Below are 72,089 nucleotides of genomic sequence, written 5' to 3' on the forward strand. Positions count from 1 at the left end.
AGACCAATAACAAGCCGTGAGATGAATTAGTAATAAAAAAATTGCCGGCAACAACAAAGTCCAGGGCCAGATAGATTTACAGCTGAATTCTATCAGACATTTAGGCAAAAATTGGTACCAATCCTACTGAAACTATTCCAAAAGATAGAGAAAGAGGGAGTCCTCCCTAACTCATTCTATGAAGCCAGTATCACCCTTACACCAAAACCAAGAAAGGACATAACAACAACAACAACAACAAACTACAGACCAACATCCCTAATGAACATAGATGCAAAAATCTTCAACAAAATACTAGCTAACCAAATCCAACAGCATATCAAAAAGAAAATACTCCATGACACCATGATCAAATGGGTTTCATACTAGGAATGCAAGGATGGTTTAACATATGCAAGCCAATAAATTTGATATATCACATAAACAGAATTAAAAATGAAAGCCATATAATCATATCAATATATGCAGAAAAAGCATTTGACAAAATCCAGCATCCCTTTTATGATAAAAACTCTCAACAAAATAGGTCTAGAAGGGAAGTACCTCAAAGTAATAAAGGCATCTATGACAAACCCACAGCCAACATCACACTGAATGGAGAAATGTTGACAGCATTCCCACTGAGAACTGGAACAAGACAAGGATGCTCACTTTTACCACTTCTATTCAACATAGAACTGGAAGTCCTAACCAGAGCAATCGGACAAGAGAAAGAAATAAAGGGCATCCAAATTGTAAAAGAGAAAGTCAAACTATTGCTGTATGCAGATGATATGATTGTTTACCAAGAAAATCGTAAAGACGACTCCAAAAGACTCTTAGATTTAATAATCGAATTCAGTAAATTCTCAGGTTACAAAATCAATGTACACAAATCAGTAGCACTGGTATACACAGACAATGACTGAGAATGAAATGAAGAATGCAATCTCTTTTGCAACTGAAAAGTAAATAAATAAATAAATAAAATACTTATGAATGTATTTAACCAAGGAGGGAAAAAAAATCTCTGCAAGGAAAACTATGAAACATTGCTGCAAGATATCATAGATGACGCAAACAAATGGAAACACATCCCAGGCTCATGGATGGGTAGAATCAATGTTGTGAAAATGAACCTACTGCTGGCCAGGTGTGGTGGTTCATGCCTGTAATCTCAGCACTTTGGGAGGCTGAGGCAGGCGGATCACCTGAGGTTGGGCGTTTGAGACCGGTCTGACCAACATGGAGAAACCCCATCTCTACTAAAAATACAAAATTAGCAGGGTATGGTGGCACATGCCTGTAATCCCAACTATTTGGGAGACTGAGGCAGGAGAATTGCTTGAACCCAGGAGGCAGAGGTTGTGGTGAGCTGAGATCATGCCATTGCACTCCAGCCTGGGCAACAAGAGCAAAACTCTGTCTCAATGAATAAATAAATAAATAAACAAACAAACAAAATGAACATACTGCCAAAAGTAATACACAGATTCAACGCAAATTTCATCAAATGTTATCATCATTCTTTACAGAACTAGAAAAAACAGTCTTAAAATGCATATGGAACCAAAAAAGTGTCTGCATATCCAAACCCAGATGAGGCAAAAAGTACAAATCTGGAGGCATCACATTACCAGACTTCAAATCATACTATAAGGCCAAAATAGCATTTTGTTTGCTTTGTCAAAGATCAGTGGAATGTCAGTATTTAGCTTTACTTCTGGGTTCTCTATTCTGTTCCATTGATCTATTGCCTAATTTATACCAGTATAAAACAGAACAGAATAGAGAACCCAGAAATAAAGTCAAATACTTACATTCAACTGATCTTCAACAAAGCAAACGAAAACATAAAGTGGGGAAAGGACACCTTATTCAACAAATGGTGCTGGGATAATTGGCAAGCCACATGTAGAAGAATGACACTGGATCCTCATCTCTCACCTTACACAAAAATAAAATCAATGTGGATCAAAGACTTAAATCTAAGCCCCCAAACTATAAAAATTATAGAAGACAACATCAGAAAAACTGTAGTGTACATTGGCTTAGGAAAAGAATTCATGGCTAAGAACCCAAAAGCAAATGTTATGAAAACAAAAATGAATAAATGGGACCTAATTAAATTAAGTTTCTGCACAGCAAAAGAAATAATTAACAGTGCAAGCAGACAACTCACAGAGTGAAAAAAATATTCACAAACTATGCATCTAACCAAGGACAAATATCCAGAATCTACAAGGAACTCAAATCACCAAGAAAGAAAAAATTAATAATCCCATCAAAAAGTAGGCTAAGGACATGAATAGACAATTCCCAAAAGATGATATACAAATGGCCAACAAACGTATGAAAAAAAGCTCAACATCACTAATTATCAGGGAAATGTAAATTAAATCCACAATGAGATGCCACCTTGCTCCTGCAAGAATGACTGTAATTTAAACATTGAAAATCAGTAGATGTTGATGTGGATGCAGTATAAAGGGACTACTTTTACATTGCTGGTGAGAAGATAAACTAGTACAACACTATGGAAAACAGTATGGAGATTCCTTAAAGGTCTAAAAGTAGAACTATCATTTGATTCAGCAATCTCATTACTGGGTACCTACCCAAAGGAAAAAAGTTGTTATATGAAAAAGACACATGCACACTCATGTTTATAGCAGCATGATTCACAATTGCAAAAATATGGAACCAACCTAAGTGCCCACCAACCAATGAGTGGATAAAGAAAATTTGGTATATACACCATGGAATACTACTCAGCCATAAAACAAAATAAAATAATGGCCTTTGCAGCAACATGAATGGAGTGAGTTGGAGACCATTATTCTAAGTGAAGTGGGAGCTAAGCTATGAGGATGCAAAGGCATAAGAATGATGTAATATACTTTAAGGACTTGGGGGAAAAGGTCAGAGGGGGATGAGGGATAAAAGACTACATGTTAGGTACAGTGTACATTGCTTGGGTGACAGGTGCACCAAAATCTCAGAAATCACAACAAAATAACTTATCCATGTAACCAAAAACCACCCATTCCCAAAAAACTATTGAAATGAACAAAAACTGTGAGGCAAACTCTTGATATCAAAACAATAAACTCAAAGAAATGACTTTCCTCCTCTTCGAAGATGGATGGTCCGTATTATGTTATGTGAGATGCAGGTTAATTTAATATAAATTAATATACATAACTGTATAACCCCAGATATATATCACTTTTGATAGTTCTCCATTTCATATTGCTGAGTTCATATAATGAATATATGACTCATATTCTTAAAGATGACTAGAAATTAAAGTAAATGCCAAATGTCGGTAGTGTTGGTAAATCAACACACACTGGTTATCCAGCCTAATATATCATGAGGTATACAACTTCTGTATTAGAGCTATTTGTGACTTCATTGTAAGTGAAACATCTTCATCTTGTACAGGTAGAAATAAACGAGGCTTTAAATCAGTCAGCAAAAGGACATAAAAATTAGAATCACATTATTCTGCAGAAGGTTATCCCCTTGTGAATCTGTATCATAAAATACTAGTTTTTTTTTTTTTTGTAAAAAAATATATAAAGTTGGTATTTTACCATTCGGAATCTAACAACTTAGATCCAAAAGTATATATCTTGTGCTCTTAGATTCCATGCTACTACGTGTTTAATTGATACAGAGAGTACTGAATGACACTGAGGATCTCTAGTGTGCTCTTTCTGGTTTCAGCAGTGTAGATAGTGACACATTTAGCTGTGCATCACCTTAGCAGTTCCCTGTCTTGATTAGATGGGATAGTGGAGACATCACTTGGGAAGCTGGCCATTTCAAGATAGTGTCCCACTGATAAACACTTTTGTGACTGCTAACACAAAATTATATGTGTTGCTAACACTTTATAGTGCTGTTAGGGTTTTAATTTAATAGTGCTTGAAGAATCAAATGAATGTTGTGTTGATGCCTTAAGTACCTGAAAAGATATTATCATCAGTTACAATAACATATTAACTAGATCAAAAAATATCTCCATTTAGCAAAAAGCAGGTGAAAAATGGAAAGTTTACATTTTGCAGAGTATGGCAAATAGGAAGTATTAAAAATGTGTTTATTGATTAATTTTATAAAACTCATTAATAAGTCCATCAGAATAATCTGTAGTACAGCACTGCAATGTTACTGGTATTTGAAATGACTTGCTTTTCCTTTCTTCAAATTGTATGTTTTATTACCGAGGCTAGAAGAAAAATAAATGGATTTTAACTGGAGATGCAGCATTTTTGAATAGAATATAAATCCCTTAGCCTAATATTCAAAACTCACAAAGTAGCCTTATTATTGTATTAGTCCTTATCACACTACTATGAAGAAATACCCAAGGCTGGCTAATTTAGGAAGAAAAGAGGTTTAATTGACTCACAGTTCCACATGGTTGGGGATGCCTCATGAAACTTACAATCATGGCAGAAGGCACCTCTTCACAGGGTGGCAGGAGAGAGAATGAGTGCAAGCAAGAGAAATGCCCGACCTTTACAAAACCTTCAGATCTCAGGAGACTCACTCACTATCATGAAAACAGCATGGGGGAAACTGCCCCCGTGATCTGATTACCTCCACCTGGTCCCACCCTTGACAAGTAGGGATTATGAGGATTACAATTAAAAGTGAGATTTAGGTGGGACCACAGAGCCAAAACATATCATTCTGGCCCTGGCCCCTCCGAAATCTCATGTTTTCACATTTTAAAGCACAATCATATCTTCTGACAGTCCCCTAATGTCTTAACTCTTTCCAGCATTAACCCAAAAGTCCAAGGCTAAAGTTTCACTGGAAACAAAGCAAGCTGCTTATGCCTATGGGTTTGTAAAATGAAAAGCAAGTTAGTTACTTCCTAGATACAATGGGGGTACAGACATTGGGTAAATACACCCATTCTAAATGGGAGAAATTAGCCAAAACAGAGGGGCTACAGGCCCCATGCAAATCTGAAATCCAATAGGACAGTCATTGAACCTTAAAGTTCCAAAATAATCTCTTTTGACTTCGTGTCTCATATCCAGGTCATGCTGATGCAAGAGGTGGGCTCCCATGGCCTTGGGAAGCTCTGCCTCTGTGGCTTTGCAGGGTACCACCTCCATACCAGCTAATTTCCTGGGGTGGTATTGAGTGTCTACTGCTTTTCTAGGTGCATGATGCAAACTGTCAGTGGATCTACCATTCTGAGGTCTAAGGAATGGTGGCCCTCTTCTCACAACTCCACTAGGCAGTGCCTCAATGGGGCTGTGTGTGGGGGCTCCAAACCCACATTTCCCTTCTGCACTGTCCTAGCAGAGGTTCTCCATGAGGGTCTCTGCCCCTGCTACAAATTTCTGCCTGAACATCCAGGCATTTCCATACATCCTCTGAAATCTAGGTGGAGGTTCCCAAACCTCAGTTATTGACTTCTGTGCACCCACAGGCTCAACATCACATGGAAGCTGCCAAGGCTTGGGGCTTGCACCCTCTGATGCTGTACCTTGTCCCCTTTTAGCCACAGCTGGAGCTGAAGCAGCTGGGATACAGAGCACCAAATCCTGAGACTGCATGAAGTAGCAAGGCCCTGGGCCCAGCCTAGGAAACCAATTTTTCCTCCTAGGCCTCCAGACCTGTGATGGGAGGGGCTGTTGTGAAGACTTCTGACATGTTCTGGAGACATTTTCCCTATTGTCATGGTGATTAAGATTGGGCTACTGGTTTCTTATGCAAATTTCTGGGGGGGGCGGGCACGGGCAGAGCTTGAATGTCTCCCTAGAAAATGGGTTTTTCTTTTCTGCCACATTGTCAGGCTGTAAGTTTTCCAAACTTTTATATTCTGCTTCCTCTTGAATGCAGTGCCACTTAGAAATCTCTTCTTCTAGATACCATAAATCATTTCTCTCAAGTTCTCTAGGGCAAGGGTAAAATACCACCAGTCTCTTTTCTAAAGTATAGCAAGTATTACCTTTATTCCAGTTCCCAAAAGTTCCTTACCTCCCTCTGAGACCACCTCAGCCTGGACTTCATTGTCCATATCACTATCAGCATTTTGGTCAAAGCCATTCAACAAGTCTCTAGGAAGTTTCAAACTTTCCCACATTTTCCTGTCTTCTTCTGAGCCCTCCAAACTACTCCAACCACTGCCTGTTACCCAATTCTAAGGTTGCTTCCACGTTCTGGGGTATCTTTATTGTAAAGATGAAGTACTACTCCCAGTACCAACTTACTGTATTAGTCCGTTCTCACGTTGCTATGAAGAAATACCTGTGACTGGGTAATTTACAAAAAACAAAGGTTTAATTGACTCACAGTTCCACATGGCTGGGGATATCTCATGAAACTTACAATCATGGCGGAAGGCACCTCTTCACAGGTTAGCAGGAGAGAGAATGAGTGCAAGCAGGGGAAATGCCAGACGCTTATAAAACCATCAGGTCTCGTGAGATTCACTCACTATCATGAAAACTCTCACTACCACAAAAACAGCATGGGTGAAACTGCCCCCATGACTTGATTACCTCAACCCAGTCCTGCCTATGATAAGATGATATTATGGGGATTACAATTCAAGGTGAGATTTGGGTAGAGACACAGAGCCAAACCATATCATTAATGTTTCCAGATTTTTTTATCTGTACATACATATGTATGTACCTTCCATTTTGAAAAAATGACTCCACTCCAGGTATGCTTTTGGAACTTTGTATCTGCACCTTTGCTCATAGTCATAACAACTACCTTTTATTAAGCATTTATTATGTATCAAGTATGTGCAAAGTGCTTTCCATGCATTATCATATTTAATTCTACAACAACTCCTTGAGGTAGGTACCCTTAGTATCCTCATTTTTCACATGAAAATATGGAAGTTCGAATATGTTAGGAAACTTGCCCAATAGCACAAAACCAGCAAGTTTTAGAGCCAGGATGCCAACTCAGTTCTGTCTGATCTCAAAGATCCTGCTGTTATCCATGATACTGTATGGTTAATACCATCCATTCTGCATGGGAAACTTCTGAAAATCAGCCCCACTTATCTTATTTATTCAAACCTAAGCAAACTTTAAGATCGAATTTAAATGCAAACTCCTCCAAGAAGCCTTCCATTAATGACACACAATACTGCCACTTCTCCCCCTTCAGAACTATCAAAGCCCACACTGATCTTATCATACATAGATCACTTCTTACACATTACTTTGAATTATAATGGTAATTGTTTACCATGTCATATTTTTGTAAATTATAAGTATGGACACTGACATTTCCATCTCTGTATCCTCATCATCTAGCATTTCATCATGTATATTAGTAAATGCTGAATGAATCTATGAATATTAAGTAATTTACTGACTAACTGAACGAAAGAATATAAGATTGGACTGTTAGAATGCAACAGGTATCTCCTAGTCTAGAGAGTTTACAAAGAAACATTAGTATCTTTGATAAAAGGGTAGGAAACTGGCAGAAACAAAATATGTTGGAAAGTAGAGTTTTTATTATTGAATACACAGGTTACTATCCAGAAAGTAATATTCCCTTTTTCAGACTTCTTAGAAGAATAATATATATTGAAGACCAACTAGGCATTACATGTATGCACTTTTTAAGAATCTATCTATCTATCTATCTATCTATCTATCTATCTATCTATCTATCTATATGTGTGTGTGTGTGTGTGTCTGTGTATTTCAACTCAACGGGTAGTTATTATCATTATTTTACCCTGATTAGAACATTGAAACCCATAGAGTTAAAGTAACTTCTCAAGGTCAAAGAGAATTAGGAGTTGGAGTGAGATTTGAATCTAAGCCCGTGCATTCATCAGTGCCCACGTCTTAAAATCCCCAAGTTTTGATTAATAATTGTGGGAAACAACAGTAGGAATTTTATTGATGGGGGAAGGAGGGGCATTTGACAGTACTGAATTCTATTCCACTATAAACTACTTTAAAAACTCTTTGTTATAAAAAGATGCCTTGGCTGTATCACCTGGTGCAAGATACAGCTAAGCTTCATTTAAATATTACCTCCTCTGTAAAAGCAGGCATACTCATTCTGTGTATTTCCGTAACACTTTGCTCATGCATCAATCATAGTAATTTTCACACTCTATTGTAACCAGACTATTATGGCTAGACTATCATCCCTTCAAGAGGAAGGACCACTTCCTGTTTAACTCTGAATTGCTCCTACCTAATACCTAACAAAGTAACTAAGAGAAAGTGTTCAATAAACGCATATATAAAGACTAACATTATTGAAACAATGTGGTTGGTCACTAGGAGAATATGAATAACACTCTCTCAAAGAGTGTATGTTATGGCAGAGAATACGTGACAAATACAAAAATAACTGTACTGCGAGGCCTGAAGGACTGAGTACCTTCAAATAATACAAACTGTTTGCAAGGTCAGAAAAGGGAGAAATTACTTGTGATTAAATGGGGTTAGGAGATCAAAAGAGCTTAAAATATCATAGGCTTTGAAGTCATTTGGTCACCATTCAACAAACATTCCCTGAGAACCTGCTGTGTGTCAGATACTGTTCTAGACCCACTAGGATTCATAGAAAAGACATAACCCTGCTTTTCCAGAGCTCAAGGTCTAGTGAGGGAGCAACATGTATAAACAGGCAATGAAAAAAACAATCTGAAAACACAGAAAGATGCACCAAGGAGGATTTATTAAAGTAACCACAGTGGTGGCAGGCATGATGGTATTAAGGAAGAGTTTCTGAAGGAAGTAGTGAATGAGCTGGATCGAACAAAACTCAGAGGTGATCACAGTATTAACACTTAATGACTATAACTTCAAAATTAGCTGGAAAATGTGTGTGAATAACAATAATAATTTCAGAGTTATTGTAAAAATTAAAATAGGTAAAGCATATAAAATGGTAGACTTAGTAGATTCTACTCCAGAGATTATTTCCTGTCCCTTCTCCCTTTCCTCATTGCCACCTTTTGCTTTCATATGTGAACATTTAGGTGCAGCAAGAATGGTAGATCAGTCCTCCCAGATGAAACATACAGATGATAAATTTGCTGTTCAGGAAATCATGCAATTGGAAAAAGCCTGTCAGTGAAAGTTGTGACGATACTTAGATTGAAGATATTTAAAAAGGAATGTGTCAGCAGATGTAGAATCTATCATCAGCAGCTGAGTGACCCCGTTATTAATTTTTAAAGACTGGATTATCTCTTCTTTTATTGTTTCAAAGACTCTTGATGCACTTGAATCATCTTGCACACTTATGACTGAATGAAACTTTGTGTGAAGTTTGAAGACAAGTAATTGACACCGGAGGTCCACCATTTTCAGGGAAATTGGAATTTTCTTTTGGGCTTCATTTCTAATAGAGCATCACTGCAGTGGTAAGTGGCGTTGGTGTTTAAAGGAAGGAATCTGTTTTACTGAGAAGATGGTGAACAGGAAAATAAATAATTCCCTGGCCAAGCACTTCAACAAGTCAATTTATGTTGAGGTAGAGGTGTTAACCGCTTGTTCTCAACCTACTAAGTGGTAGACTGACAGTATTCATTAATGCTATTTTTTGGATAAGGCTGCAAGAAGCATTCTCACCCTGGACATAGGCAATAAAATATAAAGCCCCAAAAAGCACAGTGTTCTTTGTAAGCTCTGCGAAAGCTTAGTCACTGGGTCACAACAGCACAGTTTTCTGCCAACTTAATTTGCAAGTCATTACCACCTGCAAATCAGTCACAAAGGATCACTCAAATTAAAATAATAGGATGTAGTGGAAATCTTAGCTTTTTCATTTCAATTATTTATCATAAATGGCTTTGTTTTAAATTTTTGTTTGAAGCTAAGCAGTATATTGATTAGTTTTCAACAACTCATGAATCACAGTTCAACACAAATTACTTTAAATTGAGGCAATCAGGAAATACAGCAGACCTATTTCAGCTTAGCTGCATATATTACAGGGAATGATAATACTAAAATTCTTGGCTTCATCTAGATGCTTCTGATTTTTTCTACAAGACATAATATAAAAGATGAAAATAGAGATGAAAGTTAAATGCTAGACTTTGGTGGTCTGATAGGAAGCTGTAGCAAAAGCACATAGAAATGGTCTGCAATTAGTCTAGAATAAATAAAGTATGTCTTCTCTGGACTAGTATAGAAGTGCAAAGTTTTGTCATTATAACAAAGATAATATGTACCTCATTTTCCTCTGCTATGGTATCTGATTGAAAAGTCAGGTCATCTTATATGGTAACAAACAAATATCCAAGAGCATAGTTATAAAAGTTAATATCAGTTCCTTAAATGATATTCATAATGAAATGATCCAAATGGATATTCTATTATGTCCACATTTTACAAAGAGTAAGTGTAAATCCACAGAAAATGAATGTGTATGGGTGTGTTTATTTATTTTCTTGTAACAAATTCCTCTTTGTATGTCTAATTCCTTTTAATTCATACCCAAAAGTCTACAGAACGACTCCTTTGGGAAACACAGGAAAAAGATGTTGTGCATCTGTTTTCCCAAATCGCTCCAGCAAAAAGTCCCGTTTGCTTTCCTATTTGTATTCTTTACCCACTTGGGAAAAACTTCCTTAGTTGACTTTATGGCAGATTTTTTCCAACCTGCATGTGAATAGAGTGTGGTCTCATTAAGCCAACATCTAGGAATGGCTAGAAAGATTTTTTCTTAGCTTGAGAATATAGTATTAGGAGATCTGAGTCTATTTCACAAATATTTATTGATTGCGTTCAAAATCAGCCAAGCTCGCTCATTTTTTAAAAATCCCTCCTACAGCAATAGATTATCACAAATATAAATAAGCTATTAATCTTTGCTATATAGAATGCTCTTGGTATCATATTTTTCTTTTTGACTTTGGCACTAGTGGTTATGTTCTGATAGAGTTCATTGGTTTTGTGTATTGGGATATATTAGATTCCATAACTTTTGTTGCAATTTTAAAACTACTACAATCCTTCCTGGATTGCCATCCATCTACAACACTATATCTCAAATTGTTATGGGATGGTTTTATTAAGACTGGCTTCTTTCACCTTTTCAAGTTAGTTCTATAGACTAAGTATTAGACTCCTGATGCTCAAAGTATGATCTTAATCTTACCTGGTAGTTTGTCAGCAATGCAGAATTTTAGGCCCTATCCCAGACCTACTGAATTAGAATCTGCATTATATGGCGCATTCATATGTGCATTAATATTTGAAAAGTGCAGGTGGAGGATCAGTGTCTGGTATATGGTAGATGCTAAAATAAATATTGATAGAATAGTGAATATGATAAAATGTTATAACTAGACAGCAGAAATTATATATTATTTGTTTTAAATAAGGACAGTCGAAGAATGTGGATAAATTTTTAAAACTTTCAAACAAATTTTGAATGTTAAAATGTGGAAATAAGTATCAGAAGGGAGGTTAGATTATTTCAGGATATAAGAGCCTTCTTTTGCATAAAGAAAAGTGGAATGAATCATAAATGTAGTCATGAATTTTAGATATGAGATTATGTGCCCAGCATACTTTGTAAATTATATTATCAAATAACAGTGTTTTTTTTTTACATTAGTACAATTGTGGAATTAATAATTATAAGAAATTTTTCTCTTTAAAGGAAGTTATGATTATTGTGATATACAAAACCTTTCTCGTTCCCATATGTGACCAAAGCATGTCTTTCCTTGTGTCCTATATCTACTTTCTGATTCTGGCTCTGTCCTTACTCCATAGGGATCGAAATCTACAGCATGACACTGTGACACACAAGGGGAAGAGGACAAGCTTTTTATAAATAAAGATTGATTTTGAAAATTAAGTAGGTGATATAATGGCATAATAAGTGGCCAAAAATTGATTGAGCCATCAGTAAAGTGATTTATTGTTAGTTTAAAAAGTACACTGATAAATCTGATCAACCTGAAATCCTTAACGATTAAGCATGAACATCTCTTCTGTTATTAAATAAGCTGAGAAAAACAGTATGTCAACATTATATAAAGTAATATTTTTATTAGCTAGAATTTGTTTTAATGAACATGGCTTAAAAATGCAATCTGTCATGTTCCTTGTTCAAAACTCTTTTAAGGAACTCTTATTCAAAATGGGATCACTTGGATAAGCAAGTAACAGCCTACAATATATTATTAGGAAATGTTCATGTTTGTAAAAATCATTAGGCCAGCTTCTTCTTTAAAGTTAACTGGCACAAACTGGTTGAAACTGGTAAGGCCTTCTGGATTTGCTTTGAGCCATCAAAGACAACTAGAGTTCAGGTCAGTCTGTTCCATTTTATAAATAATATAATATCTTTGAGTTAAATCAGCATTATGCTTTATGAGCCTTTCTTAGGGACAACATAAGAAAATATACATTCACATGTTTTGAGATGGAGTTCTACTGAGTGATAATTGTTATTTTGGTTTTACAAGATTATAATCCTATGTGGCTTGTCTTTTCTTTTATCCTAGGGAAATTATTATTAAAGGAAAATTAGAGTATAACATACTAATGACACTGGAACAAGGAAAATTCATTCATTTTTATCTCTAGCTTTCTCATTGAAGTTCTGTTTTTCTGTCAATGATTCTTAAGCTTTATTGCACAGCAGAATCATCTGAGGAACTTGGTAAAATGCAGATTGGTGCACCCAAATTGTTCTGAAGTGACATACAGAAATTTCGATTTTTAACAAACTCTCTAGGCAATTGTGATGTTGCATATGCTCTTTTCAGAAACGTTTCTCTAATGTCTTAACATTTAACATTAATACACTCCTAATTACCTCAAGTAAATGACTTAATTAAGGATTGTTTTTAACTTTGTGGTATTGCCTTCGATTCTAAAACACACATTGGGATGTTTATGCTTTAGAAGTATAATGGAATATCTAAAATATAAACTTTATTTAAGGCTATCATATCTGTTTCATAAAAGAAATAAATATTACAAGTATTTCTACTTCTCTCAAATAGGAAACATCTTAATTCTTGCTAATTTTTAAGGAAATTATTGTTATGTAAATGTGGTCTGTACAACACTATTAACTGTTTCAAACCTTATATTTTGTATCCATAAATAAATGTTCAAAAGCAACTTAATTACTTAAACACTTTTGACAATATTTTCCTAATAATGGTGTCCTTAGTAAGTTCATGATGTTAATTGTGTAAGGAGTTCAAAAAAATCTAAGAATTCTCTGACAGTGGATTACTGTCAGATTCACATTAATTTTTCAGAAAAAAGTCAGAGGCCTAATTAAGCATTTTAAGTCTGCTTTATATGCTCTGATTTTTAAATGACTAAGCAATGAGGATTTTATGACTTCTTAGAGACTGTTCCACACAAAACACACATATAAGCTGTTTTAGAAATGTCCTTGTATAGTTTCACCTCATTACTCCTCTTGGACTCCTTTCTCCTTACTGTATAACCTTTGCAAATAAATATGACCTTCTTGTCTTTATTTGGTCAACACCTACATTGACAGTTATACATGTTTTCTAAACTTTGTAAAGCTTTTATTATGTGGATTGGTCAGGGCTGGACATTTTGTTTAGATTGAGTTCCTTGGAAAACTAAAGGTTGAGTGAAAAGAAAACATTTTGGTGCATGACTTGTTACTGGAAAGCTTTGCAAAATGTATTCATCTGCTTTCTGGTTCTAGGGAGCTCTATATGCTAAAAAAAAAAAAATGTGCTTCTTTCTTCGCTGTTTGAATGACTTGTACAGCCATCTGAACATCCATGAAACTTGTGCAATACTATACATTTAGAAGGGATTGGGTTATATTTGTACTGACCTTACAACTCCAGAGGTTTGAGTACATTGTGAATATGTCTGTGTTACTGGTTAACTTAAAATTTTTAGTATTTGAATTTCACCCCAGTAATATTTTATTTTACATGCAATAATAAGGAAGTGTGTGTGTGTGTGTGTGTGTGTGTGTGTGTGAATGAGTTCTAATTCTTCTTCTTTTATTTATGTCTAGAGTCAGACCAGCATCCTTTCACTTATTCAAGGACAACTCAGTAAAATATATCTAAAATTAATACTGTGTGAAATAAATGAAAGCCAACCTGCTTAGAATAATAAGGATCATTTATAGTTTATTGGCATTTAAATGTTAACTTTTTAAAAATGCAGTAACCAGTGCTGAAATTGGGTTCTCAAATATCAGTCTATAAGGAGTTTTATCAAAGCTAGATAGTAACCAGGGTACCACTTCTTGCTATGTGGTACACATTTTAATTTTTCCTTTGATATGCATTTTCATATTCATTGTTAAATTTTTATATTTAAAAAGGACTTTTTTCTTTACTGCATTAAAATGGTGCTAACTCTGTTCATTATTATCTGCATATATGACTATTCATTTTAATGCTCTAATATCCTTGCAGATTGAATATTATCCAGCAATAACTTGTCCAAACTCATAGCCATTCCAATATATTTAAATTATACTCTTTTTATTGTTTTTGTATTTCCCAATTTGGGGTTGGTCTAGTCATATTTTGATTTCATAGCTTTCTTAAATTGCTTGTTACTTTTCATTTAAGTTCATTAGTTAAATCTCCCTTTTTCTCCTGGCTTTGCTATTTAAAAAAATGTTTTAGATTATTTTATATTGCAATTTTTCAGTATGCACATAATGTCTGTGTATAAATACTATGGAAATTGTATTATTTTATAACATTGTGCTTACTATTAAGAACATCAATTTATAGCTTGATATAGGCAATTTATGAAAGGCAGATTTAATCAATTTTTTTTACTTTTTAAATATTCACTGGCTACTTTTTCTTTAGAATTTCTGATGTCTTTGCAAAGATCTCTTTATATTCCCTTTATAATTCCCTTGACTTGAATGAACTCATTTTCTTCTTTTCCACCTTCATATCTTACTAGATAGGCCTTGGCTAACTGTATATTTATGTTCTGGTTTAGCCCCAGATCTCCATTTGGGGATCAATATTGATCTTCATAGCATTTCTACAATATGGCCAAGCTCAGTCTCTAGGTTCTTCTTTATTTGTTTATTACATCCCATTCACAAAACTATAAACAGTATTACCTCAATGATTCTCTTATTTTCTTTCATTTTTTTCAGTTGAGATTAATTATCACCTTTTATACAATGGTTTGATTACTCTTTGTGTTTAACCAGTTTAATTACTCCCAACTATTCCTTTTTAGGTTTCTTCTTTTCTCAAAATACTCTAACTTCATATGCTCTTGTCTTTCTGCTTTTTATAAACTAGCTCTAGTTGTAAACCAGATAGTCAGGGATCACTGAGTATGAGTTTTCTTCTCTACAGAGTCTCAATTGCTTCTCTCTTACAATGACAAATAAATTCAGGTTTTACTTCCTTTAGTCCCTAATATTCCATTTATCTGTAATTGCCACCTTAGCATTTCCTCATAAATTCTGCACTGAGTCAGGCATTTCAAGCACCTTAGTGTTTTATCTGTTAAGAGATAGTATTTTCTGATCCCACTACCAGATTGTCAATGACATAGAGAATTCCCAAACTTTACACTAGCTAAATATAAGCTAACATAATAGTTCTTAATCTAGAAAAAATATAGAAAAATAATATTTAAGAGGAACGTAATCTACAGTGTCAACCATATCATTGTATGGTTGAGATAAGTATGACAGTGGACGAACTATGTCAGTGTCCTTTAAAATAACTATATCAGTGTCCTTTAAAATAACTATATCAATCATGCTTTTTAAAAACTATTACATGAAGTCCTTGCCCATGCCTATCTCCTGAATGGTATTACCTAGGTTTTCTTCCAGGGTTTTTATGGTATTAGGTCTAACATTTAAGTCTCTAATCCATCTTGAATTAATTTTCGTATAAGGAGTAAGGAAAGGATCCAGTTTCAGCTGCATCCAGCTAAATCCAGGAACCAGCCTTGCATCCCAGGGATGAAGCCCACTTGATCATGGTGGATAAGCTTTTTGATGTGCTGCTGGATCCGGTTTTCCAGTATTTTATTGAGGATTTTTGCATCGATGTTCGTCAGGGATATTGGTCTAAAATTCTCTTTTTTTGTTGTGTCTCTGCCAGCTTTCTTCTACTTATGGCTAGCCAATTTTCCCAGCACCATTTATTAAATAGGGAATCCTTTCCCCATTTCTTGTTTTTCTCAGGTTTATCAAAGATCAGATGGCTGTAGATGTGTGGTATTATTTCTGAGGACTCTGTTCTGTTCCATTGGTCTATATCTCTGTTTTGGTACCAGTCCCATGCTGTTTTGGTTACTGTAGCCTTGTAGTATAGTTTGAAGTCAGGTAGCGTGATGCCTCCAGCTTTGTTCTTTTGACTTAGGATTGTCGTGGCAATGCGGGGTCTTTTTTGGTTCCATATGAACTTTAAAGCAGTTTTTTCCAATTCTGTGAAGAAACTCATTGGTAGCTTGATGGGGATGGCACTGAATCTGTAAATAACCTTGGGCAGTATGGCCATTTTCACGATATTGATTCTTCCTATCCATGAGCATGGTATGTTCTTCCATTTGTTTGTGTCCTCTTTGATTTCACTGAGCAGTGGTTTGTAGTTCTCCTTGAAGAGGTCCTTTACATCCCTTGTAAATTGGATTCCTAGGTATTTTATTCTCTTTGAAGCAATTGTGAATGGAAGTTCATTCCTGATTTGGCTCTCTGTTTGTCTGTTACTGGTGTATAAGAATGCTTGTGATTTTTGCACATTAATTTTGTATCCTGAGACTTTGCTGAAGTTTCTTATCAGCTTAAGGAGATTTTGGGCTGAGACAATGGGGTTTTCTAAATATACAATCATGTCATCTGCAAACAGGGATAATTTGACTTCTTCTTTTCCTAACTGGATACCCTTGATTTCTTTCTCTTGCCTGATTGCCCTAGCCAGAACTTCCAACACTATGTTGAATAGGAGTGGTGAGAGAGGGCATCCCTGTCTTGTGCCAGTTTTCAAAGGGAATTTTTCCAGTTTTTGCCCATTCAGTATGATATTGGCTGTGGGTTTCTCATAAATAGCTCTTATTATTTTGAGATACGTTCCATCAATACCGATTTATTGAGCGTTTTTAGCATGAAGGGCTGTTGAATTTTGTCAAAGGCCTTTTCTGCATCTATTGAGATAATCATGTGGTTTTTGTCCTTGGTTCTGTTTATATGCTGGATTACATTTATTGATTTGTGTATGTTGAACCAGCCTTGCATCCCAGGGATGAAGCCCACTTGATCATGGTGGATAAGCTTTTTGATGTGCTGCTGGATCCGGTTTGCCAGTACTTTATTGAGGATTTTTGCATCGATGTTCATCAGGGGTATTGGTCTAAAATTCTCTTTTTTTGTTGTGTCTCTGCCAGGCTTTGGTATCAGGATGATGTTGGCCTCATAAAATGAGTTAGGGAGGATTCCTCTTTTTCTATTGATTGGAATAGTTTCAGAAGGAATGGTACCAGCTCCTCCTTGTACCTCTGGTAGAATTCAACTGTGAATCCATCTGGTCCTGGACGTTTTTTGGTTGGTAGGCTATTAATTATTGCCTCAATTTCAGAGCCTGCTATTGGTCTATTCAGGGATTCAACTTCTTCCTGGTTTAGTCTTGGGAGAGTGTAAGTGTCCAGGAAATTATCCATTTCTTCTAGATTTTCTAGTTTATTTGCATAGAGGTGTTTATAGTATTCTCTGATGGTAGTTTGTATTTCTGTGGTGTCGGTGGTGATATCCCCTTTATCATTTTTATTGCATCTATTTGATTCTTCTCTCTTTCTTCTTTATTAGTCTTGCTAGCAGTCGATCAATTTGTTGATCTTTTCAAAAAACCAACTCCTGGATTCATGATTTTTTGGGGGGTTTTTTGTGTCTCTATCTCCTTCAGTTCTGCTCTGATCTTAGTTATTTCTTGCCTTCTGCTAGCTTTTGAATGTGTTTGCTCTTGCTTCTCTAGTTCTTTTAATTGTGATGTTAGAGTATCATTTTTAGATCTTTGCAGCTTTCTTTTGTGGGCATTTAGTGCTATAAATTTCCCTGTACACACTGCTTTAAATGTGTCCCAGAGATTCTGGTATGTTGTATCTTTGTTCTCATTGGTTTCAAAGAACATCTTTATTTCTGCCTCCATTTCGTTATGTACCAAAGCAACGACAACAAAAGCCAAAACTGACAAATGGGATCTAATTAAACTAAAGAGCTTCTGCACAGCAAAAGAAACTACCATCAGAGTGAACAGGCAACCTACGGAATGGGAGAAAATTTTTGCAATCTACTCATCTGACAAAGGGCTAATATCCAGAACCTACAAAGAACTCAAACAAATTTACAAGAAAAAAACAAACAATCCCACCAAAAAGTGGGCAAAGGATATGAACAGACATTTCTCAAAAGAAGACATTCATACAGCCAACCGACACATGAAAAAATGCTCATCATCACTGGCCATCAGAGAAATGCAAATGAAAACCACAATGAGATACCATCATAACACCAGTTAGAATGGCAATCATTCAAAAGTCAGGAAACAACAGGTGCTGGAGAGGATGTGGAGAAATAGGAACACTTTTACACTGTTGGTGGGATTGTAAACTAGTTCAACCATTATGGAAAACAGTATGGCAATTCCTCAAGGTCTAGAACTAGAAGTACCATATGACCCAGCCATCCCATTACTGGGTATATACCCAAAGGATTATAAATCATGCTGCTATAAAGACACATGCACACGTATGTTTATTGCAGCACTATTCACAATAGCAAAGACTTGGAATCAACCCAAATGTCCATCAGTGACAGAGTGGATTAAGAAAATGTGGCACATATACACCATGGAATACTATGCAGCCATAAAAAAGGATGAGTCTGTGTCCTTTGTAGGGACATGGATGCAGCTGGAAACCATCATTCTCAGCAAACTATCGCAAGAACAGAAAACCAAACACTGCATGTTCTTACTCACAGGTGGGAACTGAACAATGAGATCACTTAGACTCGGGAAGGGGAACATCACACACCAGGGCCTATCACGGGGAGGGGGGAGGGGGGAGGGATTGCATTGGGAGTTATACCTGATGTAAATGACGAGTTGATGGGTGCTGACGAGTTGATGGCTGCAGCACACCAACATGGCACAAGTATACATATGTAACAAACCTGCGCGTTATGCATATGTACCCTAGAACTTAAAGTATAAGAAAAAAAGAAAGAAAATGAAAAAAAATAAAATAAAATCTAAAAAATAAAAAATAAAAAAAAAGAAGAATGTGTCTTACTCAAGCATAGTGCTTAAGTGATCAAATTAGGTCTACAGAACCTACGCACCTGTAGTCTCAGCCATGGAACTTTCTACTTTATTGCCTATTTTTGCCACCTCTATTCATTAAAATAGTTACCTAGATGGAGAATCAGATATCGAGTGTTCTTTACTCCATATACCAATAATTTTGAATTTGCCCTTCTACAAACCACATTGCCTTTTACTAAGTAATCGTTTTTATTTTTTTATTTTTTTTTTATTATAACATAATAAATGAACATAAGTGTGCATGTGTCTTTATAGCAGCATGATTTATAATCCTTGGGTATATACCCAGTAATGGGATGACTGGGTCATATGGTACTTCTAGTTCTAGATCCTTAAGGAATCGCCATACTGTTTTCCATAATGGTTGAACTAGTTTACAATCCCACCAACAGTGTAAAAGTGTTCCTATTTCTCCATATCCTCTCCAGCACCTGTTGTTTCCTGACTTTTGAATGATTGCCATTCTAACTGGTGTTATGATGGTATCTCATTGTGGTTTTCATTTGCATTTCTCTGATGGCCAGTGATGATGAGCATTTTCTCATGTGACTGTTGGCTGTATGAATGTCTTGTTTTGAGAAATGGAGTAAGACACATTCTTCTCTTGTACCTCAGTGGGAATTAGGTTGTTGAAATCAATAATTCTGCAATTACTTTCTAGCTCTAAAGTTCTGTTTTTTCAAAAGTGGGCAGGATTAGATGGAGCTGTAGTGTTCGAGATTGCTTACTAATTGAATAAAGAGTTCACAAAAGCCAGTTCCGTGAAGAACTACTCCTGCATTGAGGGATCTGAGAGAAGTATAAGAAGAAATCATCCTCTTCAGATAGGTATTTGTGGTTCAAATCTTATGTCACCCAAGAACTATATAATCTTATTAGATAGACATTAGCCTTCTGGAAAATTTAAGTTAACTGGGAACCTACTCTACTCCTCTGAAATTTTCCTCTCCTAGTTTATTTTCCTAAGAACCAATTTATCCGACTTTACTGTTTGCAAGCCATTATTGACTCCTTTAAGATTCAGGCCTAATAGTCTTAATTCTTTCCAATGTCTTAATTATATATTCTTAAATGCATTATGTTGCCGGGTGCTGCTTTACAGATGTTATTATTCAGCCTGAGGATAGATGCATTTTAGTGTTAAATGAGCTGATCGCTTTAAAATGATGAATTTGGGGGGATTCATAAGTCTGTTCGATCTGTTATTATGATTGTGATTTATTAGACAAATTTATTTTGTGTGCCTCCCTGGCTCATGACACTTGAAAAATAATATTCCTACCAATTATTAAAGTTTTATTCAACTTTACTGCCATATTTAGTATAGCCCAAAGAAAAAATAATCAGAAATAAAATGTGCATTGATGTGCCTGCTGATCCCTTCAACAAAGGGCATTTGTTTCCTAGTGTACCAATCAGCTTATCAATATAAGTGTAGAAACTTTAACGACAGTATCAGCTGCATCAATAAACATTCTGAGAATTCATTGAGAACTGTTTCCACGATCTTGTTAGTTTTTGACAGCACTATTGAAGCAAATTGCTGAATTGAAAACTCCAATCTATAATGACATGATGTCATCCAATAGGTCATTGGAACACTGAGTGGTTTAATTTGAGTTTCAAAAGCATGTTATGATTCTTACTAATTGAGCACCAAAAGGTGGACCTTACATGGTAGCTCTCTGCCTAGAAAAATTAACTTATTCTAAAACAGGATTGGTTCTATCATATTTAACATATACCAGACTGATGAAATGTTTGGCAGTATCTTGAGAAATTAGAGTGTAGTTGACTACGATCAATATATTGCCTCCCTTCAAAGGCTTCTGAAGAGGCAGGCAAATTATGCAGTGCCTTGATGACATGAATAGAATTATGACAGAAATCCATAATGCTAAGTTAAAGAAAGCCACTAGAGTAGTATGAAGTCAAGTCATATTACATAAGAATAACAATAGCAACAGCAATAAGAAAATCTGGAGATGTATCTGAAATTGCACTAAAAGATAATGATAGCATTCACTTTCTGTATATATAGGGAAGAATGCTAAAATGGCCCAGTAATCATGGATCTACTATTAGTTAGGAAAGGTTTTGAATAAATGAACAAGTATTAAGCATATACATATTCCAGTAAAACTAGTTAGGAAAAGTAAGATGTTGCAGTTTTTTTTAAGGTCCAAGTAAGATGTTGCAATTAAGAAATGAGAGGTAGTTTTAGAGAAAATGATTTTCTGGTTACAGTTTTTGTTTCATATATTTGCATTTAGCTTGTTTGGTTACTGTAAAATGTTACACAACTTGAAATTATAATTGAAGTAGTGAAATATCTGTGGGAAAATTTTTATATTTCCTGGCTCTGCTTACTGGAAGATTACAGAATCTTGTGAGACAGGATGTTGATAATGAAATTTACATCCACAATGTGTTTGCTAGGGTAATGGCTAATATTTCTGCTTGGTGTTTAAGCTTAGATGCTTATTTGAATAAATGGTCAAGCTCAAGCCTTGAGAAACATATCAAATTTTAAACCACAATGCAGGCAGATAATCTTTGTTTCTAATTCCTGGAAAAACAGTTCTACAAATAAAACTTCTGCTTGTATTCACTGTTAATGAATTCTTATTCTGGGTCAATTGCAATAGGCACACACATACACAAGGATTTCATTTATTATATTTACTTTGCTTAAATTATCACTGGATATTGTGCATTGGTTTTTGTAACTAGAATATTTACATCTTATTTTTATTAAATATCCACCAAACTAGTAAAGTTATTGATATTTAATAGTGATGAGTTATACTTTTATCTGATGGCATATACATGTCATTAGATTTCAAAAGGAAACCATATGATACTAAGGGATGTAGATGGGACATTATGGTTGCAGACAAATTATTAATATTTTGTATTACTTATTTGTGGCATACTTTGAAGACTTTTTAGTATAGATGCAGATGTCTTCAGATGACTTTTACATACATTTTTTTCTTATAGGAGAGTGTTATCAGTTACCTATTGCTGCTATAACAAATTACTCCCAAAAGTAGCAGCTTAAAACAACCCTAACTTGTTAGCTTATTGCCCTGGAGATCAAATGAGTCTCATTTGGCTAAAATCAAGATTTTGGCAGAGCTGCGTTCCTTTCTGGAGAGAATCCGTTTTCTTGCCTTTTGCAAGAGGCCACATGCATTTCTTGGCTCGTGGTCCTTTCCTCTGTTATCAAAACCAGCAATGGCCAGTAAAACCTTTTCATATTTTGCTTGTTGATTGGTTTAAATTCCTTATACATTTTGAACATTAGACCTTTGTTAGATGTATTTTTCACAAATATTTTCTCCCATTCTGTAGGTTATCTGTTTACTCTGTTGATAGTTTCTTTTGCTGCACAGAAACTCTTTAGTTTAATTAGGTCCCACTTGTTAATTTTTGTTTAAGTTGTAATTGCTTTTGGAGTCTTTGTCATGAAGTCTTTACCAGGACCATTCAGAATGGTATTTACTAGGTTTTCTTCTGGGGTTTTTATAGTTTCAGGTTTTACATTTGAGTATTTAATCCATCTTAAGTTGATTTTTGCATATGGACAAACCACCACAAAATCAAAATCATTTACTGGCTTTTGAGAATGGAAATTTATTCTGTTACCATTCTGGAGGTAAGAAGTCTGAAATCTTTCAGCTTCTGGTGTCTACCAGCATTCTGTGACTTGATTGTCTCGCGAAAGCATTACTAAAATAACCTGCTTCTGTGAGCACATTGTCTTCTTTTCTGTATGTGTCAAATTTCCCTTTGTCTTTCTCACTTGTGATTGAATCTAGGACCCATCTGGACAATCCAAGATGATTCCCCCCATCTCAAAAGCCTTAACTTAATCACACCTGCGAAGTCCTTTTTTTCCTTATAAGATGACTTTTACACGTTCGAGGGAAAAGTACTGGATATTTTTGGGTGGCCATTATTCAGCCTCCTACAAACATTATTTGAATTTGTGGAGTTCTCAGAATCTAGTAGAGACATGACTCTTTACTCTGCTTACTACAGATTCAGTATCTCTGGGAAGCTTTTGACAGCTAAAAGCAATGAATATTATGTAATAATTTGATAAATTATTGACATAAAATTTTAACATAAATTACTTTTAAACATCAAAAATACAGGTTAATTCAAGGTATTTTTCATTTTGGGGGATGTTTCTATTAAAATTTTCCAAATTCTATTAACTCTATCACATCCTGAAAGCTGAAAGGCATGAAAAGAAGTTGAGTTCACATCTTCAAACAACTGTTAGTCTCCTTGGCCTCACTTAATGGATGAAGCAATGTTTCCATCTTTCTCTGAACCTCTTACAGCTCAGGATTACTGAGGGCATGACTATATTATGTAGGAGTTTGTGCTATTTACCTATCTGTCTGTCTATCTATCTATCTATCTATCTATCTATCTATCTATCTATCTCTTCCTCACATCAGCCTAAAGCAAAATTGGATTCTCCAGACATTTTATATTCCAGTGAAACATATAAAAGACCTTGAGGTCTTACAAAGGTTATAAACTAAGATTCTCTAGAAAGGGTTCTCTACCTTTCGAAGTGTCTATATGATGGCAAGTGGGGCATCCTATTGTTACTACATTTCAATTCCAGTCCAAGATTAATAGAACCCCCAATAGCTTACCTATTACCACTTTTGTTATGAACCAGTTTTGTGCTACTGCTTATATGAACATAGCTAAGATAATATGTCCCCTTAACATATATATAATCACAATTTAAAGATATATATATATCTTTACATAAATCACAATTTAAAGATATATATATATCACAATTTTAAAATCACAATTTAAACATATATATATATATATGGTCATAGGTAAGCTGTCCTCTTTTGGAACACAGTGAAACAAAGACGGGAGTCTCAGATTCTAGTTACGTTAATGTTTTCTACCTCATTTTGGCCTTGTTTGACTCACTGATGTTATTAGACTTCAGTAAGTTTGCTTTGCTTTGCCCTGTTACCACAGCTTATCTTCAGTCACTATTGTCTTTTTAGTTACTCAACTTAAAAGGAACAAAGTCTTTCTTCTCTTTTACAATGCTATTAACAATAGGAGTCTTGTGTACCTGTCAGAAAACAAACAAGAAGTGAATGGAATCCTAACAGGATAACAGGAAATATATTACACAGAATAAGTATGCATTTAATGTAAGTGGTAACCTCTGGATATCTGTGTGAATTAAACCACTGATTAAAACACATACATCAGTAATAACAGGGATCAAATGAACCACAGATAAATATGTTATGTGAAATATTGTAAAACTGATGTTATATATTATCAGAGAGTCTCAACTGTAATGAAGCTCATTGGCATTGGATAGAATCCTATAATTTCAAGTCTTATAGAAGAGGTTGTAATCTAAATGAGAGTTAAGATTTCCTACACAAATCCAGACATATCTAAAAATAGGTCTAATAGTTCGCCTAAACACGGCGCATAAGATAACTTAAAGTTTTATTTATTTTATTTTTATTCAATTAAGGTTTTTCTAAATTTCTTGAAAGGTTTTACCTCTCTTGTCACTGATGTGGTACATTTAAGTGTTGTCATTGTATTATATGACACGTTTTATTAATTGCATTGATTTTAGTTCTAATTTACTGTTATTATCCACTTGAAAAATCACAATTTAAACCTTTTTTTTTTTATCTTATAGACTTTAAACACGGGACAGCTTATAGTAAAACAAATGAGGGAATCTCTATTTTGCATTTTACTGAGAAAAATGTGGCTGCTCAACTCTACTATATTAGTCCTAGAATGGCCTTTAATTAAAAAGAATGAGCGCCAATAATAATTTAAGTAGAGCATAAGAAAAAGAGGATAAAAGTTAAATACTGTGCTCAAAATTGCTCCTAAATACTTTTTTGATTATATTTGTATCCTGTTAGAAATTATATGGACTAAGAGCCATGAGAACAATCTTGAAGCAAATAGTTTTATTAAAAAGAAGTTCATCTTCTGCATGACAGCAAAATAATGTGAAGTATTGTATCAAAATAACACTGATGAAATTTTCTTATAAATTAATTTAAAAGGTAGTACATATTTTATACAATAAGGTAGATTTGAAAATTTCAAACATGCTAAACTGTATACTTTCTGAATCATGCATACTTTAACCATCGATAAAAGGTAAGATGAGCTAACAGACTGCAAATCTTTCTACAATTTTTTCCTCCTTACTGTCATGTTAAATGGATTTTTTTCATCATTTTTGGAAAACAGTCTTGTTAACAGTCTTGTTTGATCATTTGCTACCCACCAATGATTGGCCTCTCTAGCTCAGGTACTGAAGTACAGCGTTTGTTTGAAATTCCATAGATGTCAAAAGTAATAGTAGCAAATGAACTCATTGGAGAGAAAAGAGAATGAATTTTTTTGTGGGGGGGGGCGCTGTGAAATCAAATGAAAAATATTTATATTTGGAAGTAGATGCCAGTTATTTTGTGGATATTTTACTGTTTAGATGAAAAATAAAAGATAATTTAAGAACCAAATATTACTGCTACTAAGAAACAGCCACTTATTATTTAGAAAAAAAAAAAAAACATAGAAAACAGGGAGTTAGAATTTGAAATTTAAAAGAAGGCTTTTATTTGTTACTGAACGATTTTGAGGCTGGGCATAGTGGCTCAAACCAGTGATCCCAGAACTTTGGGAGTCTGAGACAGGAAGATCACTTGAGGCCAGGAATTTGACACGGGGTGGAAACATAGTGATACCCTATTTACAAAAATAAAATAAAATAGTAAAATTAGCTGGGCATAGGGGTATGCACCTATAGTTCTAGTTCCTCGGGAACTTGAGGTGGGAGAATTGCCTGAGCCTAGGAGTTTGAGGTTATAGTGAACTACGATTGTGCCACTGCACTCAACCCTGGGCAATAGAAATGAGACTGTGCCTTAAAAATAAAAGTAAAATACTTTGAAATAACAAAATGGTAGGCTTGGGCAATGGAAAGTGGATGACGTTCTGTGTTTTTTCTTTACAAAAATGTGTATGACACCTTTAATAGATGGTGAAGGTAGATATGAAGTATTCATTACTTTTACTGATGTGGGGTATTATAGAGATTATATTGCAGAGTTGTAAAAAGGATGGGTTAATTTTCTCTTCACAAGTAAATGTTCTACTGTAGGGCATTTGTTTAGTCAAATAAAGCAAGAAAGAAATGAGATAATAGGACAATTTGTCATTCAAAGCTTAAACAGAATTGAAATTGTAAATTTGATGCTACCGCAGATGAATTTTTTAAATAAAATGTAAGCTTGCAGAGAATTTCCAAGAAGAGTAAGAGCTATGACTTTAGCAAATGCCAAGTATATTTGACTTTTAAATGAAACTACATGGAAGCAAAAATAGCAAATCACCAGATTTTAAATGGTTGAAGGAAGTTACACAAGAGCAAAGGAGACAAACTGTACCACTGTGGCACTAAAATAAGATTATATTACAGGAAAATGTGTAATATTAAGTATCATGGAGTTTGCCTATGGAAATAAATATTACATGTATGACTTTTTTTCTGATTTCTTTATTAAGTTGGTCATATTGCCAAGACTTAATATTGCTTATTTTTTAAAAATGAAGAAAGTACTTGTCAAAAGGCTTCTAATTGATTATAATCATTTAACACATGTAGCATTAACATTCTAGGATTATGGTGAATATGGCTTGAGAATTTTCAAATCTACAGCATGAGGATATCTACTATATAATACTTAGCCACCATTATAGGGATTTCTTTGGATACTTCCTTAGATGAAGATGACAACTTTTTCACTGCCATATGAAAGCAATTTCCTAGTTGAGGAAAACATACACACACAGATGCTTATACACAAACAATATTTATCTTTCATTATTATTAGAAATCTAGTATCTTGAGCACATCAAGGCTTGAGTTAAAAAAACAAAACAAAACAATAACTAGAAAATGCTGAACATGAAAGAATACCTATGAAATCTGATGAGATCTTGTAAGACTTGAGCCTCTCCCTAAGCTGAATTTGAGCAAGAAGGACGAGTTTGAGTTTGGGCCCAGGCTCTTCAGGAGCTCTCAAGACCCAGCGCAGGGAGCAGAATATTACAGCAGCCAAGGAAACTGAAGTTGGTGGTGGTCAGAAAGCGATCATAATCTTTGTTCCCATTCAACTGAAATCTTTCCAGAAAATCCAAGTTCAGCTAGTACGTGAATTGAAGTTCATTGGGAATTATGTTGTCTTTATTGTTTAGAGGATAATTCTTCCCAAGCCAACTCAAAAAAAAAAAAAAAAAAAAAAAAAAGCCATACAAAAATAATAAATAAATAAGGAAAAGCATTCAAAGAGCCATATCCTGACAGCTGTGTAAGATGTGATCCTTTAGGACTTGGTCTTCCAAATGAAATTGTGGACAAGAGAATCTGCGTGAAACTGGAGGGCAGCTTGCTTATCAGGGTTCATTTAGTTGAAGCACAGCAGAACAATGTGGAACACAAGGTTGACACTTTTTCAGGTGTCTATAAGAAGCTCACAGATAAGGATGCTAATTTTGAATTCCCACAGCTTCCGTTGCAAACAAAAATGACTAAATAAAGTATATTCACAGTTTTAAAAAGGAAATCATCCTTTTAATCTAACTTGAGATAAAGTTATCAGTTTAATCACTCTAATAGATGAGAGTTTAGTATAACTGTGGTTGGTTAATTTTAAGATAAACAATGAAATTAGCTTGTTCCAGCGAGCCGTATACGTGAAACATGCTGTTAATTCATCGTTAAATATGCCCGCTGGGTGTGACTCAGTGAACTGCAGCAATGCTACGAAAGAGTCGATATCCAACTGGTTCACCTAGCTTGCTATCGGCAAATGCCCAGAGGCTGGTGACCAATAATCCAGTGTCAAACAAATACAGAAAATACCTATATCAATTAATAGGTTGCTTTACTGATAATGTCAAATATTATCTTCCCCCAAAATGTCTTGAAAATAATTTAAGATTATGTTGCTCATCGTGGAAATAATAATAAATTCTCTAAGCCTACTCCTTAGGGGAGATTTAGTTCCTGCTAGACATAATTTGTATCTTGATTATCCATGGGGCAAGTGCTGGTATCTGTTAGGGTAGCCTAGGAAGCGGTGGTTAGATCATCATAATGTTTAATCAGTGAGAGCTTCAGAGTATTTGGAAGATGAGTCAGTCAGTTATCATGGAAACACACAAAAGACAAACACAGTCATGTGTTTTCTTATAAGACTAAACAAAATATAAATTACATCAATAATATTTATTACTTATAATTGGTTTCAAGCTTACTGTGTGTATTAGTCCGTTTTCACACTGCTGTAAAGAAATAGATGAGACTGGGTAATTTATCAAGAAAAGAGGTTTAACTGGCTCATGGTTTCGCAGGTTGTATAGGAAGCATGGCAGTTTGGGGCACCAAATGTATATTTAACGTATATCTTCTTTTTTTTTTTTTTTGAGACGGAGTCTCACTCTGTCGCCCGGGGGATCTCAGCTCACTGCAAGCTCCGCCTCCCAGGTTTACGCCATTCTCCTGTCTCAGCCTCCGAGTAGCTGGGACTACAGGCGCCCGCCCCCTCGCCCGGCTAGTTTTTTGTATTTTTTAGTAGAGACAGGGTTTCACCGTGTTAGCCAGGATGGTCTCGATCTCCTGACCTCGTGATCCGCCCGTCTCGGCCTCCCAAAGTGCTGGGATTACAGGCTTGAGCCACCGCGCCCGGCCTAACATATATCTTTTAAACAAATGAATGAAACGTATATTCAGAGTGAATATACTATTGGATCCAATTACCTTCCACCAGGCCCCACCTCCAACATTGGGGAATACAATTTGAACATGAGACTTGAGCAGGGACACAAATCCAAACCATATCACTATGAATATACATAGAACTCGTAGTGGGAGAGACTGATGTTAAGCAAGTAAACAAAGAAAGAAAACATTTAATACAGTTAATGATCAGTTACTAGTACAAGGAAGGAATTATATAGACAAATTATTACAGAACAATATGATGTCAGGAAGACAACAGGCAAAAAAAAAAAAAAAAAAAAAAAAACCTTTAGATAGTATAAATAGAAAGGGAATGCCCCTCTAAGGAAGTGACATCTACCCTGAGATCTGTATGGTAAAGTCAAAACTGACTATTGGGGTTGCAAGGGATGGGATCAATGCTTAGAGATCTTCAGGAAGAGTAAAACAGCCTTTCTAAAGACCATGAGGTGGTAGTGAATTTCACCTGTTACAGAAACTGAAATTATATCAGAAGACTTGTGGCAGAGTCAGCCAGTCAGAGACTAGCAGGGGACGTGTTTGGTGAGGCAGATGGCGCTCAGATGCAGTCAAGCATTATAGACCATATATTTGTTGTGGACATTAGTGTTTGGGGAGCTTGTCAGAGCAATAGGTTTTAAAAATAAATTACTTTTTTCTGCTGTTAAGACTTTTTTTCTATAATTAAAGTTTATTGAGGTAAACCAAGATCTTACCTATCCTTATTTTGCTAATCTATGGGAGTCAGAGAAGTGAAAGGTATATTATCTCTCCATAGCTACTCTCCGTAGTCCCCATAAGTTCTTTCTTCTCTTGTAGGCAAATTCTTGAGATACAAGGTAGGTTATCTTGTATCCTACAAGGTAGGTAATGTATGACTATAGACATCTATAAATTGTTTTTCTAATGAACACCTTATGATTGTCTTTTTCCTTATTGGAGAAAAGCTGGCCACATAATCAGTGTGCCAATACTTTTCAGCATATCTATTTAGCAAGTGAAGGAATATATTATCTTACTATCTTTCTCTTGCTAGATCTCTGAAGTTTCAGATTCTATCAATTTCAACTATCATTGGATTATATTTTTCTTCTTACTAATTTGTAAGTTCCTTAAGAGGAGACATGAGGGCCTTATTGTTTTATCTTACCTTTGTATCAAATATAGTACCTTACAATGAAGAAGATTTCAGATATCAGAAAGTTTATGCAGACAAATGATATCAATTTTATTTAAATGTTATTATGTATTTTCTTCACTCAATTAAAAGTTCTACTGACGCTAGACACTATGATTATCCTGTTCACTGTTGTGACTCCCCATGCCACCTCCTCCTCCATGGAATCTTTTGACTAATTGCTAGAAATTATGTTTGGTTTTAAAGGGGATGGGATAAATTTTCTAACTGAGGCTTTGGGGAATACCAGAAGACAAAGAGATGAGTTTCAAATACTTGGGAAACAACAAAACTAAGTATGCAGGTGTCAAAAATTGAGACTTAATTCAGAATCAAAAAGCTATGAGTTTAAAGCCCAGTGGAGATGTAATCAGAGTACAGACAGTTTAGGACTAAGCAAGGAAGGTGACAGAGAATTTTCAGGTGAATATTTTAAATACTAGTTGGTAGAGGGTGGCAAGACTAACTAAAAACCCAGGACAAGAATAGACAGTTATTTCCTTTCTAGGAAATATTGGCATTCAATTTAGAAGTGTGGGCTTTTTATCTTGAAGGATTGGGGGCTACTTTTTTCACATAACACTTCCATCTGTGCAATATTTATGAATTCCCGAAAGTAATTAGTTTTATGGAACATTTCCAGGTGTCATATCCCTCTTTTCTTCGACTCCTGGGAAAATACAAAATACAGGACAAGCACTTGTGCCATAGAGTTTTATTGGGAAATTAGCAGCAATTGCTATTACAATATAAATCTGGTCCTTCCATGAACACACTTTATTTACAAATAAAATAAAAAGGAAAAATGGGCAAAATGTAAATACGGTCTATCCTATTCTAAGGGTTAGACTCTCTTTCACTCTACTTTCCCTATAAGGCCATTATCTCAATTTTTTTTAACATACTATGGTGATGTTATGCCTTTCTGTATCCAGGCCTTTTGATGGTGCTTTTCCACACTGACTCTGGTCTTGGCCACATGCCTTGCTTTGGCTAGTGTAGCGTTACAAGATTAATGCAAGCAGAGACTTGAAAAGTGATCATGCATTTGTCTTTTCTCTCTTTGACTTCTGCTGACATCATGACAAGATGCCTGGGCTAGCCTGCTGGAGAAATGTAGGAAATACATGTAGGAGAGCTGGTTTATCTGAGATTTCTTGCTATATAAGCTAGTATTCCAGTTGACCCATCAACTGACCACAGATACATATGTGATCTCAGTGGATATATGTGAAGCTGGTTTAGTCAGCAGAAATATCCAGTGACTCAGAGACTGATAAGCAGTTGTTCTTTTATTTATTTTAGGAGATGGTGGAGCAATAAGTGACTAATACATCCAACACATTTGAGCCATTTTCTGTATTTATCTTCAAGACCTTCCAGCCCCTCAAATCTTGCATAGTTCCTTGAATTGATATATTGCTTTAACCTATAAGAACTTCAGATGTCCGGATGTTTCAGCTTCTGATCCCTGCCCAGCTATATTATAAAGCTATGTTTGATTTCTCAGATTGTCTTAACCCTGACTGAAAACTCTTCTGGGTTTCATCCAAGTTTACATTTTGGTTAGTTAGCTGTGAAGACAGAATAGAGTGCCTTCAAAAGTGGGTGAGAGGAGCATATATTCAGGGCAACTTGAATCTACACTTCCAGATTATTGCAGTCCTCAAACTTGGCCCAAATAATATATCTATTTATATTTATGTGTATATACATTTATTTTATATATCATTTTAAAAGTAGGTGGAGACTTTGTTTTTGATATGCTAGGCCATAAAATTCTTATGTAAAGCAATGCCATGATAAAAGAGTTATTTAAGTAAATCAGTGGAAAACACAAAGCCTGATGAATTTGAATGGGAAGACTGGAGAGATTAACTGTAATTGATAGTTGAGTTCAAATAGAAGGATTGTTTATACATTTGTGACCTGGAGAGGAGGTTGAGAAAGTGCAGCTAAACTTGCAGACCTTTGCTGGGCAAGCAGATGACTACACTCTTTTGATCATATTCTAATATGAATAATTACTTAAGAACTGTTGCAGTTTATTTCCCCTGAACTCTCCTATGTCATATGTGTTGTTAATAGTTTTCTAAGTAGGCCCTAGCCCCAGGGTTCCCATTAAAAAGTTTTCAGTAGACTAGAATAAAATCACATAAGGCTAAAACTGCAACATTCACATGTATAATGAATGTGAAGCAAAAGCTTTCAAACTAGAATTATTATGATACTTTAAAACCAATCCAACCAGCATCTAGATATATAGATGTTGTACTGAATCCTTCTAATACAGGGATTTGCTCCACATTTGGTACTGAGGAGTTTCATGTGTTCTCAAATAGATGCAACCTGAAAGTATTAAGGCTTGACAGTGTGTGTTCAAAATTAACATGATAATAATGATGACAACTTCTAAACTTAGTCTTCTGTGACTAGCAGGCTCTCAGAAATAGCAAAGGATAATGAAAGGGAAGTAATGAGGCAAGATATCTAATATCTGCTCTATCATTTACTAACTTCTACAGATTGGCAAACAACTGGTTTATTTTTTCCATAGTAATGCTCCCTCCTTTTAGTAAAAATAAACTTTTTTTCATTCTTCACTAATCCTGCCAAGTGAATAAATTGCTTCTAGAGACGTATAGTCTAATATTCTTCCCTAGACTTCTATCTTGCACCTGATATTTTTAGGCAAGTCACAACAGGCAATTATTTTTTGTTTGATTGCTTGATTTGACAGGGGAAGGTCAAATTCAGGGCTTCTCTCTAGGAAGAAGAAGGTTAGTATCCCCGTTTACAAGTAGACATACAAGCATTGTTGAAAGTTTTCTGAACAAAAATAAAATCCAGAAGGTAATTAATACATTAGATGCCTAAACATGTTATCTCTGCTATTAAAACGTCTTTGAGATAAGATGGCATTTTTGGCACCATTTCTAAATGGCCATGGTCTATTTGCAAATAGTAGAAGTAGTGGTATATTTTAGATACAATTTTTTAAGTTGAATATATTATAGTGAGATATTTAATGTTAAGTGGCTATGGAATGGATATTGTGAGTATAAAAGTAAGCAGAAAATGGAAGGATGAGTGTAGACTAATACTAACAAAATAAGCATAGAGTGACTGATGTCATTTCCAAATCCTCCAAAATTGGTTTGATTAATTTGACAGGATCATAACATGTCTTTAAAGGAATTACTTAAGACCTTAGAAGGTGTTTTCTTGCATTTGAAGTCCCAGAGATTGAAAAAGAGACAGAAAGACAAAGCCTGTTTTAATATAATTATATTAATATGCCTTATTTTTTGGAATATATTATCATATCATTCTTTTTTTTGTATTTGACTAGAAATTGAATACTGTGAATATTTGCAATTCAATATAAAATTCAGAACAGAATATGACACAGATCCAAGGGAATGAGAAAAGAAATTATGCATGTGGAAAAATATGCTTTCTAAGGGTGACTTACAAGTTTTATATCTTTAATATATCTCAACAAAAATCTCTGCAAACAAAACAACACAGATGCATTCGCTGTTACAAAGTAACTCACAAATAATCCACATGTATTTTAAATGAGCTTCAAAGTTGCTAATAACTGGGGGGCAGTTCCAAGATGGCCAAATAGGAGCAGCTCCAGTCTACAGCTCCCAGCATGAGTGATGCAGAAGACAGGTGATTTCTGCATTTCCAACTGAGGTACCGGGTTCATCTCAATGGGGCTTGTTGGACAGTACGTGCAGGACAGTGGGTGCAGCCCACCGAGCGTGAGCTGAAGCAGGACGAGGCATCGTCTCACTTGGGAAGTTCAAGGGGGCAGGGAATTCTCTTTCCTAGCCAAGGGAAGCTGTGACGGATGGCATCTGGAAAATCAGGTCACTCCCACCCTAATACTGTGCTTTTCCAATGGTCTTAGCAAACGGCACACCAGGAGATTATATCCTGTGCCTGGCTCAGAGAGTCCCACGCCCACAGAACCTCCCTCATTGCTAGCACAGCAGTCTGAGGTGGAACAGCAAGGTGACAGTGAGGCTGGGGGAGGGGCGCCCACCATTGCTGAGGCTTGAGTAGGTAAATAAAGCAGCTGAGAAGCTCAAACTGGGTGGAGCCCAACACAGCTCAAGGAGGCCTGCCTGCCTGCCTCTGTAGACTCCACCTCAGGGGGCAGGGCATAGCTGGACATAAGGCAGCAGAAACCTCTGCAGACTTAAATGTCCCTCTCTGACAGCTTTGAAGAGAGTAGTGGCTCCCCCAGCATGGAGTTTGAGATCTGGGAACGGACAAACTGCCTCCTTAAGTGGGTCCCTGACCCCTGAGTAGCCTAACTGGGAGGCATCCCCCAGTAGGGGCAGACTGACACCTCACACGGCTGGGTACACTTCTGAGACGAAGCTTTCAGAGGAATGATCAGGCAGCAACATTTGCTGTTCAGCAATATTCGCTGTTCTGTAGCCTCCGCTGCTGATACCCAGGCAAACAGCATCTGGAGTGGATCTCCAGCAAACTCCAACAGACCTGCAGCTGAGGGTCCTGACTGTTAGAAGGAAAACTAACAAGCAGAAAGGACATCCACACCAAAACCCTATCTGTACACCACCATCATCAAAGATCAAAGGTAGATAAAATCACAAAGATGGAGAAAAAACAGAGGAGAAAAGCTGAAAATTCTAAAAATTAGAGTACCTCTCCGCCTCTAAAGGAATGCAGCAGCTCCTTGTCAGCAACAGAACAAAGCTGGATGGAGAATGACTTTGACGAGTTGAGAGAAGAAGTCTTCAGATGATCAAACTTCTCTGAGCTAAAGGAGCAAGTTCAAACCCAGCACAAAGAAGCTAAAAACCTTGAAAAAAGATTAGACAAATGGCTAACTAGAATAACCAGTGTAGAGAAGTTTGTAAGTGACCTGATGGAGCTGAAAATCATGGCACGAGAACTGCAGGACAAATGCACAAGCTTCAGTAGTCGATTCGATCAACTGGAAGAAAGGGTATCAGTGAATGAAGATCAAATGAATGAAATGAAGTGAGAAGAGAAGCTTAGAGAAAAAGAGTAAAAAGAAATGAACAATGCCTCCAAGAAATATGGGACTATGTGAAAAGACCAAATCTATGTCTGATTGGTGTACCTGAAAGTGACAGGGAGAGTGGAACCAAGTTGGAAAACACTCTGCAGGATACTATCCAGGAGAACTTCCCCAACCTAGCAAGGCAGGCCAACATTCAAATTTAGGAAATACAGAAAACACCGAAAAGATAGTCCTTGAGAAGAGCAACTCCAAGACACATAATTGTCAGATTTACCAAAGTTGAAATGAAGGAAAAAATGTTGAGGGCAGCCAGAGAGAAAGGTCGGGATACCCACAAAGGGAAGCCCATCAGACTAACAGCAGACCTCTCAGCAGAAACTCTACAAGCCAGAAAAGAGAGGGAGCCAATATTCAACATTCTTAAAGAAAAGAATTTTAAACCCAGAATTTCATATCCAGCCAAACTAAGCTTCAAAAGTGAAGGAGAAATAAAATCCTTTACAGACAAACAAATGCTGAGAGATTTTTTCACCACCAGGCCTATCCTACAAAAGCTCCTGAAGGAAGCACTAAGCATGAAAAGGAACAACTGGTACCAGGCACTGCAAAAACATGCCAAATTGTAAAGACCATCGATGCTAGGAAGAAACTGCATCAACTAACAAGAAAAATAGCCAGCTAACATCATAATGGCAGGATCAAATTCACACATAACAATAATAACCTTAAATGTAAATGGGCTAAATGCTCCAATTGAAAGACACAGGCTGGCAAATTGGATAAAGATTCAAGATCCATCAGTGTGCTGCATTCAGGAGACCCATCTCACATGCAGAGACACATAGAGGCTCAAAATAAAGGGATGAAGGAAGATCTACCAAGCAAATGGAAAACAAAAAAAGGCAGGGGTTACAATCCTAGTCTCTGTTAAAACAAACTTTAAACCAACAGAGATCAAAAGAGACAAAGAAGGCCATGACATAATGGTAAAGTGATTAATTCAACAAGAAGAGCTAACTATCCTAAATATATATGCACCCAATATAGGAACACCCAGATTCATAAAACAAGTCTTCAGAGACCTACAAAGAGACTTAGACTCCCACACAATAATAATGGGAGACTTTAACACCCCACTGTCAACATTAGAGAGATCAACGAGACAGAAAGTAAACAAGGATATCCAGGAATTAAACTCAGCTCTGCACCAAGTGGACCAAATAGACATCTACAGAACTCTCCACCCCAAATCAACAGAATATACATTCTTCTCAGCACCACATCGCATTTATTCCAAAATTGACCACATAGTTGAAAGTAAAGCACTCCTCAGCAAATGTAAAAGAACAGAAATTATAACAAACTGTTTCTCAGACCACAGTGAAATCAAACTAGAACTCAGGATTAAGAAACTCACTCAAAACTGCTCAACTACATGGAAACTGAACAATCTGCTCCTGAATGACTACTGGGTACATAATGAAAGGAAGGCAGAAATAAAGATGCTATGTGAAACCAATGAGAACAAAGACACAGCATACCAGAATCTCTGAGACACAATTAAAGCAATGTGTAGAGGGAAATTTATAGCACTATATGCCCACAAGAGAAAGCAGGAATGATCTAAACATGACACCCTAACATCACAATTAAAAGAACTAAAGAAGCAAGAACAAACATTCAAAAGTTAGCAGAAGGCAAGAAATAACTAAGATCAGAGCAGAAATGATGGAGATAGAGTCACAAAAAACCCTTCAAAAAATGAATGAATCCAGGAGCTGGTTTTTTTAAAAGATCAACAAAATTGATAGACCCTAGGAAGACTAATAAAGAAGGAAAGAGAGAAAAATCAAATAGACACAATAAAAAATGATAAAGGGGATATCACCACCGATCCCACAGAAACACAAACTACCATCAGAGAATACTATTAACACCTCTATGCAAATAAACTAGGAAATCTAGAAGAAATGGATAAATTCCTGGACACATACACCCTCCCAAGACTAAACCACAAAGAAGTTGAATGCCTGAATAGACCAACAGCCATTCATGCTAAAAACTCTCAATAAACTAGGAATTGATGGGACGTATCTCAAAATAATAAGAGCTATTTATGACAAACCCACAGCCAATATCATACTGAATGGGCAAAAACTGGAAGCATTTCCTCTGAAAACTGGCACAAGACAGGGATGCCCTCTCTCACCACTCCTATTCAACATAGTGTTAGAAGTTCTGGCCAGGGCAATCAGGTAGGAGAAACAAATAAAGGGTATTCAATTAAGAACAGAGGAAGTCAAATTGTCCCTGTTTGCAGATGACATCATTGTATATTTAGAAAACCCCATAATCTCATCCCCAAATCTCCTTAAGCTGATAAGCAACTTCAGCAAAGTCTCAGGATACAAAATCAATGTGCAAAAATCACAAGCATTCCTATACATCAATAACAGACAAACAGAGAGCCAAATCATGAATGAGCTCCCATTCACAATTGCTACAAAGAGAATAAAATACCTAGGAATCCAACTTACAAGGGATGTAAAGGACCTCTTCAAGGAGAACTACAAACCACTGCTCAGTGAAATAAAAGAGGTCACAACAAATGGAAGAACATACCATGCTCATGGATAGGAAGAATCAATATTGTGAAAATGGCCATACTGCCAAGGTAATTTATGGATTCAATGCCATCTCCATCAAGCTACCAATGAGTTTCTTCACAGAATTGGAAAAAACTGCTTTAAAGTTCATATGGAATCAAAAAGGAGCCCGCATTGCCAAGGCAATCCTAAGCCAAAAGAACAAAGCTGGAGGCATCATGCTACCTGACTTCAAAGTATACTACAAGGCTACAGTAACCAAAACAGCATGGTACAGGTACCAAAACAGAAATACAGACCAATGGAACAGAGCAGAGCCCTCAGAAATAATACCACACATCTACAACCATCTGATCTTTGACAAATCTGACAAAAATAAGAAATGGGGAAAGGATTCCCTGTTTAATAAATGGTGCTGGGAAAACTGGCTAGCCATAAGTAGAAAGCTGAAACTGGATCCCTTCCTTACACCTTATAAAACATTTAACTCAAGATGGATTAGAGACTTAAGTGTTAGACCTAAAACCATAAAAACCCTAGAAGAAAACCTGGGCAATACCATTCAGGACATAGGCATGGGCAAGGACTTCATGTCTAAAACACCAAAAGCAATGACAACAAAAGCCAAAATTGACAAATGGGATCTAATTAAACTAAAGAGCTTCTGCACAGCAAAAGAAACTACCATCAGAGTGAACAGGCAACCTACAGAATGGGAGAAAATTTTTGCAATCTACTCATCTGACAAAGGGCTTATATCCAGAATCTACAAGGAACTCAAACAAATTTACAAGGAAAAAAAAAAAAAAAAAAAACAGAAAAACCAACCCCATCAAAAAGTGGGCAAAGGATATGAACAGACACTTCTCAAAAGAAGACATTTATGCAGCCAACAGACACATGAAAAATGCTCATCATCATTCGCCATCAGAGAAATGCAAATCAAAATCACAATGAGATACCATCTCACACCAGTTAGAATGGCGATCATTAAAAAGTCAGGAAACAACAGATGCTGGAGAGGATGTGGAGAAATAGGAAAACTTTTACACTGTTGTTGGGACTGTAAACTAGTTCAACCATTGTGGAAGACAGTGCGGCAATTCCTCAAGGATCTAGAACTAGAAATACCATTTGACCCAGCCATCTCAGTACTGGGTATATATCCAAAGGATTATAAATCATGTTGCTATAAAGACACATGCACATATATGTTTATTGTGGCACTATTCACAATAGCCAAGACTTGGAACCAACCCAAATGTCCATCAATGATAGACTGGATTAAGAAAATGTAGCACATATACACCATGGAATGCTATGCAGCCATTAAAATGGATGAGTTCACGTCCTTTTTAGGGACATGGATGAAGCTGGAAACCATCATTCTCAGCAAACTATCGCAAGGTCAAAAAAAAAAAAAAAAACACTGCATGTTCTCACTCATAGATTGGAACTGAACAATGAGAACACTTGGACATACGAAGGGGAACATCACACACCAGGGCCTGTTGTGGGGTGGGGGCGGGGAGAGGGATAGCATTAGGAGGTATTCCTAATGCAAATGATGAGTTAATGTGTGCAGCACACCAACATTGCACATGTATGTATATGTAATAAACCTGCACGTTGTGCACATGCACCCTAGAACTTAAAGTATAATAATAATAATAAAAAACAAAAGGAAGTATGCATTCTAAATTTGGCAATCAGGAAAAAATGTGAATCTTAGATGATTCAAATTTAATCCATGTTTACTGACTGCTATAGATCAACCGGATGATATGCTAAAGTCTTATACCCTAAATCTTACTTAATATTTATAGTGCCTTTTGTTGTAGATTCTAATGTTTCAATTTTATAGATCAACATTAAGTCCAGAAAAAGAAAAACAAAGCTGCTAATAGCCAAATCATTTTTAATAAAGTTTTTCTAATACTGATTAGCAATATTTACTTATTAAAAAATTCTATCGAATGCCTGCTGTGGTCACAACTGTTGAATTCTTTTATTTTTTACATTAAAATTTTAAATAATAATTTTAAAACACAAAAGGTAACTGGTTATCCATATGCAAAGGGTGCTTTTTCACTGTTGGAGTTAAACAGTTCATGATATTGAAGATATAATTTACTTCAAATATTTGAGTGGTGCTAGGCACCTTGGACATGATGATGAATGGGACAGCATGCCACACCTTGAGATGTCGCAATTCAGTTGGGGTTCAGACAACCAAACAGGCAATGTCAGTAAAATTCGATGTGAGCCATTAATAAGAAATACTTTATGGTGAATAACTCCCTTAGTTGTCTTAATTGGTCAAGTACACGAAAATTCCCAGTCCTTCAGGCTTAAGTTAAATTATCTTCAAAATGTATTATTAACTATTATGTAGGATTTCTAGGGAGTATTTATACAGAGTATCATTAAACTCATGATATTTGATCCAGAGACTGCTCCAGTTTCCAAGATCATTGCAACTCTCAGCTTGACTGAAACAAGTGAAAAATAAATCACTTGCCTCGTTATTGTTGTACAGTTGATCCTAGAGATGAAAGCCACAATTAAGGCACGTTAATACAGATAGGCAGTGTTACCACGTTTTACCTCCCAATAGTCCTCTCTGCTTTTCTGTCAATTTCAAAATAAATACATAATTCCTAAACAGTGTTTAGAAGTTTTCATTTCATTTTCATTGAGGCAGAGGAAACTACCTGATGAATCTGCTGTGACCACTTGGATTAGAAGCCAACAGCAAAAGTTAGCATGTGAAAATCATAGGTAGCAGTTATATTTCAAGGATGAGTAAAAATGCCAGCATGCTTAGGGTTATCAATCATTATGATTAGAAAATCGATATGGTAGGTACTTCAAAAACACTTTGATATCTAGGTTCACCTCAATCGCTGCCCAGACGCTTAACATCCCTAAACAAAGGACCATTTAAATGGCTTTGCATTTGACTGGACTGAGACTGAATAGCTTAGATACAATTTTCAGTTTGGCTGAATACCAATCAAGATTCATTTTTTCTAACTCATATAGTGCCCCATGCATTCAACTTCTTTACTATTCAGTCAAAGAAAGAAAGGACAGAGCAAATATCCATCCTGCAGCGGGTTTTTTCGTTGTTGTTGTTATTGTTATTGTTTTACCCGGAAGTGACAGTTGTGCTCTCATTTAATGGAAATACCGGTAATATTCCTTTGTGAGGTATAATGGGCTTTGGTGAGTATAATAGAAATTCCTTACAAAATTGATAGTTTCATTTTCTTTAAGATGATACATATTCTAATATGCTTGTAAAAATCCGTTAAGTCCTGGACATTTGCTGTAGATACGTATGTGTACAGGAAAGATGCACGTGAACTCCCTAAAGGTCTTTGCAAGAAAGCCAGATAAGTAAACAGTTTTGTTTTAAATCTAAACTGCTGATTTGTTGAGGAATTACAGCAGTCTTCCCTGGGCTATCTGGTACCAACTTTCAAAACTGTGAGGAATTTATCCCATTCTAAACACAAGAATTTAATTCAAGTCAAGCTTTGTTTCTTTCAGATTTTTATGTTAAGATAACCCATACATAGGTATATGCAAGTAATTGTTATATATTTAGATGTACATATATTTATTAAGCTATACCTGCCATGCATAATGGTTCCTCTGATGGATCTGTTCCAAGTAAATTGAAAACCTTCTGGAAAGGATTCAACATTCTAGATGCCATTGAGAACACACATGATTCATGGGAGGAGGTAAAAATATCAACAGTAACAGAAGTTTGCATGAAGTTGATTCCAACCCTCATGGATGACTTTGAGGGTTCAAGACTTCAGTGAAGGAAGTCACTGCAGATGTGGTGCAAATTGCAAGATAACTTGAATTAGAAATGGAGCCTGAAGATGTGACTGAATTGCTTCAATCTCATGGTAAAATTTGATGAATAAGTTGTTTCTTACAGATAAACAAAGAAAGTGGTTTCTTGAGGTGGAATCTAATCCTGGTGAAGGTGCTGTGAAAATTGTTGAAATGACAATAAAGGATTTAGAATATTCCATAAACTTAGACGATAAAGCAGTGGTAGAACTTGAAAGGATTGACTATAATTTTGAAAGAAGTTGTACTGTGGGTAAAATACTATCAAACAGTATTGGTTGTTAAAGAGAAATCTTCTGTGAAGGGAGAGACAATCAATGTGGCAAACTTAATTACTATCTTATTTTAAGAAATTGCCATAACCACTCCAAATTTCAGCAATCATCATCCTGATCAGTCAACAGCCATGGATATGGAGGCAAGACCCTCCACTAGCAAAAAGATTACAATCCACTGAAGGCTCAGATGATCATTAGCATTTTTTAACAATAAAGTATTTTTAAGTTAAGGTATATACATTGATTTTTAGACATGATGCTATTGCATATTTAGTAGACTACATTATAGTATAAACATAACTTTTATATGCACTGAGAAACCAAAAAATTCACACAACTCTATTGTGATATTCACTTATTGAGGTGGCCTAGAACAAAACCTGCAATACCTCTGAAGTATCCCTGTAACTCAATGGTATATACTGCCTTCTGTATTAATTTACTGGGAATTGAAATATTTATTCATGTGATTATATAGCCTTATAAAGAAAATTCTCAATAGGATAATGAATTAGAGCTAGGAATTCTTAAGTGTTTTAGGAGTTATCAGTGTCAACATTTGCTGAATAAGGCACCCTAAAATGGGTAGCAAAATTGCTTCTTACATTCTTCTTCCTTACTTAGTAGCTGAATCAATAAGCATCCTTATACATAAAGTTATGATGAGCCAGTAAAGGTTAAATGTAAACTATCACATGACTATATATATCATGAAAACTAGTCATCTTTGCTTTGGATTATCTTGGCTATTCAGGCTCTTTTTTGGTTTCATATGAATTTTAAAGTAGTTTTTTTTTTTTTTTCTAATTCTGTGAAGAATGTCAATAGTAGTTTGGTAGGAATAGCATTGAATCTATAAATTATTTTGGGCAATATATAGATAATTTTAATGGAGAATCATTTTTATGACATTGCTTCTTCCTGTTCATGAGAATGGAATGTTTTTCCATTCATTTGTGTCCTCTCTTATTTCCTTGAGCAGTGGTTTGTAGTTTTCCTTGAAGGGGCCCTTCACTTCCCTTGTTAGTTGTATTCCTAGGTATTTTATTCTCTTTGTAGCAATTGTGAATGGGAGTTCATTCAAGGTTTGGCTTTCTGTTTGCCTGTTGTTGGTTTATAGGAATGCTAGAGACTTTTGCACATTTATTTTGTATCCTGAGACTTTGCTGAAGTTGGTTGTCAGCTTAAGAAGCTTTTGAATTGAGACAATAGGATTTTCTAGATATAAGATCATGTAATTTGCAAACAAAGATAATTTGACTTTCTTTCTTCTTATTTGAATACCATTTATTTATTTCTCATGCCTGATTTTCTTGGCCAGAACTTCCAGTACTATGTTGAATAGGAGTTGTGAGAGAGGACATCCTTTTCTTGTGCTAGTTTTCAAAAGGATTGCCTCCAGCTTTTGCCCATTCGGTATGCTAAGGGCTACGGGTTTGTCATATATGACTCTGATTATTTTGAGGTGTATTCCTTCAATACCTAGTTTGTTGAAAGTTTTTAACGTAATGGGATGTTGAATTTTATTGAAGCCCTTTTCTGCATCTATTGAGATAATCATGTAGCTTTTGTATTTAGTTCTGTTTATATGATGAATTACATTTATTGTTTTGCATATGTTGAACCAACCTTACATCCCAGGGATGAAGCCAACTTGATCATAGCTTTTTGATGTGCTGCTGGATTTGGTTTGCCAGTATTTTATTGAGCATTTTTGCATTGATGTTCATCAGGGAGACTGGCCTGAAGTTTTCTTTTTATGTTGTATCTCTGCCAGGTTTGGTATCAGGATGATGCTAGCTTCATAAAATGAGTTAGGGAGGAGTCCCTCCTTTTCAACTGTTTGAAATAGTTTCAGAAAAAAATGGCACCAGCTCCTCTTTGTAAATCTGGTAGAATTCAGTTGTGAATCCATCTGATCTAGGCCTTTTTTTTGGTTGGTGGGCTATTTATTACTCCCTCAATTTCAAAACTCATTATTGGTCTATTCAGGGAGTCAATTTCATCCTGGTTCAGTCTTGGTTATGTGTATGCATCCAGGAGTTTATCAATTTCTTCCATATTTTCTAGCTTACATGCATAGACGTGTTTGTACTGTTCTCTGATAGTTGTTTGTACTTCTGTGGGGTCAGTGGTGATATCCTCATTATCATTTCCTATTGTGTCTATTTGATTCCTCTTTTTTTTTCTCATTAGCCTAGCTAGTGGTTTATTTTACCATTTTTTTCAAAAAATAGCTCCTGGATTGTTAATTTTTTGAAGTGTTTTTTGTTTCTTTATTACTTTCAGTTCCAGTTTGATGTTAGTTATTTCTTATATTCTGCTAGCTTTGGGGTTTGTTTGCTCTTGGTTCTCTAGTTCTTTTACTTGTGATATGAGTTAATCGATTTGAGATCTTTCTACCTGTTTGGTGTGGGCATTTAGTGCTACAAATTCCTCTCTTAACACTGCCTTAGCTGCATCTCACAGATTCTGGTATGTTGTCTCTTTGTTCTCATTAGTTTCAAATAACTTCTTAATTTCTGCCTTAATTTCAGTATTTACTCAGGAGTCATTCAGGAGTATGTTGATCAATTTCTTTGTAGTTGTGTAGTTTTGAGTGACTTTTCTAATCTTAAATTCTAATGAGACTGTGCGGTGGTCCGAGAGACTTTTTTTATGATGTCAGTTACTTTGCATTTGCTGAGGAGTGGTTCACTTCCAATTATGTGATCAATTTTAGAGTAAATGTCATGTGGCCATTGGAGGAATGTATATTCTGTTTTTTGGGGGGTGGAGAGTTCTATAGATATCTATCAAGTCTGCTTGATTCAGAGGTGAGTTCTGGTCTCAATATCTTTATTAATTTTCTGTCTTAATGATCTTTCTATTACTGTCAGTGAAGTGTTAAAGTATCCCACTATTATTGTGTGGGAGTCTAAGTCTCTTTGTAGGTCTCTAAGCTCTTGCTTTATGAATCTGGGTGCTCCTGTATTATGTGGAAATATATTTAGGATGATTAGCTCTTCTTGTTGAATTTAAACCTTTACCATTATCTAATGCTCTTCTTTGTCTTTTTGATATTCACAGGCTTAAAATCTGTTTTATCATAAACTAGGATTGTGACCCCTAAATTTTTCTGTTTTCCATTTGCTTGGTAAATTTTCCTCCATCCCTTTATTTTGAGCCTTTGTGTGTCTTTGCACATGACATGGGTCTCTTGCATACAGCATACCAATGGGTCTTGAATCTATGCAGCTTGCTATTCTGTGTTAGGGCATCTAGCTCATTTACATTTAAGGTTAATGTTGTTATATATGAATTTGATCCTGTCATTATGATGCTAGCTGGTTATTTTGTGGACTTGTTTATGTAGTTGCTTCATAGTTTCACTCATCTATGTACTTCAGTGTGTTTTTGTAGTTGCTGATAATGGTTTTTCCTTTCCATATTTAGTGCTTCCCTCAGGAGCTCTTGCAAGGCAGGCTTGGTGGTGGCAAATTCCCTCACCATTACCTTGTCCAAAAAGAATCTTATTTCTTCTTTGCTTATGAAGCTTAGTTTGGCTGGATATGAAACTCTGGGTTGGAATTACTTTTTTTTAAGAATGTTGAATATTGGCCCCTAATCTTGTAAGGTCTCCACTGAGAGGTCTGCTGTTAGTCTAATGGTCTTCCCTTTGTAGGTGACCTGGCCTTTCTCTCTGGCTGCCCTTAACATTTTTTCTTTCATTTTGACCTTGAAGAATTTAATGATTTTATGTCTTGAGACAGATCTTCTCATGGAGTATCTTATTAGGGTTCTCTGGATTTCCTGAATTTGAATGTTGGCCTGCCTTTCTAGGTTGTGAGATTTCTCCTAGATGATATCCTGAAGTGTGTTTCCCAACTTGGTTCCATTCTCCCTGACCACCAATCAGTCATATGTTCAGTCTTTTTATATAATCTCATATTTCTCTAAGGTTTTATTTGTTCCTTTTCATTCTTTTTTTTTTCTTTCTCTATTCTTGTCTGCCTGTTTTATTTCAGAAAGATAATCTTCAAGCTCTAAGATTCTTTCCTCCACTTGGTGTATTTGACTTTTGATACTTGTGACTGTATTGTGAAGTTCTTCCATTGTTTTTTTTTTTTTCAGCTCTATCAGGTCATTTATGTTCCTCTTTAAACTGGTTATTCTGGCTATTAGGTCCTGTAATGTTGTATTATGATTCTTAGCTTCTTTGCATTGGGTTAGAACATACTCCTTTTCCTCAGTGAAGTTCATTATTACCTACCACCTGAAGCCTAATTCTGTCAATTCAACCATCTCATCCTCAGCACAGAATCTCATCCTCAGCCCAGTTCTGTGCCTTCTCATTTGGAGAAGAGGCACTCTGTTCTTTGAGTTTTCAGCACTTTTGTGTTGATTCTTTCTTGTCTTCACGGGCTTATCTACCTTCAATCTTTGAGGTTGCTTACCTTTGAATTGGGCTTTTGTGGGGTCTTTTTCTGTTGATGTTGTTGTTGTTGTTCTCTCTTTCTTTGTTTTTCAGGCCACTATTCTGTAGGGTTGCTGTGGTTTTCTGGGTGTCTACTCCAGACTTTAGTAGCCTCATTCTCTCCTGCAGCTGGAGGTATCACTAGTGAAGGCTATGAAACAACAAAGAAGGCAGTCTGGTCCTTCCTCTGGGAGCTCCATCCCAGAGGAGTACTGACCTCCCAAACATTCCTGTAGGAGGTATCTGGAGACCCCTGTTGGGAGGTCTCACCCAGTCAGGAGAAATGGGATCAAGAACCTGCTTAAAGAAGCAGTCTGGGTGCCCTTTGATGGAGTGGGTGTGCTATACTGAAGGGAATCCACTTCATCCAGAGCACCCAGACCCTCCAGAGCCAGCAGGCAGGAAAGACTAAGTCAGCTGAACCACAGAGACTGCAGTTGCCCTTCCCCCGAGGGGCTTCATCCCAAGGACTCCATCCCAAGGACATCAGAGTTCTGTCCGCAAAACCCTGACTGGAGTTGCTGAGATTCCTGCAGGGAGACCCCACCCAGTGAGGAGGGATGGAGTGGGGTCCCATTTAAAGAAGCAGTCTGGCCATTATTTGCCACAGCAACTGTGCTGTGCTGTGGGGAATTCCTCCTAGTCTGGACCACCCAGTTTCCTGGAGCTAGCAGGCCAGAATGGCCTATTGAAGCAGCAGAGATAGCAGCTGCCCCTTCTCAACCCTGTGAACTTGGTTGTCTTAGACAGTCTTCAGGATGCCACTGACTGGCTGGAATTCCAAGCCAGTGGGTCTTAACTTGTGAGGTGCCATGGGAGTGGGTCCCACTGAGCAATACCACTTGGCTCCCTGGCTTCAGCCCCCTTCCTGGGAAATGGAAGGATCTCCTGCCTCTGGGGCCAGAGTATGCAAAAACTCAGGAGGTTTCTATGCGTGCCTGAGCTGATGCCAAGAGTCCACACAGCTCTGTGCTTTGGCTCCAACGCCTTGGTGATGTGGGCTCACGAGGGGATCCCCCGATCAGCATGTTGCAAAGATCTGTGGGAAAAGCGTGGTTTCCTGGGTGGGGTCCCACAATTACTTTCCACCTCCCTTGGCTGGGTGTAGGGGCTTCACTGGCTCTGTGCTGTTCCCGGGTGAGCTGTTGCCCCACCCAGCTTTTCCTCACTCTCTGTGGGTCACACTGACCGCCTAGTCAGTCCCAATATGAGAACCTGGATACCTCAGTTGAAGGTGTAGAATTCACTCACAGTTTTTGTTCTCTGAGAGATCCACAGAACACAGTTGCTTCTAATTGGCCATCTTGGTTCACCCCCCACTTCTCTTAACCTTCACAGAATGGAAGAGCATAAAGGCCTTGCTCCGGTACTCTGGATTAAGTTTTGGATTAAGAGAATAGTGTGGATAGTTTGATCTTCTATCCATCTAGGCCACTAAAATTTTCTCCATGTCTGAAATAAGGTTGTCTTACTTTATCTTTCATATGTTCACTGTATTAGCACTTTTAATTTCCTTCAATACATTTTCCTTTGTTTAGGTCTCTTAGACACAAGAGGCTAGCTTTTGGCCTATCTCTACTTTCAATGTGCCTCCTGACTAACCTTAAACATTTCTAGCTTTCAACTTAAAGTGAGAGATGTGCAACTCTTCTTTTCACTTGAACGCTTAAAGGTCATTGTAGGGTTATTATTGACCCAACTTCAATATTCTTGTGTTTCAGGAAATAGAGTGAACTGGGAAAGGGAAAGGATCTAGGGAATGAAGGATTGGTGGAACAGTCACAACACATTCAATATTTATAAGTTAGGTTTGCTCTCATATGGGTGCAGTTTGTGGTACCTCACAACAATTAAAATAGTAACATCAAAGATCACTGGTTACAGACAACCATAATAGATTAAATAATAATGAAAACGTTTGAAGTATTGCAAGGATTATTAAAATATGACACAGATACACAGTGAGCATATGCTATTGGACAAATGGGCCTGATAGACTTTCTCAATGCAGGGTTGTCACAAACCTTCAATTTTCACAAAAACACAGTATCTGACAAGTTTAATAAAGTGAAGCACAGTAAAACAAGTTATGCCTGTACAAACCATGTGACTGTGTGAAGGTGTATTAGGGCTGTAGTGATTTAATTTTAAATTACAGTTTTATAAAAGGATTAATTGTGGTGGTCAGAATTGGCATATTATTAGAAGCCCTGAGACAGGAGGTTCAGTTCCTGGGGCACATGCTCCAGGGACTTTTCAGTTGAGAGTTCAAGTCCAAGAACAGAAGGTTACTCTTTTCTGGAGACGAGAAGAGACATCCTTTTGTTGAGCTAATCTAGTGTTTCACCTTGAACCTTACATCAAGAGAAGAATATGAGGGGTTCTTATAATGATTCACGTTTCCTAATAGTTAATCATCAACACTGAGAGTAAATTGCATAGTGTTTTAACATTTTCCACTTCTTGATATGGAATAATTAAGGTATCATTTAGTTGTGACTTTTACTTAAGGTTTTGTTTGACAAGAATAAAAAACAAGAAGTATTTGTAAAAATCTGCATATGTTAAGATGTGCAGAATTTGACTGACATGGATTTGAGTCAGAGGTCAATTGTTGAATTTTAGAATATATGACCAATTTCAAATTTTTAATTAAAAATATTTTTATGCTAGAAGAACTCTAATATAAGTCATCTGTAAATTAGGTATGTTAAGCCTGTTTTGTTTCAGAAATAAACCAAATGTTTTTATTTTTATTATTATACTTTCAGTTCTGGGATACCTGTGCAGAACTTGAAGGTTTGTTACATAGGTATACACATGCCATTGGTGGTTTGCTGCACTCATCAACCCGTCATTTACATTATGTGTTTCTCCTAATGCTACCCCTCCCCTAGTCCCCCACCCCCTGACAGGCCTCAGTGTATGATGTTCCTCTCCCTGTGTCCATGTGTTCTCATTGCTCAACTCCCATTTTTTTTTTTTTTTAAGGAGGCTCTTATCGTAGGTTCTAGGTGGGAATTATGGAACATTATATCATGCCTCAAGTAATGAAAACGAAAGCGAAATTTTGAATGTGGCATTAGCCTCGAATTAGAACATTTGTTTTCCCTAATATGTTTCCTTATACAAGAAGATTGGACTTAAGAGTAAATAGACTAGGACGGGGCTTTGAGGAGGTGCTAACCTCAAATAATTATTCACCTTTAGGGCTTCTCTAGAGTCTACCAAACTTCAGGCATTAGCTATTTAAAAGCAAATCTTCCATCCTCTATCAGAGAGGTCAAACTTTAATTTCCCACCATTAACTTTTTACCTAGATTATAGAAACGTCTTATATTACAGGAACTTGGAATGAGGAAAAGGAGAGAGAGAGGCATGAAGGCTGGTAATGGGAAAGTGAGATGGCACCAAGCTGGCTCCGTCAGATTTTTCCGGAGTTAACTAAACATTACATCATTTATTCACTGTGTCTAGGATGGAGGACTTTATAGCCATCTTAGTTATGGAGATCCTCTGAAGGAGCTAAAGTCTCTTCCTCGTGTTACCGCCACCTGTAGTACTGGACTTATAAAAGAAAGTATCCTTCTGCCAAAAAATTTGTATGACTAGCTTCCATTCACCATAGTGTCAAGTTCAGCAAATCCTTGTGATACTTTTTCTGCCTTTGCCAAATTTTAATTATACGCAGCTCTGCTTGGGAAAAGTCAAGCATTTTTCTGCATTTGGTGGTGGGAAAGATGCTGATTGCCTGGGGACTAGAGTGAACTCAGCAAACACAAATCTTTACTTCTTAGAAAAGCTATCAGAAAGTCACCAATAAAAAGGAGCATATAAAAGAAAAAAATCATCTCTTAAAAAGAAGTGTGGCATGAGTGTTTCTTGCTGGAATTCAAATACTGCACTTAATTGTACTAGGTTAAACTCCTTTGAGCAGAAAATGATGATACTGTGTTACTGAAATTTATTTAATACGATATATTATGCCTTTTGGGGGACAGCAGAGAAGGAAATGAAACATTTTTAGATCATTACCACTGGCTGCACAAATTCTGAAGTCACGACAGGATGTGAAAGTGAGTCTCAGGAAGAAAACAGAAATGTGGGGTTATGTGTTAAAGTTTTAATGAAAGAAATGCTGAATCTGAGTAGTCAAAGGTTGAGTCACATGTTATAGTTTCTTTAGTTTTAGTTCAAAATGAAACAAATTTTATAGTCATTTTGGCAGTTACCTTTATTATATAGTTTTCTTTTTTGTGTATATGGATAATAAACTAGCAGATGGTAAATTGTCTCTCTTATAAACGATGTCATTTAAAATAAAACTTGATTCAGAAGCAGGTTTAACAGTAACTCCCACTCCCACCATCATTTCCACCCCTCCCAGGAAGAGAGTAAGTACCCTAAGGAGGCCAGAGAGGAGGATGGTTTAGAAAAACTGGTTAATCTCCATGTTGCTTAATTTGTTTCCCTTCTGTCTACTCCCCTATTATAAACAGCAGCAAAGATCATTTTCAAGGGGGGCTCTGAACTTGCATTTATAATTATGGGAACTATATTCTACTCCACAACAAGGCTTGGGAGTAGAAAAATCTAAGAAATACTGTGGCTGGCTGCAGTCTTAAAGAATAAATTAAATGGGCAGAGAGAGCAAACCCAAAAGCCTTTAGAACCTGAGAAAATAGCAGGTATGTGTGAAAACGCTGCTAAGTGGTGGGGCTTGTTGCAACCTAGACAGCTTAATAGCTGCCTGAAGGCAGATTCAGATTCTTAAGAAAATAGTATGCTGGTCAAACAAAATATATCAGTGGGCCCGTACCCACCAACAGGGGCTAATTCACTCTTTGCTGAGGGCCTGGCCAATAAATAAATAAATACATACATAAATAAACAAATGTTTAATTCATAAAAGGGACCTTGAAAATTCTGAAAAGTGGCCCTAAACTTTCAGTTGGAAAATCTTCTGGGTGGTTCTCTATTAGTGGTGAAATAGGGTTTCCTAAAGAGGTGATATTTGACTTGGAGATTGAAGGATGTGTAATATTTTGCTAGGTCATGAACTGGGATATGAAAAAGGGCATAAGTAAATGCACAGAAGCAAGGAATGTGTTAAAGAAACAGCAAATAATTTAGTGTAATACGTGGTGACAAATGAGGCTGGGAATAAAGGTTGAGGCATTGTAAAGGACATTGAATTCCATGTTAAGAAATTGACCATGTTGAACACTCCACTTAGTAGCTGGAAAGATTGATCAGATGAATTCTTTATTGTTCTTTGAGAACAAGAATCTGTGGGAGAAAAGTCTCAAGCATATCTGGTGGACAATGACTTCTAAGGTTCACTGTCCTTCCTCAGGGACACTTATGAAAAGAAATGTCACAGGTAAACAGGATGCTTTTCTCTTATCTAATCTAACCTTCTCATTTCACTGATGGGGTACTTGACATAGCTTGTTTAAGCTTACACAGGTACGAGAACTAGAATATATATTTTTTATTGTAGCAAGGCGAGCCGCAGACAAAACCCCTCAGACACCGAGTTAAAGAACGAAGGGTTTTATTTGGCCGGGAGCATTGGCAAGGCTCACATCTCAAAAGCCGAGCTCCCCAAACGAGCAATTCCTGTCTCTCTTAAGGGCTTGCAACTCTAAAGGGGTCCACGTAAGAGGGTCATGATCGATTGAGCAAGCAGGGGGTACGTGACTGGGCTGCATGCACTGGTAATTAGAATGGAACATAACAGGACAGGGATTTTCACAGTGCTTTTCTATACGATGTCTGTAATCTATAGATAACATAACCAATTAGGTCAGGGTCGATCTTTAACTACCAGGCCCAGGGTGTGGCGCCGGGCTGTCTGCCTGTGGATTTCATTTCTGCCTTTTAGTTTTTATTTCTTTTTTTCACTGGAGGCAGAAACTGGGCATATGACGATATGAGGGGTGGTCTCCTCCCTTATTATTACCTCAGACTACCTATCCAGTAGTTTCAATCCAATTTCTCTTTGCAAAGCTGTTTTATTTTGCTTTCGTTTTTGCCCAATTTTGAGGTTCTCGAGTTAGCCAAAGCTGTATATCACTTCTAAAGAGCTAGGTAAGTTTCTGTCAGTGAAATCAATAGAAGTTGATACTCTATAGTCTCCAGGCGTGAAGAAAGTCTTTCATGGGATTCCTAGCTAGCGTCTGCTATTTTAGATGAGCTATGCAAATGATTTGAAATCCATTGCAAATTAACTGTGCCATGTCTGTTACCACAATCTTGGACATGTTGATATACATTCTCTTTTCATTGCTGATTAATTTTCTATCATGAGCTGTCTCCCTTTGTATCTGCAAGTTTGATCTAATTCAAAGGTAGAAGAGTTAGATGCCCATGTGGTGTGATTTGAAGTCTAATCCCAGCGAAAAGTTTCTAATCATAAGGCTAGGCTCATTCTTTAAGGGTGTGCTACAGGCATATACATTTTAATAATGTCATATCTCCATTACTGATTATAGCTCATACAACTAGAAAATGACCCTTATCTCCTTTAATGCATTTTGTCCTAAATTTTACTTTTATTATATTCATAACATCATCGTTGACACTTTGTCTTTGAGTTTGATTAATATTTCTTTGTAACATATGAATTTTAAGTGCATTTAGGTGTTCCATTTGTGAGAGAGATCACACATTAACCAGGTAACATATTAGCAGGGATTAGGGTATTAGTTTATTTAATTCATCCATTGTGCTAATTTTCTGCTGATGAGTAACAAATTAACACTAATATAGTGATTTAAAGCAGTACAAATTTGTTACCTCATAGTTATGTAGGTACAAAGTGCAGCAAAGCTCAACTGATTCTCTGCTGAGGGTCTCACAAGACTGAAATCAAGCTGTCTGCTGGACTGTTTTTATATGGAGCTTCTAGGGAAGAATCTCCTTATCAACCTTATTCAGTTGTTGGTCAAACTCAGTTCCTTGTACTTTTAGGACTAAGATCCCCATTTCCTAGAAAGCTGTCAGCTGGGATCCTCTCCTAGCTCCTTAAGGCTTCCCACATTCCTTCTAAGGCAGTCCCCTCCTTCTTGAAATCAACAAAGGTCAATTCTTTATTATGGTTCCAGTCTCTCACTTCCCCCTTCTACCATACTCTTCTACTATTAGCTGGAGAAAGTTCTCGGCTTTCAAGAACTCGTGCAATTAGAATAGGTCCACCCAGATGATCTCAACTTTTTAAGGAGCAAACCCTAATAAAAAGACCACAGAACTCTCTCTGTTTTGAAGATTATAAGAAATAGGAGAATTTCTTGGCTATGGGCTGGTTCTCCACCTTTGGTATAGCACAACATGCAGGTAGTGGTGAGGGACAGAAGGCAGTAAAAGGATTCAGTGTGGCTGTCAGGCAAAGGGAGGTAAAGGAGAGGGAAACATGTCGGCAGATGCGTAGGGGAGACCAAATAAAAGAAAATCAGTTTCTACTTCTTAATTTTGCCTTGGGTTTGTCCAGGGGACAATGTAAACCAGCCACAAATCCATAGTATATCTGATATAAGCGATCTCTTCTGAGACGTGCATTTTCATTGTGATGGAAAGAACAATACTAGTTTTTCCTACAGAATCTTGCAGTGCCTATTAACTATTAAGAGAAAGAGGTCGAAGACAAGGTCATTCTCCCAGCCTTATGTGACAATAGAGGTATGTGTGCAATATGAAGTAATAATAGTGTCGTTTGCTTATCATGACACAGCCCATTAGGCTAAATATATATAAACTACAGATGACAGCAGAGATCCCAAAGCAGCTTTTATTATTTTTTATTTATTTTTATTTTTTTATTTTTTTATTTTTATTTTTTATTATACTTTAAGTTCTAGGGTACTTGTGCATAACGTGCAGGTTTGTTACATATGTATACTTGTGCCATGTTGGTGTGCTGCACCCATCAACTCGTCAGCACCCATCAATTCGTCATTTATATCAGGTATAACTCCCAATGCAATCCCTCCCCCCTCCCCATGATAGGCCCCGATGTGTGATGTTCCCCTTCCGAGTCCAAGTGATCTCATTATTCAGTTCCCACCTATGAGTGAGAACATGCGGTGTTTGGCCATCAGAGAAATGCAAATCAAAACCACAATGAGATACCATCTCACACCAGTTAGAATGGCAATCATTCAAAAGTCAGGAAACAACAGGTGCTGGAGAGGATGTGGAGAATAGGAACACTTTTACACTGTTGGTGGGATTGTAAACTAGTTCAACCATTATGGAAAACAGTATGGCAATTCCTCAAGGATCTAGAACTAGATGTACCATATGACCCAGCCATCCCACTACTGGGTATATACCCAAAGGATTATAAATCATGCTGCTATAAAGACACATGCACACGTATGTTTATTGCGGCACTATTCACAATAGCAAAGACTTGGAATCAACCCAAATGTCCATCTGTGGCAGCTTTTATATAGTAAGCTTAATAAGGGTAACTGCAACAAGGGCCCTCCAAAAATTATTGACTATTACTTCAAACTATAAAGGCCACCTGTTGACATCAGGGAAGCAACAGTAGACTGTTTAGCTTAGTGTACAACAATCAAGGATGTGGTAGTCTTTTTTTTTTTTTTTTTTGAGATGGAGTCTCACTCTGCCACCAGGCTGGAGCACAGTCACACCATCTCAGCTCACTGCAACCTCCGTCTCCTGGGTTCAAGCGATTGTCCTGCCTCAGCCTCCCAAGTAACTGTTACTACAGGCACGCGCCACCGTGCCCAGCTAATTTTTGTATTTTTTTAATAAAGACGGGGTCTCACCATGTTGGCCAGGATGGCCTCGATCCCTTGACCTCGTGATCCGCCCACCTCGGCCTCCCAAAGTGCTGGGATGACAGGCTTGAGCCACTGCACCCAAACAGTAGTCATCGTTAAAACAGAACCAAGATCTTGAAAACAGATCTTGTAACGGAAACTGAAAATGGAAACTAGAAATCAAATAACAAATTTACACTTGTCTTCCAAAATAGATTGGCTATAATGCATCTGTCTCTTTGGTCCCTTAATTTAATAGGGACTAATGGCATAATCTTTGAATTGTAAAAGGTACAGAAACGGTCAAGGAAAAATGGGTATTTTTTTAGTAGAAATGAGTTATATATTCAAGATTAAATTGGACAGTTTCCTATAACTCCGGTATCTTCAATCTTCTCATTTACTCAATTCCTTCAGAGTTGATAGAATCAGTTGTTGCACCTTTGCTAAGGACATTGAAAAAGCCAATCCACTGTGCCGTGAATAAAGTCATTTAGTCACAGCCTAGAGGTAAAGTTTATATTTCTGACTTTTATCTTTTGGCCTTTGATTTTTACTTGTCTACTTCCTCCAATATCACTCCAGTGAATGTTGAGGTATTTGTTTTTACTAGCATTCTATGTTCTGTGTAGTTTCATTGTCTGTGGATATGAATAATTAGAGTGTGTAATAACTATCGAGATGATGATGTCTTTCTGTGAATAAAGGCACAAATATAAATTTGAACTATGACCTTCAGATTTTAAACTTTTCTCTGCTGCCATGCTAAATCATTTTTTGTTCTTAAAATGAGAAAAAGGGGTTTAAGTTTTTATAAAATGCTTTACTACTTAGACCATATTGAAGTGGCATTTTATGACTTTCATGAGTGGCAGTAAACCACATTTCACTGATCTTGTTTTATAAGTCACAATGCATTTTTTAAGATGAGATACCAATTCATTCTGCCGAACGTAGTTGGTTCTATAGATGATAAATATCACACAGGAGAGAGCAAGTTCTCTAACTAAAACTGTTCTTGCTTTGTTTCAAGAGAATTAAAGAATAAATAACTCACAAAAAATAAAACCAAGAATGTGTATGCTTGTATTCCATTTGTGAGATTAAAGACATCGAGCATCAGCTGTGATATTGAAGTAGCAAACAATTTACTTATTACCTATTTTTCCATGGGATAAAAATAAATTCTCCAAAATGCACTCCCATTTTTATGTGCTCCATTTCCTCTTACTTCCTCTTCGGCTAAGACTTCTTTGCTGTAAGTGCAGAGTGATTAAATGGTATGTGGACTTCCTTTATGGATAAGGAATGTGCTGTATGCTCCCTAATAGGTCCAAATACCACTTCATCACTGTAAAGAGAAGCCTCAAAATATTATCTAGGCAATCATCCTGTTATCAGGTAATCTTTTTCTACACTTTCTCAGATACATGGTTGTCACCTGGATTTTCAAAATACCCCCAAATAATTCTTATTTTCTAAATTCCACACACAAAATCTCAATAGTGTCAGACAAAACGCAGGATTATTTGCCCACTTTACCAACACTGGACTTGATCCTTTATTCTGTCTGAATTAATGTCCTAAATACTAATGATAACCCAAACCTGGGCAGCACAACTTCCAGATTAGGCAAGCACTGATCACTAAGAATGCTGTTTTTGCCCTTGACTAGACAAGATGTAACATTTCTTTTAGTAGTTAACTTCATTTAGTCCCTAGTGATATTGTTCAGGCCTCACATGTGTAGATCAGGTGTGTGTGATTGCTGAAAGTCACACTACTTGAATTTGATGGGAATATAGACCCTTGTTAATCCTTTTCCTAGTCATATGATGGCACGAAGGTATCTAAATGCATTTATATGTAACAAATTTGTATCCCTGCTATTGTGGACAAAGTAGAGTTTACCTCTCTCAGTCCATTCAAGTGTTATAAGAAAGTATCATAAACTAGGTAGCTTATAAACAACAGAACTTTATTTCTTATGATTCTGGAGGCTGATAAATCCAAGATCAAGACAGATTCAGTGTTTGGTGAGGGCGTGCTTTCTGGCTTGTAGATGGTACCTTTTGGCTGTGTCCTCACCTGGTTGAAGAGCAAGGATTCTCTCTGGGGTGTCTTTTGTAAGGGCACTAATTTTATTCATGATGGTGATGCCCTCATGACCTAATCACCCCCAAAGGCTCCATCTCTTAATACCATTACCTTAGGGGTTAAAATTTTAACATACACATTTAGTGGGCACACAACATTTAAATTATAGCAAGTCCCTTAAGAGATCCCAATTGAAGATAGACTTTTTGATATAATAGTTACGTGGTTAACTCATGTTAAAATTAGTATTCAATGGGAACTGAGATTCAGATTCTACCATCGTGAGACTATAGGAGGACCCTATAATCTATTTTATAGGAATCAGGAGAGGTAAATATTAACTAACATCAAAAGATGTTCCTATTCAGGACCCTAATTTTAATACAGAAAACACCAGAATATAATGTTAAATTGCCTAAGGAAATGAAGTAAGGTTCACAGTTTTTGCTTCACCATCATCATATCAAGTTTTCAGAATAACCAGTGAAAATGAAGCATGTACCTTTTAGGGTTTGGACATAAAAGGCATCAAAGTATTACATATAGACAAACCAAGACTACAAATTAAGCTTGTGGAAAGAGCAACAGAACTGTTCTGCATGAACTGAGACTACTTTTCACATAATATGTATTGATAAATGACATGGTTTGACTGTGTCACCACCCAAATCTCATCTTGAATTGTAATCCCATTGTATGTCAAGAGCTGGACCTGGTGGGAGGTGATTGAATCAATCATGGGGGCACTTCCCCCCATGCTGTTCTCATAATAGTAAGTCCTCACAAGACTTTGGACTTGGACTTTTCAGTTAATTGGATTAAGATTTGGGGGAACTGTTGGGAGGGCATGATTGTGTTTTGAAATGTGAGGACATGAGATGTGAGAGAAGTCAGGAGTGAAATGGTATAGTTTGGATGTGAACCCACCCAAATCTCATCTTGAATTGTGATCCCTATATAATCCCCGTATGTCAAGGGAGGAAAGTGGTGGGACATGATTGGATCAGGGGGCAGTTACCCCATTGTGTTCTGGTGATAGGAAGTGAGTTCTCACTAGATCTGACAGTTTTATAAACATCTGCCATTTTCCCCACTTGCTCTTCTCTCTCCTGCTGCCATGTAAAGAAGGTCCTTTCTTCCTCTTCTGCCATGATTGTGAGTTTCCTTAGGCCTCACCAGCGATGTGGAACTGAAAAACCATCAAACCTCTTTCCTTTATAAATTAGCAAGTCTCGGGTATTTATAGCAGTGTGAGAATGGACCAATACAATAAGGTAAACAAGAAACAGTGGTGACTGGAAGTATAGCAAGACTTCCATTGAACATAAGAAAAAAGGTAGAATATATATTTCTCATGGGCTATTCCATGATTATCCATGAGGAATTAGTGTGATAGACACTTATACTTAACAAATATTAAATCTTGGTTAAGTACTGCCCCTTTCTCCAAATGGTAATTGCCAGTGGTTCATTTCCAAAATGGTACAAAGAATGTTGGACACAGACCTGATAAGGGATAGTTTGGCTTCAAGCAAGTAGTCATGTCAAGTTAGGAATTAGAACATTGCTATAAAACAACACACTAGCCCAAGTGCAGAACACTGAATTAGAATAAAAAGCTAAGGAAATTTTCCTATCTTGCAAAGCCATTCCTCCATCAGACCTAGGAGTTTGCTTAGGTGAATTGCTTTTCAAGTAAAAGATTAGGATCAAATTATTAGAAAACAGAAGCAGAAATGATTGAGACTTTGGCAATGGCAAGGTGTAATGAAATGATTGGGAAGTTGGGGAATATCTATGCAGATATGTGAAGTACATACTGAGCCATTAACTGAATTCCAGTTTCTTCTTGGTCTAGTGAAAGTAACTGTTACAGATCTTGAGGGAAACAAAGTCAAAAATGAAGGAGAGTAAAATGAATTCTGTCATTTACGAGCAAAATCTTTAGGGCGAAGAAAGATAAGATATTCAAGATGGAGTTTAATTTTAAAGAAAATCATCATTTTGAAAATCATGTAAAAGTCTATGTTCATGTGGCTATTATTGAAGACTTAGGGTTTTATCCAAGATTTGGAGGCCTGACCTCAAGCATTTGCAAGGCTAAAGTGGAAACATCATGGGTATATCAACAAATGATCACAAACTCCCTATAACTAGATATTTAACTTTTTGACTTCCCCAATAGAAGTACATCTTATTTCTCACTCTTATATCACTCTGTGGCTCATTCTAGACAGATTACCTTGGTTAAATTTCCCGGCCTGTCCCTTATCGGTGAAAATAACCTTCGAGAAAGTGCATGAGGTCAAACCTTTCATAAATTAGATTACGTTACAGCATAAAATGGACAATAATAATGCAAACAACATGAGAGGAAGAACTATTGTATATAAAGAGAGTAGGAGTAGCTATAGTGTATAAAAAGGGTTATGTAAGGGATAGTTGAGAAGAGAAGGTGGAAAAGATGTTTGAAAGAGGGGCAATAAGAAGGTTAGAGTCAAAGGAATCAAACAGTAACTCTAGCTTTCCTGAGGGTACCTTCTCTCCATCAGTTTGTTTCTCAAGAAGTTAGTCTTCCTCTTTCTCCTCAGCACAAACCCTTAGGTGAAGAAGAAGTCAACCTACCCAAAATTCATGTAATTATTGCCTAACTTCATTCTGAGCAATAGGCTCCAATGCTCCTGTTAAAGCAGTGATTTTCAACCATAGTTGAAAAAAGAAGCACATGGAGAGTGTTTACATCTGCCTATGTCTGGGTCCAATACAAGAGATTCTCCACTAATTGAGTGGGGCCTAGGGATGGGTATATTTTGAAAGCTCCCTAAGTCTATCTAATGGACAGCCAAGGTTGTAAACCAATGCTAATGCATTGGTTCTAAAGTTTTACCTGCAGAAAGAATTCTCTGGGGAAGCTTTTTAAAATGTAGATTTCTGAGCCTCAGAACTTCAAATCCAGTAGGTGTGAAAGTGGGCTGGATGCCACATTTTTAATAAACACCAAAGTGATACAAATACAGACAGTCCAGGACCACACTTTGAAAATGCTGCATTAAAAATTTTCTCTTTTGATATGCTTCCAAAGCTCCAATTCTCACTAAATGATATATGAAAAGTGACTGTAAAATAAATGTAATTTATAACCTCACTCAAAAAAACCTACTTCATTGTTATGTTGAGTAAATGGATTTTGTGAACAATGCCTTGACTACTTAGAACTTGGGGAGTTTTTTACTCACCTTACTATTATTTAACAAAAGATTCTTATATGTGAGATTTCAATGATTGGAAGAATGAAAGTTTCTTAGAAGTAAGAATTGAATGACTTTATTAGTTTTCTATTACTATCTAATAAATTACTGCAAATTTAGTGGCTTACAAACAACATATTTTTATCATCTCATAGGTTTTTGTGCTTCAGGAATCTTGATATGACCCTAACTAGGTCAGAGAGATCAGAGATCTCAGAATCTCACAACACTGCACTGTAGGTGTTGGCCAGGTTGAGTGCATTTCTGTAGGAAACAAGCACACAAGCTCATGTGGCTGTAAACAGAAATCTGGTGCTTGCAGTTAAGGGCTGAGGTCGTTCTTCTTGGTGGTCATCTGCTGGGGGCCACTCTCAGCTCTTAGAGAACCCTGTAGTTCCTTGCCACATTGCCCTTTCTCAGGTCCCCTCACAACATGGCAACTTACTTTTTCAGAGCCAACAGGACAATATCTCACTCCAGTTGGCTGAGACAGTGTTATATAAAGTAATGTAATATCCTTGCCATATAGCATAACCTTATCTAGGGAATCCTTTGCCATATTCTATTGGCTAGAAGAAAGTCACAGGTTTTGCTGGCACTCAAGAGAAAATTATGTAAGGGCTTAACTCACTGGGGAACAACTTAGAATTCTGTGCACAACAATTAGTATATGAAGAAGCATCTTAATCAACAACTTTGTCTTTGAAGGAAATGTGGTAAGTGAAAACAAAACCAGAAGGAAGAATTTGAGCAAAAGTATGATCATGGAGAGAGTAAGGAGTGAGGATTCCTCAAACTCCTCAAAATGGATTTCAGACACTGTTATTTAAAAGGTCAACTAAGTTGTAGTTGGATGAAAACATTAGAAACATATGCACTTCCTTGATATGACAAATACTGTCTTTGGTGATATTTTTATCATACATAAAGAAAAGATGTTAATATACTCTATTTAAATTTTATAGTGCTAAAAGTTGACCAAGTGGGTAAGAACAAAAAAGTTTCACTTTTGATTATTTGTATTATTGATTTTATTTATTTCATAAGTAATTAAGTGTGGAAAAACAAAATTTACTTATATAAAAATATAACCATGATTTAAAACGGTAGGAACTAAAAATCATGCTTGATTTCTGAGAAAAATTTTCTTTTTCACTATCGGAGGATGGGTGACTAATAATAGCTACTAGTAATAGGACCTATTCAACCTCTAGTTCTTCCCATTCAGAGACACCAATGCATTTCACCCATGATCTCCAGATTTTAGGGAATGAGGTGAGCAAACCAGTGGCCCTTTCTGCTACTGTTTATAAACACATAATGTGCATATTTGAAAGGTAACACTAACCTTGAAAGTATGTTATCTAAACATTGACTCTCCCTGTTCTAATATGAAATACAGAATGTCAGCCACCCATGTCATAGCGATTGGTTGGCTGACGCCTTTGCAATTGATTAGGTTCTAGTTAATCCTAAATTACTTAAGGTTATATAATATAATTAAGGCTTCTGACATTAGCAACTGGCATTTCCTAAGCTTTCCGTAATATGGTTTGTCTATTCTCTTAGCCTGAAGCATCTCCTGTAGAGAAGTAACTATCAGAGAAAGTAACAAACTTTTTCATATATATGTGTGTGTATATATAAAATACGTGAAATATCAATTATAATCAATTTTAATCAGTAGCCTGTTAGCTGTCAGGCCTTTCTATATGTAAATTTTTCATGGATGTCTTTAAAAAAAATATTTTTGTAGAGATAGGGTCTTGCCATGTTGCCCAGAGTGGTCTTGAACTGCTGGCCTCAAGTGATCCTCCCACCTTGGCCTCCCAACGTGCTGGGATTACAGGTGTGAGCCACCATGCCAGGCCATCTCATGGATGTCTTAAAGCAGGGGTCTCCAGCCCCAGACTGCTACCGGTAGGTCCATAGCCTGAGAGGAATCAGGCTGCACAGCAGGAGGTGAGCTGGGGACAAGGGAGCATTACCACATGAACTCTGCCTCCTGTCTCTCAGATCAGGAGTGGCATTAGATTCTCACGGAAGCGCCAACTCTATTGTGAATTGTGTGAGGGCTCTAGGTTATGCTTGTTTTTGTTTTATTTTTAAAATTTAAATAAATATGTTTATTTAATTTAATAAACAAACACATAAAATAAATTTAAAATTTATTTAATTTTGTGAATAGATTCACATAGTTCAGAACTGAGTGAGCATGAACTCAGTAGATGTGAAAAGTCTCCCTCCCACCTCTGGCTCCTATATAACTAATTCTTATACCACATTTCACATTTAACAGGTGCTAATTTGTTAATTTGATGTCTTTCCATATCACTAAACATTGGCTCAACTTCTACATTTTCCATTCTGTTGCATTGATCTGTCTGTCAATTCATGCAATGATACTACCCGATTTTATTTTAGGACTTTATGTTAAAATTTAATACCTAACAGGGATAGTTTCTCCTGCTTGCTCTTCTTTTTCAGTTTTTAGGAGTATTATTATTTACTTATTTTCCTGCATGAACTCTAGAATTAGCTGGTCTAGTTAAAAAATTGATGGTAATATTTACAAATTGATTTAGGGAACAATTATATTTTGATGATATTGTCTTTGCCTGCAGAAGCACAATCAAGATTCTGGATGATAGATTTGCTGATGCTGCTGACGGACAAGTGAAATAAAATTAGGAAAGTAGGAGGTAGAGGGAAAAGTCTGCATATGATTTCCAAGTTTCTGGTTTAGACTTCTGGGCAGCTTTGGACTTGCAACAAAACAAGGTATAGGGTATTTAAAAATACCCAAATCCATTGTGTGTGTGTGTGTGTGTGTGTGTGTGTGTGTGTGTGTGTTGGGAAGGGGAAAACGAAGACTAATAAATTCATTCTTTGTTTTACATTTATATGGAAATAATTTTAAAAATTGATGAAAGCTGCAAGAATAGTATAAAGCACATCTGATAACCTTTACAAGATTCACATACTAGTTTTTCTCACTTGCTCCTCACACCCACAGGTACATTTATGAACCACTGGAAGATAAGTTGCAAGCATCATACCTCCTTACCCTTCATCCCTAAATGCTTCAGTCTGCCTTTTCTAAGAATAAAGACATTCCCTTCCTAATTTACCATCCATATTGTGACTTTTTTAGTTAACCTAATCACATGTTTTTAGTTGGGAACAATTCATCAGCCTTTCTTTCTCTTTTAAGGTGATTACAGTTTTGAAGAATGTAGGCCTTTAAAAAAGTGTTCATTTGGTATTTGTCTCTTGTTTCCTGATGGGTAGATGTAGGATATGCAACCCAGGATGGAATACTACATAAATAAGTCCTCCCTATGGTGTCACATCGCTAAGCATGATACACATCTGCATCTCATTGGGGATGTTGATTTTTATTATTTAGATTAAAATGTTGTTGATTTCTCACCAGAATAGTTATTAGCATTCACCTGAATGTAACGTTAAAAGAAAAAACTTTAGACAAAATAAATTTAACAGATTTTTTTTGAGCATTTAAGGACACATGAATTTGGCAGTACTCAAAACCAGAATATGTTGAGAGAGTTCTGCATTCGCAGTATGAGCAGCTGGCTTTTGTAGACTGAATGCAGAAGCAAAGTAAAGAAATTACTTGATTGGCTACAGCTAGGCATCTGCCTTATTTGGGTATAATTCAGGGAAATGACTTTAGTTACATAACTAATGGTTAGTTGGCTGGTTTTGATTGGCTTAAACTTAGTTTACTATTTTTTTTTTCAAAATTAATCAGCTACAAGAAATACCTCTAAGTTTCAGTTTGCTTGCATAAACTGGGTTTCAACTACACAAACAACCCAAGATGACGGCCTCCTGCTTATTTTGCTTTAACAGTAATAAGTAATCTGTGGGATTGCTTAATACCATAAAAAGATCCTACTCCTGATCAATCCATCCCCTCCAGATTGAGTGTTCACTGATGATTTTTACCAGTATCAATATTTACCATGATGGTGCTGCAAAATGATGATTTATTCTAACTGCATCAATTCCTGTAAATTTATCAGGGAAACTATCCCATTCTTCACCTCTGTATTTATGTATTTATTTGTCTATTTTCATTAGTATGATAATAGGTTTTTTAAGGTTTCTAATCCAGCAATTAATTCATTTTGTACATATTGTTGGGATGCCTGTGTGGCTGTGTTTTCTCTCCAGTTAAATTATGATCTTTCCAACTCTAAGAACTATGCTTCTTTTTCCTTCTTATTAAATTGCCTTCTCTCTACACACATATATACACACAAAACCTCTAATACAGAGGCCTGTGTACAGAGGTCATCCATTCAAGACTGAATAAATGACCAAATGGTTTGAGGAGGCTGGCAGTGACATTTGTAGCTTCAAGCCATAGTTACCAAGTAAGTGCCCTATGTGGATTGTTGTAGTCACCACCAAATGAAATATTGGGAGTACGGTATAAATCCTTGTAATAACTGTTTAGGATGATTATATACAGAATCAACATTTTTATTTTAAGTACACCTCAAAGGCTATCTCCATTTAACAGACCCAAACTACAGCATATAATTAATTAGGGCACATTTCCCTAACATCTCAAACATTAATCCTTTGCTTGTGTTGTGTATGAAAAGCCACATAGCTAAGTTTGGTTTCAACTTCTTTCACTATGCTATAGTGTTTAATGCTCCTTCCATTCCAATATATGTATTTTTAAATGTAAAACTTACTCTGATTCCTCACTTCCCACCTGAATCTCTGGTTTGTTTCTCCAATGATACTCTTGAAAGCAGCAAAAACAGCTAATACTTTCCCTAGTAACCTCAAAGTCTAGATAGGACATTCACTTCAGAGACAGCACATTTGTTGGTGGATTAAAAGTACGTCTTGTTTTTCAGGTAATTTTCAATATTATGAGTTTTTCCTGTATGGTTGAAATTACTTGCATGGGCTTTTGAGACATCAGAAGTTCTGTAGGAAAATTTGTGTTTGTGGATATGTGTATATAAACACTCATTTTTCTATGCCTTGTCATATATCTGTTCACATAGTCCGTACACATATATGGTTCTTTTTCCCCACCGTTTCATTCATCATTTCTAAGGTGACTCAGTGACATAAGCAGTATTTCAGTTTCAATAAATCCCTTTTTTGGTATCATATCTCCTCTCTTCTATCCTAGCACAGTATGTGGGGGAAGGTGTCCTCTAGAGACATTAGTTGTTGGTATTTGTTGTTATAAGAGACTTCTAAGTTCAGAGATTTTAACTCACTGTCTCAAGCTTCTAAAATTAGCCTCTGCTGGCATTTTTTGTGTGTTCCATATTTTACTGAAGAAACTTCATCTTATCCAACTTCTGTTGCAACCTTCAGGCTTGCAGTAAAGGTTTTTATACACACATATACACATACACACACAAATGGAGGAACTGTATTAAAATAAATCACTGTCAAAAACTCCCAAATCCTGGCTTCGGGTCCAGCTTTTGGTGATACAAAGACTGGTGTGGCATAAGAGTCACCTCTTTATAAATAGGCGAGTATACCAGTTAGGAGTAACATATAAGCTGGTGTAGCTGGTGATGCATTCTTCTAAGCAGTTTTTAATTCACTATATTAAGATATATTAAAAATGAGGAGGCAATTTAATAAATGGATAAAGGGGTTAACATATCAAAATTACGAATGTTGCCTAAATGAAATATGTGGAAATGAGTTTGATTTGCTTTTCTTTCTGTCTCTCTTTCGATTTCTCCTCTCTCTCACTCCCAACTTTTCACAAACTTACTGTCTCATTTTCCATTTATATTTGGGAAAATTGGAAAACTGTATTTGGCAAAGCTTAAAAATGAAGCTTCCTATTATCACAAGGCAAAAGAATACTTTAGTATCATTAAAACTAATTTTGGTGTTATGTCCCTTGTTTTTCCTTGTTTATGAATACACTTTATAGTATATTTTGGGTCAATTGAGCATTGAGGACAAAACATTATAAGTATTATATCATCTTTTTCATTTGGAGTTTAATTTTTTTTCATAGAAAATGGGTACCATGGCAGTGCTTCCATTTGAATATATATATTTAGACAGAGTCTCACTCTGTCATCCAGGCTGGAGTGCACTGGCACAATCTCAACCCACTGCAACCTCTGCCTCTGTTCAAGTGATTCTTCTGCCTCAGCCTCCCAAGTAGCTGGGATTACAGGCACCCGCCACTACACCTGGCTAATTTTTTTATTTTTAGTAGAGACAGGGTTTCACCAAGTTGGCCAGGCTCATCTTGAACTACTGACCTCAGGTGATCCACCCGCCTCGGCCTCCCAAAGTGCTGGGATTATAGGCGTGAGCCACCACTCCCAGCCGAGAATATAACTTTTATCTGCATTTCAATGTAGTCTTTTATTCTCCATTTATTTTTACTATTTTTACCACTACTACCTCACCTCATGTTCTAACCACGTAATGTTTAGTCTACATGTTTCTGAAATTTGTTCTTATCTTTACTGGAATATATTTTTCTTAGGAGATCATGAAAGTGTTAGTCTGACTTACTTTGCACATGGTGCTATGCTAAAGGACGTGGTGCCATGCGGTAAAAAGTAAACAGACCCCAGGGAGGTTGAAAGAGCTGCATTCACAACCTGGGTCTGTCACTGACTAGCTGTGTTTCTATGCACAAATGCGTTAACCATGCCTTCCTTATTTATGTGATATAAACAATTATCAATTTCTTCAAATAGTCATTGTAAGGGTTGAACTAAATAAGATACCACACATAAAACAACAGTACACTCTGGAAAATAGGTGGCATTCACAATATGATAATTACTATTATTTTTATTATTATATTTTTTTAAATTTTAGATTGTGAGACTAGGGCAAAATAATTGATCTTCTCTACCACTTCATATAAGGAGGTTGCAGACAGATTTCAATATTGTCACTGATTGCCTCCGAGGGCTGGGAAAATTTCTCAAACCTTTATCTTTCTCTCCATATAGCAGAAATAAATCATGTACCTGGAGAGTAGTAATGGCTATTAGCTGATGAGTTTTCTTCAAACATGTTGACCTTATAGTAATCTATAAATACTGGATGGTGGTTGTTATTTATTTCTTCCCATGAAACCTTTTATTTTAGGATTTTAACTGATTCATTAGAAGTCTTATGTGTTTGTGTGAATGTATAAATGGAATTTAAAGAGTGAATTTTAGCAGAAGGATTTTAGAGACAGCTACCATGTATCTTTTCCCTTTAAGTGATCTCTTCTTATGGTTTTATTTTTAGGAGCCTTTTTAGCATTCTGTGACAACCCTTCCCCCAAGCAAATCAGGGAGTATCAAAGAACAGCGGGAGTTGTTAAAAATGGTATTCTGGAACATCATCCTGATTTCCCTTAGGGAACCATTTTGACATTTTATCAGACTGTGTCTAGTAGTCTACGGAGCTTTTACTTACATTTAAGACTTAAAATCCATAAAAATCAATTGTATTTTTTATTGTATTTGCATTTATATAGATCCTTTAATATATCTTATATCATAGGTCTTCTACAGACCAATGAATTATGTAGTTTTATAGCAAGGACTATATCTGGTAAAACTGACAACTATTATTTACAAAAGTCCCCTTTTACACATTTCTGCATATGAGAAAGAATGCTGCAGATTATGAAAAAGTATAGAGGGAAATTAATTAAACTTACAAGTTATTGTCTTTAATGTCAACAGTGACCATAAAGAATCATACTGAATATATAGATATTAAGGGACTTTTCTTACCTCAGGCAACCAACCAGGTCCATCTCAACCATTATCACATCAGAGCCCCCTTCCATAGTATGAACTTGGACTTTTGGCCAGGATGTATTTCTAGTGGTGTCAAACATTCATTCATGACTTGTACTCAGACTCTTGGCTATATAAGGGATGCTTGAAAGCTATGTATGACTAAAAAGTATTCTAAGCAATCATTAACATAAATTATAAAATTCTGTCAGCCCTTCAGGGCTAGTTTCACAACAGACTATTGGTAAGATTTGCCACATTGTTGGTAAGAATACAGATTGTGCAATTAGCAAGTGAGAAATCTAATGGATTTGAGGAAAATAAAAAAAGAAGTAATTTAGAGAAAATGTAATTTATTCCATAAATTAGGAGTTTTACTATTTCTAAATTCAATTTCATCTCAAAGTCCAACATTAAAAAAAATATTACTATACTAGGCCGGGCGCGGTGGCTCAAGCCTGTAATCCCAGCACTTTGGGAGGCCGAGATGGGCGGATCACGAGGTCAGGAGATCGAGACCATCCTGGCTAATACGGTGAAACCCCGTCTCTACTAAAAAATACAAAAAAACTAGCCGGGCGACGAGGCGGGCGCCTGTAGTCCCAGCTACTCGGGAGGCTGAGACAGGAGAATGGCCTGAACCCGGGAGGCGGAGCTTGCAGTGAGCTGAGAGCCGGCCACTGCACTCCAGCCTGGGCGGCAGAGCAAGACTCCGTCTCAAAAAAAAAAAAAAAAAAAATATTACTATACTAATGTGTCATAATGTATTAACTAACAGGAACACTGCTGGTCTACACAGTGTGGGGGGTCTCCTGTGCTTCTTTGAAAACAAGTGTTTGATCTTCTTTCATATAACTTAATTTCAATAAAAATATGCTTTAAAGAAAACTATAAAGATGCCTTTACAGATGCTATCTTATACTATCTTAAAAATACCTTTGCAGATACTATCTTATATACTATCTTGATGATCTTTGGGATATTATGAAGTATAAACTGACTGCTCATGTACATATACTGTTTACAATAATCATAAAACTATAGGGCTTCATAAGCTCTCCCTGTTACACTGATCACAGAATTAAGAGTCTACAAATTAAAGGGTTCCAATTTAGTTATATCCATGGTTCTCATAGCTGCCTCACCATTAGAGTCAGACTGATGAATTTTAAAAAACAAATGCCTGGTCCCAAACCAGACCTACTGAATCAAATTTTCCAGGAGTGTTGGAGTACAGGACTTTTTTCCCAGTGCCTTTCAAGGGATTCATATGACAAGTCAGGTTTGAGCATGGATGTAGACCAAAGCCAACCAAATGTGGGAGAGTTTTTATCTCTAAGTATATTTAAAAAATGGGGATTTCAGCAGGTCCATACATAATGTGTATTAGAGATTAATTAGTCTGCCATGACATACTTTTAAATGTATTTTTCCAGCAAAACAAGACTATAGGCCCTACCTTGATTCACCTTAGGAACAATGACATCCAACCTTGCTCTCCTTTTTTATCAGGTATTCATGATGTTTAAGGATTATATTTAACTTGGCATTTTTTCTCTATAATAACCCAAATATGAAGATGTGGATACCAATAGCAGAGAAGTCTGAGCGGTATAAAGTCGACTAGTAACAAGTCTTACTAGAAGAGCCATTTCAAATGTCAGGAAATTAAATTTGGCTGTTTAAATTTCAGTGGGTTATTGGGGCATATAATTATTACTACATATGCCTTTCTGCTGTCAATCCAGATCTAATGAGAATATAAATGAAAATATGGCCTTGTCGTTATTTTCTTAAGTAGAATAATAAACCCTTTAAACCTGGACTTTCACATATTATTTTAGATAGCATCTAAACATATACATATACATACACATATGCACAACTATCTGAGGGTTAATTGAACCATTGTTATCATAAATAGTTTATTTGACATAACTCTGACAAAATTGCATAACCTATTGTTAAAATGTATAGTCACAAGAAGAATCTTGAGCCTAATCATGAGCCCTTGCCAAAGAGAAATAATGAATTTACGCTTAGGTGCTGAATGTATATTACATCCTGAAATTTGAACCAACTCTACTTTGTTCTATTGAATGTTTTTAAAAACCCCAAATCAACTAATGAACCAGCTGGAACTGGAAAAAGTAAACTTAAGTAGTTTCTAAAACTGAAATATCAATAGAGAGCAAAACTGAAATATCAAAACATCTGCTACACTGACTCGGAATTGGCTGAAACTTTATTTGGTTTAATTCCTTAGTTCAAAAGCCAAGTGTAGATATAGCTATATTTTAACTGGCTCAATAGACAAGTTTCCCCAGGGGTGCAGAAACAGAAGCTCTTAATCAGAAATCACCTGGCTTCATCTGGTTAACTCTGACGAATTAAAGCCCATTCCTCCTAAATACTTTCTTCTGGATGAATCTGTATATTTGTCCTTTGTCTTGAATACATACATGCAGAAACACTCATAATTCCAACTACATTGACTATTGCATAACACCATTTTGTTTTCTTATTTCTCTTGTTAGTTTACCTGGGATTTTCTTTTGCTTTGTGGCGACACAGCATGACTATTTTATAGAGTTTTCTAGTAAAACAAAAATTTGAAATAATATTTCAATTAACTCAGTTGATTGATCCCCTGATGTTTTCAAACTGAGATTCAATATAATATACTTCAGTTTCAAAGGACAATAAGCATCAAAATCTCCACTGCATATGTATTCTTATATATATACACACACACATATATATACACATATATATACATACATATATATACAGTTTTTCTAACTTTCAAAGCAGTTTCACATCTATTATTTCATTTAGTCTCCATATTTTTAACAAAATGTATTTATTTCCACGTTAGGTATTTAAAATTCCCCCTCAGAGCAGAATATGTTCAAATATTTAAATAAGAAGCATTTCCACTAAAAACGAAAAGAAAAACCTCACACATTTTTTACATTGCCTCTCCCGTTTCTTCTTCTTTTTGTTTAAAATGATACAGACACTTATCAGTTTTGCTTCTGTGTCATCATTCAGTATTTGTTTTTAAGTTCCTACTATGTGCAAGAGCCCTTCTTAGTTGCTAAGGAGAATACAAAAAAAGAGTGGACGGAGATATTTTTGAGCACAGGACATTTGCATTCTAATAAAGAAGGTAAATACTTACTGTTCTGAGTAAATGTGACTTCCTCCTTAAATTTCAAATTTACACTTACATTATCACATAATTATCAAAATCTTGGTTTCGTGACTATTTCTATCTTTCCTTCTGGACCATGAATTATTTGAAGACAAAGATTGAGTCTCATTGATTTTCAGATCCTAGCAGGGAACCCAATGTTGAGCATGTCCTAAATATTTGATGTTTTATGTCACTCCCTGTTTTAAATCTTAATTTCTCCTATTGCCTTAAAGACAGAATTAAACCCCTCAGGATGTAATATAGACCTTTTGTAATTTCAGTCTGCACTTTCCTTTATGATATTGTGTTAGTGAAAAAGTAATTGATGTTTTTGCCATAATACTTACTAGCCACATGTGTTGAGCACTTGAAATGCAACTAGTCTGAACTGAGA

General features: G+C 36.3%; 1 pseudogene; it reads left to right on the top strand.

The window, feature by feature from the left end:
* Nucleotides 1-25,472: 25,472 nt before the first annotated feature.
* On the top strand, nt 25,473-27,942 carry LOC117077710 (annotated as a pseudogene).
* Nucleotides 27,943-72,089: the final 44,147 nt, after the last annotated feature.

The sequence above is a fragment of the Trachypithecus francoisi genome, unplaced genomic scaffold (assembly GCF_009764315.1).
Source record: "Trachypithecus francoisi isolate TF-2019V2 unplaced genomic scaffold, Tfra_2.0 Lachesis_group6, whole genome shotgun sequence".
In the NCBI taxonomy this organism is placed as follows: Eukaryota; Metazoa; Chordata; class Mammalia; order Primates; family Cercopithecidae; genus Trachypithecus; species Trachypithecus francoisi.